The 67,232-nt window shown below is 36.7% G+C and overlaps 1 protein-coding gene across 13 annotated transcripts; it reads right to left on the reverse strand.

Moving 5' to 3' along the window:
* Positions 1 to 9,615: 9,615 nt before the first annotated feature.
* Positions 9,616 to 53,454, reverse strand: LOC144376993 (organic anion transporter 7-like). Of its 13 annotated transcripts, XM_078045809.1 has the most exons (10): positions 52,885 to 53,451; positions 52,134 to 52,237; positions 50,558 to 50,712; positions 50,290 to 50,458; positions 20,211 to 20,334; positions 14,692 to 14,807; positions 13,797 to 14,011; positions 12,154 to 12,262; positions 11,055 to 11,258; positions 9,616 to 10,145 (listed from the first exon to the last, which is right to left on the reverse strand). In XM_078045809.1, the coding sequence occupies exons 1-10, from the start codon at positions 53,284 to 53,286 to the stop codon at positions 10,085 to 10,087; spliced, it is 1,659 nt and encodes a 552-aa protein (XP_077901935.1). In that variant the 5' UTR covers positions 53,287 to 53,451; the 3' UTR covers positions 9,616 to 10,084. The 13 variants fall into 13 exon arrangements, with proteins under 13 accessions (XP_077901935.1, XP_077901936.1, XP_077901946.1 ...); XM_078045810.1 differs by lacking the exon at positions 12,154 to 12,262 and having other exon boundaries at positions 11,055 to 11,289; positions 52,885 to 53,452; XM_078045811.1 differs by lacking the exon at positions 9,616 to 10,145 and having other exon boundaries at positions 11,069 to 11,289; positions 52,885 to 53,454.
* Between the last annotated feature and the right edge of the window lie 13,778 nt (positions 53,455 to 67,232).

The raw sequence follows: 67,232 nt of genomic DNA on the forward strand, positions 1-67,232 counted from the left end.
CTCCAATAGGGGTGATCTGTCTACCACACTGGCAGGCCACTGGGCCTGTTTCCCAGGTTGCAGATCTGCCTACCTTGCAGGCGCGGGTGGCGGCTCTCCTGGTGCCATGTTCTAAACTGCTTTCTTTCTCTGCTGTGCCCTTACACCATAATGTTCTGCCTAGGCTCAAAGTAAAGAAGTTGGCCATCTGTAGACTGCAATATCCAAAATCTTAAGTCCCAAATAACCTTTTTCTCCTCTACTGTTGTTCCTGTCAGTGGCAAAAAAAAAAAAAGTTGACAAAAACAGCAACCAGAGACACCCTCCAGATCTCAAGCCTTGGTCCAGGACTGCCTTTCCTGACCTATGAGAGCCCAGGCCCAGGGAAGGCCCAGGCATGCCCCCTGACACCTGGGAGCCCAGGCCTAACCCACTTTAATCTTAGGCCACTGCAGCCATCTCTAGAGCTTTACCCACACAGTAGCCTCTACCGTGTGACAACAGACAGAGCCTAGAAGCAGCTATATCTTGAAGCAGGCATCCCAAAGCCTGCTTTTAAGCCCCAACTCAGAAAGATATTGCATCCATCTTGGGGCACTTCCACTACCATCTCAAGTGACCTCTGCTATTGCCGCCATCACTTTTAGTTACAGTAGCATACACCCTGGGACACCGGAAGGGTCTGGAAGACTAACACCAAGGTGAGGTACAGATTATCTTCACAAATACTACAAGATTATATGGTAGAAACCATATTATCTGAGATCCACATTGCAAGAAAGGAAGACACATAGACAACATGAAAAAACAAGGGAGGAAATTGCCCCAAACAAGCCAGTTTACTACAGTAGCAGACCCATTGTCAGTTGATGAAATGTCACAGAAGGTGACTGTTCATAATTAAAATGATCTGTGAATTAATGAATGACCTAAGTAAGCAAATACAGGCAAAAATTGATCACTCCAACAATGAGGTAAGAGAGCAAATACAGGTAACCATTGATGACACCAATAAACAGATAAGGAAGCAAATACATATATCTACTGATCACACCAACAAAGAGATAAGGGAGCAAAAATAGGTAGCAAAAATTAATTCAAGAAAGAGCTATAGATTCTGAAAAAAATTTAAAAATCCTTGAAATGAAAGAAACAATAAACCAAATTTAAAAACTCAATAGAATGCCTCACCAACAGACTATATCACTTGGAAGACACATGTCAGGTAATGAAGACGAAGCATACAATCTAAAAAATAGTTGACCACACAGTGAAGATGATCAGAAGCTATTATTATAACATCCAAGAATTATGGGATAGCATCAAAAGACCAAATCTAAAAGTTATTGGGATAGAGGAAGGCACAGAGTTTCAAACCAAAGGAATGCACATTCTCTTCAGTGAGATAATATCAGAAAATTTTCCAACATAAAGAATGAATTGGAAAATTGAGGCTTATGTGACATAAAATGGACAAAATTATAATAGATCTATACCAATGCACATTATAATGAAAATTTCTAGCATACAGAATAAAAATAGAATCTTGAAGGCCAAAAGAGAGGGGAATCAGATCACATATATGGGAAACCAATTCATATCTCAGCAGATTTTTCAACAAAGACTCTCAAATCCAGGAAATCATGGAACAATATATTCCAAGCTCTGAGAGAAAATGCATGCCAACCAAGAATCTTGTACCCAGCAAAATTTAGCTTTAGATTTGAGGAGTAAATAAAAACTTTTCATGATAAACAAAAGCTAAAGAATTTACAACTAGAAAAGCCTGCACTACAGAACATCCCCAGCACAATATTCTATGAAGAGAAAATGAAAAACAACAATGAAAATCAGCAAAGGGATGTATTACACTAAAGAAAAAGTAAATCAAAGGAGAAGCCAAATCAAGTTAAATACCAAAAATAAACAAAAGTGCCTGGCAATACAAATCATGTCTCAAAAATAACCCTGAATGTTAATGGCATAAACTCACTAATAAAAACACATAGATTGGAGAAGAACATGGCTGCCAGCGAAGAGGCAGCACATACAATGCCTCCATGGTAAGGGGATCAGAGAGACTCATTAATACACCCATATGCGTCCTGCTGAGAAACTTCAAGCAAAATTCCTCTGAAAGGAGACCTTCCTGGAACTAGTAAGTTTAATAGGAGGAGTCAGCTTGTCACAGAATACTGAATCTCGGCAACCCAGAGCAGGGGCACAGTCCCGCCGGGGCCGCCAAATGGCCGCTGCCTACACATTGCAGTGAACATAGGAGTGGACACTGACCGCCTGGACCCCGGCAGGCGGGCTCTGTGAACCGCAGCCGACCGCTGCCCACACGCTGCAGCATTCATGGGAACGATTGCTGCCTGCCTAGACCCCCGCGGGCAGGCTCTGTGAACCCAAGCCAACCGCCGCCCACACACTGCAGCGAGTTTAGGAGCAGGAGCTGCCTGCCTGGGCCCCACGAGCTGGCTCTGTGAATCGCAGCCGGCCGCAGGCCACATGCTGTAGCGAGTTTAGGAGCAGGAGCTGCCTGCCTGGACCCCCGCAGCCCGGCTTTGTGAACCGCCCACACGTAGCAGCAAACTTGGGAGCCGTTGCTGGCTGCCTGCCTGGCACACACACCCCCCCCCGCCGGGCTGGCTTGGTGAACCGCAGCCGGCCGCCGCTCACATGGTGCAGTGAACTTGGGAGCCGGCCCTGCCTGCCTGGGCCCCCGCAGACCGGCTCTGTGAACCCCCGCTGGCTACCGCCAAGCGGCTGCTGCCTACACCCTTGCAGTGAGTGGGGGAGCAGGCGCTGCCTGCCCGGCCATGCCGGCCCGACTCTGTGAACCTCCTCTGGCGGTTTGGAGCTGCGGACGACCACCTTCCACCTGCCAACCCAGTGCTGCAAACGACCCCTGACCAGCTCTGCAAAAGGCCCCGCCCACACGGCGAACAGCAGGAATGGAGACCCGCCCAATCCGGGAGGAAGAACCGCTGCACAGTGATTGACTCCCGCCTACTGAGAGGAGAAACTTGGCCCGGTGGGCATAGCTCCATCCACTGGAAGAGCAGTTAATCGAATTCTAGGACTGCATTTATAAATTTTTTTTTGCTGTCTTTTTAAATGTTTTTTAATCCATATTATTTTATTTTATTCTATTTTTTTAATTTTATTTTCCATTTCTACCATTATTATTTTTCTTTAAATCCCTTTTAATCTTCTATTTTTTCTATCCTTCTTTTCTCCTGTCTTTACATTTCTTTTCAATTTTCTTATTCCCCCTTCCTTGAATTCTACCTGCTTACTCTTATTCTCTTTAGTGACTTCTACCCATCCCTTCTAATATCTTTCCTCCCAAGCTTCAAATATATTTATAGGAGTAAACAGTAACTCAGCAGTCAAACAGAACAAGAAACAATATGAACAGCATGAAAAAGCAAGGAAGAAAAGGAGTGCAAACAATGCAGGGCAGCCTAAATATTCAGGAGGATATAGAGTCACTAGAAAAATGGTCATATAAAGAACTCATGGAACACCTGAGACAGATGGAACGGAACCTTAAAGAGGATACAAGACAGCAAATTCAAGCAGCGAAAGAACACATTGAGAATGTATTACACAAACAGATAAAGGAAGAAGTTAAGCATCTTTATCAGGAGATAGAGACTATAAAAAAGAATCAAACCATAATCTTAGAAATGAAGGAAACTATAAACCAAATTAAAAACTCAAATGAGAGTATCATTAATAGAGTGGAGCAAGTAGAAGCTAGAACGTCAGATAATGAAGACAAAATATATCATCTGGAAAAGAGTCTAGCCATCTCAGATAGGCTGGTTAAAAATCATGAGAGAAGCATACAAGAGATATGTGATAATATAAAAAAAACAAATTTAAGAGTCATTGGGATAGAGGAAGGGATAGAGATTCAAACAAGGGGAATGAGTAATCTACTAGATGAAATAATTACAGAAAACTTTCCAGAAATAAAAAAGGAAACAGATATACAAATTGTAGATGCATACAGGACACCGAACATACAAAATCACAGTAGACCAACGCCAAGACACATTGTTATGAAGATATCCAATATACAGAACAAAGAGAAAATATTAAAAGCTACAAGAGAAAAGAGAAAGATTACATTCAGGGGTAAACCAATAAGGTTAACAACGGACTTCTCAACTCAGACGCTGAAAGCGAGAAGATCCTGGAACAACATATTTCAAACACTGAAAGACAATGGATGCCAACCAAGAATTCTGTACCCAGCAAAATTAAGCTTCAGATACGACAATGAAATAAAAATCTTTCACGATAAACAAAAACTAAAAGAATTTGCAGCCAGAAAACCAGCATTGCAAAGCATCTTGAGCAAAACACTTCACGAGGAAGAAATGGAAAACAATAACCAAAGCCAACAGTGGGAAGTACCTCAGTAAAGACAGACAGAGGGGGGAAAACTAATCATGGTGAAACAAATGCAATTAAAAAAAAAACGAGATAAATAATCAAACATGGCTGGAAGTACAAACCATATATCAATAGTAACTCTAAACATTAATGGTTTAAACACTCCAATAAAGCGACATAGGCTGGTAACATGGATCAAAAAAACAAATCCAACAATATGCTGCCTCTAGGAGACTCACCTGACTGGAAAAGACATACACAGGCTGAAGGGGAAAGGTTGGGAAAAAATATACCACGCACACGCTCCTCGCAAGCAGGCAGGGGTGGCCATCCTCATATCGAATAAAATCGACTTCAAGACTAAGTTAATCCAAAGGGATAAGGAAGGACATTATATACTGTTAAAAGGAACCATTAAACAACAAGACATAACAATTATCAATATTTATGCACCAAATAATGGCGCTTCGAAGTTTATAAAACAAATTCTCCTCAAGTTTAAGAATCAAATAGACCAACACAATAATTATGGGTGACTTCAACACACCTCTCTCACCATTGGACAGATCCTCCAAGCAAAAGTTGAATAAAGAAACTATAGACCTCAATACCACAATCAATAACCTAGACTTAACTGACATATATAGAATATACCAACCATCATCGAATGGATATACTTTTTTCTCAGCAGCACATGGATCCTTCTCAAAAACAGACAATATATTATGCCATAGGGCAACCCTCAGTAAATATAAAGGGGTGGAGATAATACCATGCATTTTATCTGATCATAATGGATTGAAACTGGAAATTAATGATAAAAGAAGGAAGGGAAAATCCAATATCACATGGAAAATGAACAATATGTTACTGAATGATCAAAGGGTTACAGAAGACATAAAGGAGGAAATCAAAAAATTCTTAGAGATAAATGAAAATGCAGACACAACCTATCAGAATCTATGGGACACAATGAAAGCAGTTTTAAGAGGGAAATTCATCGCCTGGAGGTCATTCCTCAAAAAAAGGAAAAACCAACAAATAAATGAGCTCACACTTCATCTCAAAGCCCTAGAAAAGGAAGAGCAAAACAATAGCAAATGCAGCAGAAAGCAAGAAATAATTAAAATCAGAGCGGAAATCAATGAAATTGAAACAAAAGAAACTATCGAAAAAATTAACAAAACTAAAAGTTGGTTCTTTGAAAAAATAAACAAGATTGACAAACCTTTAGCCATGCTAACAAAGAGAAGAAGAGAGAGAACTCAAATTACTAACATAAGGGATGAAAAAGGCAATATCACAACAGACGCCACAGAAATACAGAAGACAATTAGAAATTATTTTGAAAACCTATATTCCAATAAAATAGAAAATAGTGAAGACATCGATAAATTTCTTAAGACATATGATTTGCCCAGACTGAGTCAGGAGGAAACACACGATTTGAACAGACCAATATCAATGGATGAAATTAAAGAAGTAATCAAAAGACTACCAACCAAAAAAAGCCCAGGACCGGATGGGTATACAGCCGAGTTTTACAAAACCTTTAAAGAAGAATTAATACCAATACTTTTCAAGTTATTTCAGGAAATAGAAAAAGAGGGAGTCCTTCCAAATTCATTCTATGAGGCCAACATCACATTGATTCTGAAACCAGACAAAGACACATCAAAGAAAGAAAACTACAGACCAATATCTCTGATGACCCTAGATGCAAAAATCCTCAATAAAATTCTGGCGAATCGGATACAAAGACACATCAAAAAAAATTGTGCACCATGATCAAGTAGGATTCATCCCTGGGATGCAGGGATGGTTCAATATATGGAAATCAATAAATGTTATTCACCATATCAATAGACTTAAAGATAAGAACCATATGATCATCTCGATAGACGCAGAAAAAGCATTTGACAAAGTACAGCATCCCTTTATGTTCAAAACATTAGAAAAACTAGGGATAACAGGAACTTACCTTGATATTGTAAAAGCTGTTTACGCTAAGCCCCAGGCTAGCATCATTCTGAACGGAGAAAAATTGAAGGCATTCCCCTTAAAATCAGGAACAAGACAGGGATGCCCTCTATCACCACTTCTATTCAATATAGTTCTCGAAACACTGGCCAGAGCAATTAGACAAAAGAAAGAAATTAAAGGCATAAAAACTGGAAAGGAAGAACTTAAATTATCACTATTTGCAGATGACATGATTCTATACCTAGAAGACCCAAAAGGGTCTACAAAAAAACTACTAGAACTAATAAATGAATTCAGCAAAGTGGCAAGATATAAAATCAACACGCACAAATCAAAGGCATTTCTGTATATCAGCAACAAAACCTCTGAAATGGAAATAAGGAAAACCACTCCATTCACAATATCCTCAAAAATAAAATAAAATACTTGGGAATCAACCTAACAAAAGAGGTGAAAGATTTATACAATGAAAACTACAGATCACTAAAAAGAGAAGTAGAAGAAGATCTTAGAAGATGGAAAGATATACCCTGTTCATGGATAGGCAGAAGTAACATCATCAGAATGGCGATATTACCAAAAGTCCTCTATAGGTTTAATGCAATGCCAATCAAAATTCCAATGACATTGATTGTAGAAATAGATAAAGCAATCATGAAATTCATATGGAAAAATAAAAGACCCAGAATAGCAAAAGCAATTCTAAGCAGGAAGTGTGAATCAGGTGGTATAGCAATACCAGATTTCAAACTATACTACAGAGCAATAGTAACAAAAACAGCATGGTACTGGTACCAAAACAGGCGGGTGGACCAATGGTACAGAAGAGAGGATACAGAGACTAATCCACAAAGTTACAACTATCTTATATTCGATAAAGGGGCTAAAAGCATGCAATGGAGGAAGGATAGCATTTTCAACAAATGGTGTTAGGAAAACTGGAAATCCATATGCAACAAAATGAAACTGAATCCCCTCCTCTCACCATGCACAAAAATTAGCTCAAAATGGATCAAGGACCTTGATATCAAATCAGAGACTCTGCGTATGATAGAAGAAAAAGTTGGCTACGATCTACATATTGTGGGAACAGGCTCCAAATTCCTTAACAGGACACCCATAGCACAAGAGTTAATAGCAAGAATCAACAAATGGGACTTACTTAAACTAAAAAGTTTTTTCACAGCAAGAGAAACAATAAGAGAAGTAAATCGGGAGCCTACATCATGGGAACAAATTTTTACACCTCACACTTCAGATAGAGCCTTAATATCCAGAGTTTACAAAGAACTCAAAAAATTAGACAATAAGACAACAAATAACCCAATCAACAAATGGGCCAAGGACCTGAACAGACACTTCTCAGAGGAGGACATACAATCAATCAACAAATACATGAAAAAATGCTCACCATCTCTAGCAATCAGAGAAATGCAAATCAAAACTACCCTAAGATACCATCTCACTCCAGTAAGATTGGCAGCCATTATGAAGTCAAACAATAACAAGTGCTGGAGAGGATATGGGGAAAAGGGTACTATTATACATTGCTGGTGGGACTGCAAATTGGTTCGACCAATTTGGAAAGCAGTATGGAGATTCCTGGGAAAGCTAGGAATGGAACCACCATTTGACCCAGCTATTGCCCTTCTTGGTCTATTCCCTGAAGACCTTAAAAGAGCATACTACAGGGACACTGCCACATCGATGTTCACAGCAGCACAATTCACAATAGCTACACTGTGGAACCAACCCAGATGCCCTTCAATGGATGAATGGATTAAAAAAATGTGGCATTTATACACCATGGAGTATTATGCAGCACTAAAAAATGACAAAATCATGGAATTTGCAGGGAAATGGATGGCATTAGAGCAGATTATGCTTAGTGAAGCTAGCCAATCCCTAAAAAACAAATACCAAATGTCTTCTTTGATATAATGAGAGTAAATAAGAACAGAGCAGGGAGGAAGAAAAGATTAACATTAAACAGAGACATGAGGTGGGAGGGAAAGGGAGTGAAAAGGGAAATTGCATGGAAATGGAGTGAGACACTCATTGTTATACAAAATTACATATAAGAGGTTGTGAGGGGAATGGGAAAATAAACAAGGAGAGAAATGAATTACAGTAGATGGGGTAGAGAGAGAAGATGGTGGGGAGGGGAGGGGCGATAGTAGAGGATAGGAAAGGTAGCAGAATACATCAGTCACTAGTATGGCATTATGTAAAAATGTGAATGTGTAACCTATGTGATTCTGCAATATATATTTGGGGTAAAAATGGGAGTTCATAACTCACTTGAAACTATTGTTCGAAGTATGATATGTCAAGAGCTTTGTAAGGTTTTGAACAACCAATAAAAAAATAAATAAAAAATAAAAACACATAGATTGTGGTGGGGTTGGAAGCCCTGTAAACATCTTTTAATATAATGATGTGTTAAACTGTGAGAGTGAAGGTGAAGCTGCTGTGGAGACTCCAAGAAGTTGGAGGGTCCAGAAGTACAGAACACTTGCCAAGGGAAGGTGCCATCAGTGACCTGATCCAGCCCAAGAGAGTCGCCTTATGAGCAGTCCACAAGGCTGGGTCTGCTCCAGTTCTTTTGAGCTCAAATTACACCCTGTGTCTGAAATACTGGACATGGAATCACAGGATTTAATCTATACCCTGATGAATTTTGGTCCCTTCTATGCACCTATTTCCCACCTTTGGAATAGGAACGTGTCACCTGACTATGTCCCACATTGTATGTTGGAAGTATATAACTTTTTAAATAGGGACTCAAAGCTAAGAATGTGCCCTGATTTTTAGGAGAGACTTTGATCCTGGAGATGCTAAAACTGTTAAGACGAAGGGAGCCTTTGGATCTTTGATCTCAGTGCATTTTGCATTATGGGATAGACATGAAATTTGGGGCATGGGGGCAGAATGGTAAAGCTTAGATCTGAAGTGTGCCCCAAATAATTATGTGTTATATGCTTGGCCACCAGCTGGTGGTGTGATTGGAAGGTGGTAAATATTTCAAAAATTTGTACCTAGTTGAAGTGATTTAAATCAGTGGGGGTGTGACCTTGAAGAAGATATTGAGATGCTCATATCTTCCTTTCTCTTCTTGTCTTCAATTAGATGAGCAAGTTTTTTCCACCAGGGACTCCCCAATATAATACTTTCCATTTCCATAGACCCAAGGCAACAAGGCAAAGCAAACATGGAAAGAAACTTCTGAAACCATTTCCAATATAAATTTTTCCTTGAATTAAGTCATTTAACTCAATTTATTTTGTTGCTCAGACAGAAAGCTGACTCACATACTGGTATTTACATGTATTTGGAACTACTAAGATTCAAGTCTTTTCAAGAGTGTTGGATTCTTCATTGTAATTATACTCTTAAGAGTATTCTTAAGTAAGAATACTCTTTCTATAAATTCAGAAAGAAAAATGTTTTAAAGCTAATTCCATCTCCCTATTCAGAAACATTTTAGGTATCTACACTATATAAATATTCTCTCATGTATTTCAAAGTACTGTAGTTTCTTTCAACTTCTTGTGATTCATAAAGTATCTTGTATACAATAATTTAGATTCACCATTATAAATGGGAATTTTCTGTTGCTTCTATTTATTTTAATTTTTTGCTGATGTCTTGGAGTAATCTTTATATTTCTTCTTTTTCTTGCTCTTGATCAGTATCCCATTTGTGAAATTCCTTAGAAGTGTGTCACTTTGATGGAGGTATCTTCCTGCTCTGTTTTTCTTGAGCCTTTCCCACTAGAACAGATATGAAAAAAATACATGATGAAAGAAATACAAACAAGAAAGGACATGGAGAAAGCATTATCTCCTGCATTCTTTACAGCAAGCTGATCCTTTCCCCACCATCCTTGGTAAAAAAAAAAATGACACCCGCCCATGGATTTCAGTAAATATTGTGAAGTAAAAGTCAAATATTACTATAATATTTGGAAGGCAGGTTTGATGGTTTCTATTCCATCTTTGGCCACCATGTCATTCTCCACAGAAGTCTTTGGAAAAACCAGGGAAGTACAAAAAAATTTAAAAATCTTTCCAATCATTCATCATTTTTAAATTCCTTTATTTACCATTGCATTTTTCTCTTTTCTGAACACTTTCATTCCTGATGAAAACAAGATAGTCTGAATCTCACAGGCAACACAACAAGACTCCTCCCCTAAAATGTACTGTCAGCTATGGAAGGGACCCTAGTCTTGTAATGATCACCCCTGGGTTCTTCAGTGACCAGGGAAGAGCTCAAGCCTATAAGAAATGACAGTGCCAGAAAGCTACCAGCTGTCATTGGGCTACCGGATAGTAGGACATAGAGAGTGAGATTTGTCATTTGTATATGTGCATGTTTGTGAAATACCTTCAGTTACACTGTAGCAGCAAGGACTGAGTAGATCTAATTGTGATGTATTTACTACTAAACCTACTGGGGCAGTTTGAGGAAAAATCGATGGCATGATCTAGAAATCTTCAGGGGAACATCTGAGATCACTGGTTAAAGGATATTCCTTTTACTAAACCAATGGTACTGACCACATGGAAAGAGAGTAAGTCTATAATTTCCAGAGATATATGGCTCCAGTGGAATCTGTCTTCTCATCTCAGATCTATGGTACATAACTCTTCTAAGGGACCATGAAAGGGTTCACTCACCCACTTTCTATATCTTGGAGGGAATCAGGCAGTTGATGATTCCTGGTTTCTGGAAGGAGGAAGACAACAAGGCCAGCAAAAAAGCAGGAGGCTCCATAGATGATCCAGGGCAAGGGTTCAGCATATGTCTCCAGGGTCATCAACAGGGGAGCCACAGCTGCCCCCAAACTACCGCAAACTCCAATGATTCCAAAAGCTGTTGCCCTTGGAGCATAAACAACAAGGCATAATAAATCTGTTGAGAATGCACATGGGTTTGTGTCACCTTCATGCATTAATTATGGGAGACCTAAAGGGGTATGTTTTGTCATGAGAAGTTTGATGATGTGCTCTTGCTTTTGAAATTTTTGTTGGTTTGCTAGCAAATTTTCTCAAGTTCACAGTCCATTAAGACACGTTTTATCATTTAGAAATCTATTATTCATTTATTTAATATTTTGCTTTATTGCTCATTTGTTTTATTTTCTTATTCATTTACTTTATTTTATTGCTACTTTTCAATTATACAAATTATTGCATACATTTGTATATGAACATAATTTTGTCAAGTTCATTTTATAGTTCCTCCTCTATCCTGCCTCTTTCCCATCCTCTATTCTAGAAGTTTCCTTCAATTATATTGAAAATTCATGGTTCCCCACTTTTTTCTTTCTAGCTTTCATATATGAGAAAACATTCAACCCTTGAGTTCCTGAGTCTGGCTTATTTTACTCTGCATGGTCTTCTCAAATTCCATCCATTTACCTGCAAATTACATAATTTTCTTCTCTTTATGCCTGCATAAAACTCCATTGTGTATATTTACCACATTCTTCTTATGCACTCATCTGTTCATGGACACCTGGGCTGGATCCATAACTTGGATATTGTCAGTTGCATAATAGCATCTCAAATTTAGGTGACTCCAAAGAATACATGAGATGTATGTTGGTGGTATATTATCACACATAAAAGTACCTAGCAAAAAGCTAACTTTGAGTAAACTGTGGCTGTAATTGTTATCATCACCATTGATTATTTGTGTTTTCTTTGCTTGAAAAGTCAATGATTTGGAAACAGGCCCTTTTTACCCTGATAGAGAACCTGTGAGATTTTGTACCTGATGACCGTGGGGAGCAGTTCATTTGCCTGGGTCAAAGAACAGGTAACAGAGGCAAAACAAATTCCTCCTCCCAAAGTTGTCAGAATCATACGCACAGTCTGCATTTCTGGAAAGATGATCCAGGAGAGTCAGGATCTTAGATGAAGGTATTGGCATCCCCCAAATCCAAATGGAAAACACCCTTATTGGAGATATTCACAGTGTAAAATATACTATAGATAAACTGCACAGAGGTGAAGTTTGTGACCAACCTAAGGGACTTACCTGAATGTTTTAAATTATGGTGAATAAAATGTTTGCAATAATTTCATTTATTCTCCTTGCCTTCCCAAGTTTGCTAAATAAGGAGAGAGGATGCTGAATGTAGAAGGAACTCACATTCTTTTTCTTTCAAGTGTCTCTTGTACCATTTATGTGGCAGATAGGACAGTTATATAGGAATTACTGAAGGGTGTCAGAATTACTGAAGAGTGTCTTGCTCTTTTATAAAACACAGTTATAAAAGAACAAGAATACTATATTAATGGACAAGCTGCAGAATAGCCTGATCTAGTAAAATTTATCAAGATTCAAGAAAAAGGACTTCTCTTACGGAAAACATGTCACACTTTGGAAACCACTGAACGAAACTTTCATAGATTCAGTTACCTATTCTAAGAAGAAAATCTCATGAGAGCTTGAAATCTTGGAGAAGGTTTTCTTGCAGAGCAGCAAACTGACGTCATTGTCCACATTCAAGAGAAGTGGAGACTATACATGGGTGTGATGGCACACACCTGTGATCTTATTTTCTCTGGAGGCTAAGACAGAAGGATGGAGAGTTCAAAGCCAGCTTTAGCAACTTAGCAAGACCCTAAGCCATTTAGCAAGATCCTGTCTAAAAATAAAACAGGCTGGGGATGTGGCTCAGTTGTTAAGTGCCACTACAGTCAGCTCCTGGTTCGTACCAGAGAGAGAGAAAAAAAAGAAGAAGAAGGAGGAGAAGGAGGAGGAGGAGGAGGAGGAGGAGGAGGAGGAGGAGGAGGAGGAGGAGAGCCCACTATTGTGGGATTTGTAAAACACATTACAACACAAGGAGTTCAGCAATGCATGATGATGGATATATTGGTGCTGCTGTACACCTCTTCTCTACTTGAACACAAGGAGTTTTATTTCTTTAAGTCAAGACAACTCTCCAATCTAAGGTTGCATTCTGGTGACCTACCATGAGACTCATGTATAGACACACAGAGTTCGGGAATAAATTGTCACTGAAGGTGAAGTAATAAGACAGAGCCAGCCAGAGGAAGTGATAGTACAGTGCGGCTCATGATGGTAAGTCTAGACCCTTCATATTTGCAAGAAAATGTGATTCGCCAATGGGTAAATGTTGTATTGCTGACCTAGAGAAACTCAGAACTCAGTGGCACCACGTTCCAGGTACTTAACTGACAATAATGAAGAGAAGCAGGCATCTGAACAAACTTTACTGACTTTTGGCTGTCTTCCTAGCAACCTAATGGCAGAATCTGTCCTAAATGCCCAACTTGTGTAAGGGAGAACTTAGAATCCAGTTTTTCTGATTCCTGTAGGGGCTACCTGAAAAATCCTGAGGGAAGTGGGTAACATATTTCCTTTTTCACCCTGTGCTCTTTCCTCACCTGCAGGCACAAATATGATGGCCAGCAAAGTGATTCCCATCATGGACATGAAAAAAAATATGCTTATACGACGGCCCCTATGTTTCAGTGCCCAAAGTGAAACACAATTGGCTGGGAGGTTGACTACACCAAGGAGAACATGGACCAGGAAAACATTGATCCCCAGGTGCTGGAGGTGGAGAATCAAGCCAAAAGTAGGCAGCATTGTTGCAAATCTGTAGCAAACACACAGGAAAGACACATGCCACAAGGGTTAGCACTTATATCCTTTAGATAATGGTAATACTGGCTCAGTCATTTGTTGGTGTTGAAACATACAGGCATATCTCTTCTTTGGAATATGTGCCTATGGGTGATTATTTTAATTATTAACTGTACTAAAACAAATATATGATGCTGGAGGCCATCAGGGATGTTTAGTTTGGGAGCACGTGAGGAATATTGTGGAAATACAATACAATCCTTAAAGGGTCTTTAGGATTTTAGAGTTTTTTTCAGCTCTTGATCTGAGTGTTGGAAATATCTTTACATGTGTAAATATACAGTGAATTACATATATTTATGCAATTCACTCTTTGAAATTTTACCTCCATTAAAGCAAACAATGAAAGCAAGCAATGAAGAAAATCAGAGACAACGTCTGTTCATAGTTGGAGTTTGCAGCATCAGTCTCTGGTGTGAGCCTCGCTGTGTGATATGATAAACAGGACTCCTCACTGTGCAATGGTTCTGTGTCAGTCTTTACATGACCCTCTGACTGTCCACAGCCATCGTGGTGCTCTTTATGTCTTCCTCATCTTTTATCTCCAAAGCTGTGCTCACCACATATTGTACACTTTGAAGGAAGGAATAAATTCTTTCTCCAGTATTTCTGTAAGCATGATGTGAAGCCTACCTCAACAAGGACAGGAGACAGATCCGTTTACACAGGTTGGGTGTGTGGAACAAGTCGCACAGAGTAGGTTTTGTCTGTGTTGCCTTCAGCTCCTCCTTCATGGCGGATCTCACAGCCTTCAGTTAATAACAGAGACAACAAATTGTTCCATTGTCAGAAAATGATGGGTATTGAGGAAGCACCAAGCAAACAAAGAGAGCAAGTTCAATAATTTCATTATCTAGTGGAAAATATAGAAATTGAAATAATAGAAGGTATAAAAGCAGTGTGCTAGGCGAACTCAGTAGTTCACAGAACCTCAGGGAACTTGTGCAATGAAGACACATTAGCAGGAAACTGGAGAGGATTATACAGCATTGAAAAAGAGATTGTATGTTAGAGATTTATATGAGGAAGGAAACCAAATGATGGGTTAGGCTACAATCCTACAATCCAAAGCCCCAATCATACTAGATGGCTATAGAAGTGTAGGTAGTAGAGTTTTTTCTCCATTAGTTACTAATGATGAGAAAACAATTCTTCTGTCTCAGGAAGATGAATTTTTTCCTGGAAACTTATTTTTTTTTTATTTTTTAGTTTTTGAGTCACCCTTTTTTATAAAATAACTTGCATGGTGTGTCCCCATGAAAGAGAAACCTAGAATTAAACTTGAGTCAGAATCAGGGATGATATTGGTTTAAATTGATTTAAAGTCAGACTCAGTTTTATACTGAAGTGCTACACTGGACTTGCCAATTGCTTTTGTGTACCATGGGCAAGGTGACTGCTATCACTTTACCTCAATTTCTTTGTCATTGAAAAGATGAAATAAAAGAGTCAGGATCAGGAAAAGTAGGGGGAAAACGCCCTTCTCACAAACATTTTCCAGGATATTTAGTAGTAATTTATAAATATACATAACAAACTACTTCTACCAGAACTCTTATACTTATTAATTTACTAGTTATTTGGAGATATTAATTCCATTGCCATGTCTCCTCTACAAATGTGATAATACTATAAACGTCATCAGAAAACTTTTGTGAAGAAGGCAATTCAGAGAATTGGACCTACTCCCGTGACTGGGGAGTTCTACACCACTGGGAATGGCCCGACAGCTTTCAGCCCTAGCTTCAGTAGTGGAAACAGGATTTATGCTTGTGTTAGAGAGGCATCTGTGGTGATACCCTCTGCACCAAACACATAAACCCATGACCACTGGCCATTGTTCTCGTGATATTAATAAGAGTTGACTGCAAGAAGACCTTAAATCTGTCTCAGATGAGGGCTGCAATGCCTGAGAGTGGTCTTCAAACCCTTCCAATATCAAAGTCAAACATCAGGGCATACTGGCTTAATTTGGTACCAGTTACAAATGTTTGATGAGCTTACAGAAATGAGTGGAGCTTCCAGAGATATTAGGTGGGTAATGCTAGCTGACATTGGGGCCTTTACAAGTTGTCCTTCCTGGTAACCCTTATTTGGGGAAGAAGCAGCACCTATTCAAATGGGGATATGCTGGTTCTTCACATTTTATGAATATATCTTTCTTTGTAACTTCCTTTCTATGCCCATAATCACACCATGATTTGGGGAAAATCCTGAAATTGTCTCAGTTTTCCATGTGTGCCAACACAGGTGCCTTGAAGTCAGTTCATACTGATTTATAATAGCTCTTTGTTAAATTTTTAATGATTAAAAGCCTGTTGACATCATAAGATTAGCTTGAATTTGACTCTGGTGGAATTTAGCAATCCACAGAAATTAATAATTGCTACAATTCTGGACTCTAGGATTTTTTCAAATCTTTGAATGTTGGAGTTAAACATTTACCAGGGCACCAGTCACTTTGCCCTTCTGAAGTCATTTGGACTCTACTCAAATGCAAATAAACATGTAACCTGACTGTTGAAACCTCGATGGTTCTACCCTAATCTCAAAGACACATTTCAGACACTAAAATTTTCAAGATGCATTCAAAGCCTCCATCTCTACATTGAGGTTAAGTTTCCATCTTTGGGATTCACTTTGCCGCATTACTTGACTGCTCAAAGACTGCATCAAGCCCACTGACCTGGTGAGGATGGGTGATCTTTCTGAAGACAGGAGCTGGAAATGCTTCTGTCCCATATCTGTCAAAGAATTTGTCACAGGGAGTTATGGAACATCTCAGAAAGGAAGTGCAAGAAAGGAAAAATGCTATGGGGAAAGAGGGCAAAACAGAGACCCGAGGCAGGATGCATTTTGAAGCTGAAAGAACTGACATTCCAGTGCCAGTTGAGTAATAAAACAAATCATTTGAGCTTTGGGACAATGTTTGTGAACTTGTTCATAGATAGAAGATGATGATAACTATTTTCTGCTTGTCAAATTTCTTTTTAATATATAATCAATATTGTTAAATCTGCCCATATTTAACAATGCATCTTAATGATTTTGGAAGTAACTGCATACCTGTGAAGTTGTCACCAAAACCTATCAATATACTGAGCCCCTTCAAAATTCTTCCTCCCCTGTGTATTCATTTTTGTTATTTATTTTGATAAGAACAGTTAGGACAAGATCTGACCTCTTGGACTTTGAAGTACATAATATAGTATTGTTTATTATTGTCAGAATGCCATACAGTGGATTTCTAGAACTTACTTATCTGATGTATTTCCAAAATGAATATGGGAATTCAGAGATCTCCTCGAGATCCAAATTTGAATTCCTTTGGATATATACCAAGTTGTGGGATTGCTGGATCAAATAATTATATGCAAATTTTTGAGGAATTTCCATATTGTTATCCACAATGGTGGCATCAATTTACATTATTATCAGCAGTGTGTACAAGGGTTCTTTTTTTATCCACATTCTCATTATTAGTTGTCCTTAATCTAATTAAAGCTCTCCTAACAGGTACAGGTAATATCTCAATGTGGTTTTGATTTCTACTTCCCTGATGCTTAGTGATGCTAAGCATTTTTACATACCATTTTGTCATTGTGTCTTCCTTCACACATGTCTACATTTCAAGACTAAAGAAACAGAAACACAAAAAACAACTTACAGAACACAGTAAAATCTGTATTAAGGACGTACAGGAAAAGCATCAGATGAAATTCAGCATCCTTTCATCATAAAATCTCTCAACAAGTTAGGTATTCAAGGATCATATCTCAACACAATAAAACCCATTTGACATGCTGGAAAAAGAGTCAGACCCATGTCTTTACTACATAGGGAAACTGATCCAAAATAGACTGCAGACTTAAATGGAAGTCCCCCAAACAATTACACTACCAGAAGAAAACTTGTAATAAAACTACATGACTGTGGTTTGGGAAAGAATTTTTAGATGAGACCACAAAAAGAAACAAGTCAAAATTGACAAGAAGGATTAGAAAAAAATTCTGCACAAAAAGGAAGCAAGGAACATATGGAAGAAAAAAATACACAGGGAGGAAGATATTTGTCAACTATGCTCTAATAAGTCATTGTTCTCCAAGATGTATGAGAAACTCAAATGACTCAATAACCAAAAATTAATTAAATTACCAAAAAATCTGAAATTAAGATAGGAAGAAAATCTTCAGAATCCCACCTGGAACACTTCAAAATACAGATTCCTAGGCTGCAGCATCCACCTCCCTAACACTTACACACAGGGATCTTTATGAGCAGTAGTGGGAACCATTGATTTAAAAAAATGGGCAAAAGATCTGAACAGACACCTCTCAAAGGAAGACCTGTGAATGGGCAATAGGTAAAAAATAAATACTCAATATCACTAAGCACACAGTAAATGCACATCAGTTCTACAATGAAGCAGAACATGGTGGCATGTGTTTGTAAGCCCAGCTACTTGGGAGACTGAGGTAGGAGATTATAAATTTGAGCCCAGCTTTGGATATTGAGTGATTCCCCTCTCCCCAAATAAGAAAGTGGAGGAGATACTGGGGATGTAGCTCAGTGATGGAGCAATCCTGGGATCAATCCCTAGCAAAAGAAAAAATATTACAATGATATATTTACTTCTTCCCACTTGGAAAGGCTATAATTTAAAAAAAACTATGAAGGATTACAAGTGTTAATGAGAATGTGAACAACAGAGAACCTTTGCACACTATTTATAGAAATTCAAATTAGTACAATCATGGGAAATAATGTGAAGTTTCTTCAATAAGTAAAAATAGAATTGCTATATTCAGTGTATATAAAAGAGCCAAGTTATGGAACCAACTCAAGTGAATAGGTTGGGCTTGATGGTGCATGCGTGTAATCCCAGCAAATCAGGAGGCTGAGGCAGGAGCATCACAAGTTTAAGGCTAGCCTCAATAACTTAGTAGGACCCTGTCTCGAAATATGTTTTGAAAGACCAACAATAAAAAAAAAATTTTCCAAAAAAAAAAAAAAGACTGAAAATGTAGTTCAGTGGTAAAACACCAGGAGGTTCAATTCCCAAAATTAAAGTTAATAAATAAATAAAGATGAGTGTGTAAATAAAATTGATTATATCACAACTAAAGATTATTTAACTTTACCAGAGTGAAAGCACAATATACTTTCTACAGAAATACATTTTGAATTTTGATCATTTCCTGTGGGATACTGCATGATATTCTTTCAACATGTTAGGCAGCTGCAGGGAGCCATAGTTCTCATCAACATGATCTTTATGGTAACAACCTACACTCCACCAGGTATTGTGTGTGTATATATACAGTAGATTATATATATTTAATGCACTTTTGACTTGTAACATTTAAATTTATTATTGGTTGTTATGGTTTGGATATGAGGGGTCTCCCCCAACGTTCCACTGTTATTGGGGGAGGTGAAATGATTAGATTATGAGTATCATACATAGTGAATTAATCCTTTTGAAGGATTCAAAAATTTGAATGGGTTGAAAAGTGGTTTACCATAGGCAGGTGGGGTGTAGATGGAGAAGTGGGTCACTAGGGAAACACCGTGGGGATTTTGTGTTTGTTTCTGTTTCCTTCTCCTCTATTTTGGTTTCCTGATTACCATGAAGTGCACAGCCTTTCTCTACAATGCACTCTGCAAAAAATGCTTCATCTAACTTCTGGAGTTATAGAGTCAAATGACGATGGACTGGGACCTCCAAAACTGTGAGCACAAAGTAAAATGTTCCTGGGCAAAATCATTCTTCTCAGGTATCTTGGTCACTGACACCAAAAGCTAACTAACATGTTGGTTTATTGAGACTTTTATTAATTAGTTTACTTAATTGATTTAATTGGCTAGACTTAACCATTCCACCTTGTAGGCCTCAAAACATTACATTGTAAAGATAAAAACATACAGTGTTATCTGTCAAATTAAAAACTAGTCAAATAAAAAGAATAAAATCCTGTGGAGGCAGTTGTGTGAATTAATTATGAGTTCCAAAGGAAGAAAAAATTGGAACTCTTTGCCTCCTCTGAATAAAATCTCTGTGCCCAATCTTTTCAATTACACCACATTGCATCTTTGGACACCTATTAACAGTGTGTCTTCCCTGTCTCATAAGCACCTCCCATACTGCTCACCTCTATGGTTAGGGCATCTGCAGAAGTCTTCATTCCATTCACCCGTGCAGCTTTTTTAAGTTCCTGTAAGCCCTCCTCGGGTTTGTTGTTGGTAATCAGCCACCGAGCTGACTCTGACATCCACCTGATCAAAGACAATGGAAGTGTAGTCAACTCTCACATGGTATTTACCACATCACCTTCATTCTCCTTCAATCTAATACCTACCATTACTCAATTAAGCCAAGAAACACACTGTCATGTTGCCTGGTACCATAACTGGGCAAATGGGAAATGATGCCTGCATGCAGTACACCTGCACAGCTGGGATGGCACACATGGAGTCCTTCCTATTAGCAGCCTTGTTGGTTGGACACACCTTGACTATGGCACCCATAGCACTGGAGCACAAGGGACACTTGGCTGTTCAGACCTTATCCAAGTTCTTTGTAAGGGCAAAAGAAATGCCGATTTATAAAGGGTTCTTTTCCTAAAATAAGCACCCCCAAAATATTTTTGCTTACTGAAGGTCCCATGCAGACTGAAAGCACTCCTACTTCTGCCACTGTGGTGGAATCTGATACACAAACAGCTCAGTCTGCCTGGACACTCTCATCTATGTAATGGGAACAGCAACGTCACCAGTTTTCAGATTTATTATAATCATGAATGACATCATGGATGAGTGCACCACAGGGTACACCCTCTTGTCTGCCAGAAATCATCTCACCCTCTCAATCTGTAATCATCTGTCTGAGAGTCATTCCTCACCAAATGGGCCTCCTCCACTGAGCCAGCTTTTTGGGAGGAGGAACATCAAAGCCTATCTTAAGGGGCTGGGGATATGGCTCAAGCAATGGCGGGCTCGCCTGGCATGCATGCGGCCCAGGTTCGATCCTCAGCACCACATACAATCAAGGATTTTGTATCTGCCAAAAACTAAAAATAAATAGTTCTTTCTCTCATCCTTTATCACCTCCAAAGTTGCAAATCCCCCAAATATTCTCTGTTGGGCATTTTTCTTTGAAAGCTATACACAAAGCTACATGACATAGTTGTGGCTATCTAATCTTCAAGTGCTTCTTGATGTGATGGAAAATGTTTTATTGTTTTGTCATTTCATGTTTATTAAATACATTTAGTTTTCATCAAGCATCTTCATAGTCCCTAAGTATTTTAATTTTTAAAAAAGTACATAGAGAGAGCATAACAGTGGTTGTTACCACAAATTGTACTAAAAATCATACTAATTTTATCAGGTCCCTAAAATAAGAAATAACAGAATCAAATTAAAACTTAGTTTTAAAAATTTTTATTAATCTATTACAACTATATATGATACTGGCATTCATAGATGCACACAGCATAATTTGATCTACCTTATTCCCCAGTATCTCCCCTTCTCTATTCCCTACTCCCTCACCATGATCCCCTTCCTCTCCTCCACTGGTCCCTCTTCTATTATATTTTAATTAGTGATTTAAATTATATATATATAAAATGGAATCACTGTGGTACCTTTTATCATGGCAATATCATAATTTGGTTGATTTTATTTCCAACTACATACATCTCCTTGTTTACTTTTACATTTCCTTTCACTACTCTATTGGTCTCTTTTAAATTTTTGTGGATCCCTTTTTTATTTCTTTTTTCCTCTCCCATTTCTGCATATGAGAAAGAACATTTGACCATTGATCTAAGGATGGTTTATTTCACTTAGCTTGATGTGCTCCAGATCCATCCATTTCCCAGAAAATGACTTAATTTCATTTTTTTTTGTTGTTGTTGTTCAAGTAAAACTCCACTTTGTATATGTATCACATTTCTTTATCCTCTTATCTGTTGATGGACATCAAGGATGGTTCCATAACTTGGGTATTGTGAATTGTGTTGCCATAAAGATGGGTATGTATCACTATAGAATGCTGATTTTAGTTTTTGTGGATAGATAGAGAGGAGTGGAATATCTGAGTCACATGGTGATTCTTTTTCTAGTCTTCTGAGTGATCTTCATACTGGTGTCCACAGTGGTGGTAGGAATTTACAGTTACACCAACATTGTACAAGTATACCTCTCCCCCTCATTCTCATCATCATTTATTGTTATTTGTATACTGATGAATGCCATTCTAACTGGGGTGAGATGAAATCCCAGTGTAGCATTGATTTGCATTTCCATGATTGCTAAGAATATTGAACTTTTTATGTACTTGTATTTCTTCTTTTGAGAAATAGGTCTTATTTGTTTTGCTCATTTATTTATCATGTGTTTTTCTGATTTTAAGGTTTTTGTGGGTTCTTTATGTATTATGAATATTAATTCCCTGTAGGAAGAGCAGTTGGCAAATATTTTCTCTTATTCAGCAGAATCTCTCTTCATGTTCTTGTTTCCTGTGCTCTGCAATTTGTTTTTAAAATTTCATACCATCCAACTTATTCTTTGTTTTATTTTTTATGCTGTATGATCAATACCTGCACTAATATATTGGAATGTTGAACTAATGTTTTCTTCTAGCAGTTTCTGAGTTTCGGTTCTAAATTCTATGTCCTTGAGCCACTTGACTATGTCAGATGAGAGGTAAGGATATAATTTCATTCTTCTACATATGAATATTCAGCTTTCCCAGCACCATTTCTTCAAAAGAATATCTTCTCCACTATATGTTTTCAGCACCATTGACAAGGATCATGAGTGTATCTTTGCAGATTTTTCTCTGTGTCTTCTATTCTGCTTAATTGGTCCTCATGTCTACTTGTATGCCAGTTCCATACTGGTCTTGTTACTATAGCTCTGTAATATAATTTGAAGGACATTTTGATGCCTCTAGCATTGTGCTTATTGCTCAAAAGTTTTGGCTATTCTACATCTTTTATTCTTCCAAATGAATTTTAGGACTGTTTTCCCAGTTCTGTGAAGAATTTCATTGGCATTTTGATGGGGATAGCACTGAATCTGTAGATTCCTTAAGCAGTATGAACTAGTCTTCTTTGTCTCTTCTGATTAATTTTGCCTTTCAGACCTTTTTATCTGCCATGAGACACTGCAAGGATGTTGGCCTGCAGTTTTTGTTCCTTTATTTTTCATTATCTGGTTTTGGTATCAGAATGTTTCTGCTTTCATAGAATAAAGTTGTAAATATTATCCCCTTTTTATCTCATGAAACAAGTTAGAGAGTCTTGAGAAGTTTTCTTCTTTAAAGGTCTTATAGAATGCAGCCAAATATCCAACTAGTACCAGAATTTTCTTTGTCACAAAGGTTTTTATTGTTAATTCAATATTACTGCTTTTTTTATCCACTTAGCTTTTCTATACCCTTTGGCTATCATTTGTGTAAGTCACATGTTTTTACAAATATTTAAATACCATCTGGATTCTCCAATTTATAAGAAAATAAGTTTTTAATTTTCCTTAATGGTCCTTTGTATTTCAGAAATGTCTGTGGTTATATTGTCCATGTAGCACTAATTTTCTTTAGATGGTTCCTTCTTTTTTTCTTATAATTAGTTTGGCTAAGAGTTTAACAGTCTTATTTATTTTTTCCAAGAATTAACTCTTTGTTATATTAATTCTGTGAGTTTGGGGGAGGGGTTCATTTTTTTATTTCATTGGTTTGTATTTTGATTATTTACTATCACCTAATGAACATAGAAGTAGTTTGATCCTCATTGCCTTTGGCCTTGAGATCTAATATCAGATTTTTTATTTAGGATATTTCTACCTTAAATGTAGGCACTTACTACATAATATTTTTTCTTAGATCTGGTATGTTGTATCATTATTCTTGTTTGTTTCTAAGAATTTTTAATATTTCTCTTGATTTTTTCTCATATCCAGTCCTTGTCCAACAGTGTGTTGTTCAGAGGCTCCCAAATGGTGGGAAGAGGAAGGAGGCACTTCCCACTTGCTCTGATGTTTGGAATTGAGGAAACAGTGGTACTTCTTAATTACAAGGTGGGTGTATGAAGGAAATCATTAAAAATCAGTATTTGTCTGTCAGAGATTCAGAGAAGCCCAGAAATTCTGGTGTTGTGAACGAAGGATATAAGGAAACATACCAGAGCCTGCACCACCACAAAGGGAGGGACCACACAAAGGGAAAGAGAAACACAGTGAACAAATTGGACACATAAACACCTTTAAAAGGCAGTCTAGACTTGGCAGACACAAACACCCCTGAGTGAACTGGTGTTTAAATGTGCTCCATGTTTCTCAATATGTAAATGAAGAACAGAAATGGAGATCTAACTGTAGGAGTTTAGGCTGAATCTTGTTCCTGTAGGAACTTGAGAGTTCTTTACAAAAACGTCCACTTTTGTCTCAGCCAGTGCTTACTGTGTTATCTCAAGTTCGCCTGCAAAATCATGATCCCAACATGATCATAGTGAATAGCAGAACCAGGGAATTCAGGACAGAAACAGAGGAGAGTACAACCTATTCTCCCTTTGGGCCCTGTGGTGTGAATGATCAGTTGAAAAGGACAGGAAAATTAAACAGGTGGGCAGGATACACTTAGGGATGGAGAATTTAAAGTTCATATTTGGTGATCAGTGGAGGGGGGCTACAGAAATCTTTCCATTCACCATCTACCCATAGTGGTCTGCTACCATGACCTATGGGTAGAACTCTTCAGTGATGTTGGAAATCCCCATGCCTACCCAAGAACTTCATCTACTCAATCCTAGGGGCATGAGAATTTAGCGTGCAGGATAAGACCCCCCACAAAGGTTCGAAGCCAAATACAGTTTCAAAACATTTTTATTTTCTTATTAACTAATTTATCAACCAATTAAGTAAAATCACCCCCATTTACCACTCAGACTAGTGGATTTCTGGAGAACATTTATAAGTAGTTTTTAAAAGATTTATTAGTATGAAATTGTTCTGAAGTGGTTGTAACTACTTGAAATTAATCTCTCTCCTCTCAGTGTCCTCTTAGAGATTAGACATAGTAGGAAATTTAAATTGAGTGAAAATGTGGAACTCAAGGCATTCACCCAACCCACAGCATAACAAGAAAATGTCCTTTATATAAAAGTAAAAGAGATAAATATCCCTTAAGGAATACTAACAATATGGAAAGCAATGAATCAAGTCATTCCAAATACCTCACAATACAACTAATCCCGCTGATATCATAATGGAGGAAATGCCAGAAAAAGAATTTAGAAAGTTTATGTATTATTTGGATGTGAGGTGTTCCCCAAAATCTTATGTATGAGAAAATGAAAGAAGGTTCTGAGGAGAAATGATAGGGTTGTGAGAGTCTTAACGAACCAATGAATCAATCCCTTGATAGGTATTGACTGAGTGGTAACTGCAGTGGTGGGTTGTAGCTGGCTGAGGTGGGAATTGAGGACATGGTTTGGGGGTATATATTTGTATCTGGCAAGTGGAGACCACTCTCTCTGCCTTTTGTTCATCATGTGAACTGCTTACCTTTGCAATGATGAGTAGTCTCACCTTGAGCACTGAGGATGGGAGCCTGCTGTCTATTGATTAAGACCTCTGAAACCGTTGGCCCCCAAATCAAGTTTTCCTCCTCTAATATTTTTCTTGATGGGTCTTGAGTTCACAGTAACAAAATAAGCTGATTAAAACAGCTGCTAATTAAATTTTTCAGTGTACTAAAGGCATAACTATGAAATGAACTAAGAGATAATATACCAGAAATGATATAATATTGAAATAAACAGAAATTTTTGAAAAGAACAAATTCTGGAACAGAAATAATAAATCAAATAAAAATTCAGCTGAAAACATCACCAATATATTAGACCACACACAAGGCAAATTTTCTAATATCAAAGATGAAGTATACAATTTTAAAAGCAAAGTCAACAATAAATAAAAGGTAACAAATCATGACCAGAATATACAAGAAATCAGAGATAGCATTAAGAACTCAAATCTAAGTTTTCCTTTGTGTACAAGGCACCAAGACATAAACTAAAGAAATGTATAAAATTTTCAGTGAAACTATATCAAAAAGTTTTCCAAACTGTAGGAATGAGGTGGAAATCCAAATACAAGAGGAATTTACAACCCCAAATAAGATGAAAAAAATCCTTCCCAAGACACATCATAATTAACCATCTAATATACAGAACAAAGATAGAATTTTAAAAGCTGAAAGAGAAAAATGGCAGCCCACATTAGAAGCAAGTTGAGATTATTTTTAAATTCTTCTATGGGTAGTATTTTTTAAGTATTTTATGTAGTGCTACCTTGTACTCATGAATTCTTTTAGTATATTCTCATTTTTGGAAGTTTTTATTTTTTATTTGATTCTAAAGGATGGTTTTGCTGCATATAGTGATCTTGGTTGGAAATTTTCTTTCAGAGATTAGATTACCTCATTCTATGCCTTCCTGGATTTAAAATGGTGTGAAGAACTGAGGAGTTGTCTGCACTGGTTTACCTCTAATGTGTGCCAACATGTTCTCTCTCTCTCTCTCTCTCTCTCTCTCTCTCTCTCTCTCTCTCTCTCTCTCTACTGGGGATTGAACTCAGAGGCACTTAACCACTGAGCCACATTCTCAGCCATTATTTGTAATTTTTTAGAGGCAGGGTCTCACTGAGTTGCTTAGTGCCTTGATAAGTTGCTAAAGCTAGAATTGAAGTATCGGCCTCTTGAGCCACTGGGATTAGAGGTGTACCACTGTGCCTGGCTCTGACATTTTTCCTTGCAGTTTTAAAATTCTATTCTTATTCACTATATTAGGCATTTTGATTATGATGTGTCAGAGAGATTTTTTTGCTATTGTATATGTTTAGTTCTATATGACTCCTACATGTTCACCAAATACTTAAAGTTTTAAAAATTTTATTCTATTATTCAACTGAAAAGTTCTTAGTACCATTAGCTTGTATCACCATTCCCTTTTCAATTCCAGAGATGTTCTTTTCCTTTGTTCTTTTAAAGTATACATGACATTAGAATATATTTTGACATATTATATATACATATAATATAATTATTCTAATCAAGAACTCATCCTTTTTGTTGTACATGATGTGGAGTTTCACTGGTCATGTATTCATATATGAACATGGGAAAATTATGTCCAATTCATTCTACTGTCTTTCAGATTCCTATCTCCTCTCCCTTTCCTTTATTCCCCTTTGTCTAACTGAACTTTTATTCTTCTTTCCTTGTTGCATGTTTCCATCCGCACATCAAAGAGACATTTGACTTTGCAGTTTGGGGGATTGGCTTATTTAACTTAGCATGATAATCTCAGATCCATCTATTTATCGTCAAATTTACAAAGTCAGTTTGGTCTCGTAATGCTTTCCCATAGTTCTTGTATATTCTGATAGTGATTTTATTTTTATTTTAGTGCCTATAAGTATTCAAGTTCATATAAACTCTCTTCAAGGCCTGAAACTCTGTTTATACAAAATCTAATCTGTTGTTGATTCTTCCAAATTAATTTTTATTCTATTTATTGTGTTTTTAATTTCCAGGAGTTCTGGTTGGGTGGTTTTTCTTAGTCAATCTCCCACTGAAATGGTTTTTCACCTCCTGAATTTTCTCTCACTCTGTTCCTTAGATCTTCGTTTAACTCATTAATCATTTTAATAATCATTTTATTATCTCCTTCTGGAATTTCATCCTTTTAAATATGTGTGGGTTTTTTTTTAATTTGGGAAATGCAAATTTGGATGGAGACTTGATGGCATTATTCCTCGCATGTTCAGAAGTCCTAGACTTGTGCATCTGTTGAGATAAACTCCTCTTCCTCTTTGATATGGAGGATATTTTGGTAAGTAGTTATCTTTTTGTAATAACTCTTAACCTGCAGATATATCTTAGCTTTAGCATATAAGCTCAGAAAAATTCCATTGTTAATTTTAACTTGTAAAGCAACTTTGAAAGCAGAAAATAAGAGTGATAGATTTAAAGTAAGCCATATGTCCACATCTACTAAAAATGTAATTTCTAATGATCTCTATGACTCTGCTCCTTCCTGAAGAATGTCTATGAATGGCAAAAGAGAAGAGCATGAGAGGGCTACACATTCATAATTGTATATTCCATTAGAATCTAAAATATGATACAAAAAAAGAAAATAGAAAAAAATGAGAAGTCAATGAAGGAAGAAAGGAAGATGGTGGGTAAGGGAGAAAATACAGAGGTTCAAATGGTTACAGTAAAGTTAGAGCACAAAAGAAAACTGCAGTGGAATAGTTATATGGTGGAGATATTAGGTATTCATTATTATCAGTCAGCTATTACATAAATTATCATAGAGAAGTTAAGATTATTTGTTGATGAAGTTTTAAAAACTTAGTTCTTTTGACATATACATAAAAGAAGAGTGTATTTTGACATTATAAATACATAGAGTGTAACTTATACTACTTTGGATCCATTTCTTCTAGTTGTACATGATGGGGAGTTTCACTGGTGGTATATACATATATGAACACAGAAAAGTTATAACCAATTAGAAATTATTGAAACATACTTTTGTATCTGTTTCAAATGTTAGAACCAACAAACTGTGAGAATATTATGCAAACGCAAATCTAAGGCTTTATACTGATTTTGACTCTAACTCAAGCCAACCAAACTTGTTAAATCAATCATAAAGGCCAATGGAAAAAAAAATAGAAGACACAGAGATAAACCCATGCAGACACATCTGATTATTGCCAAAGTTGTCAAAAACATACACTGGAGAAAAGACAACACTTTAAACACATTTTTCTGGGAAAATCGGATATCCTTATGTAGAAGAATAAAATTAGATTTCTATCTCTCACCCTGAACAAATGCAACTCAAAACGGATCAAAGACCTAGGAATAAGACCAGCAATGTTGCAACTGAGAGAATAAATTAGGGTTCACATTGCAACATTCAAGAGCAGGCAGTGACTTCTTTAATAAAGCTGTAGGTTTCAGTTCTTGGCTAACATGAGTTTGGCCCAGTAAACACATACTACACAACACAGTGTGTGCTTAAGTGTCCATGAGAAAAATCACACATGGAGAGAGGTTTACACAGAGGACAACTGGTTGGGGAAACCCACCTGGCTCTACCCCTCACCTTCTGATCTGGCTGCTTGCAGGACTGGCTGCTTGCAGAACTGGCTGCTTGCAGGGCTGGGAGAGACCTATCTGTCTAGGAACTTAGAAGGGCAGGGGCAAGAGTGATTGAATTTGGAAACTGAGACCAAGACAAGAAAATGCATTGTCTGAAGGTGACATACTGTACTAAGAATTTCCTCCCTGCAACACACAAGTGGAACCCAAGGGAGTTCCCTGGGTTACAGTCTCCCAGATAGAGCAGCCATTGCTGGACACTGGAGGTGTACTGTTTAAATCTCTGGACCAATTGGCATTCAGTGAAGAGCCCGAAACCTACCTAAGCTTAAACCCTCTCTCCAGGCATTCCACCTATGGGATTACCTCTCTCACTCCAGCAATTTGGAGGGTGGAATATAACACTCCAGATGACCACCTAAAATTGCTGAGAACAAAACCTGAGAATATTTTGAAGTTCAATTCTTTAACTTTTTAAAACCTTTCATTATTCTTTTCTTTCTTTTTTCTTTCTTTATTTATGTGTTTGTTTGTTTGTTTCTTACTTTCATTTTTTTCCTCTGTTTAATTGTGACTTTAATGGTTCATGAACATATATACATATTTGATTTTCCTCCTTATTCCTAGCATTTTTTCCTTTTATTCTTTTATTTATTTATTCATTCATTTATTTATTCATTTATTTATTTATTTATATTGGTTATTCAAAACATTACAAAACTCTTGTCATATCATATGTCATACATTCCATTCAAATGGGTTATGAACTCCCATTTTTACCCCAAATACAGATTGCAGAATCACATCGGTTACACATCCACATTTTCAAATGATGTCATATTAGTAACTGTTGTATTCTGCTACCTTTCCTATCCTCTACAATCCCCCCTCCCCTCCCCTCCCATCTTCTCTCTCTACCCCATCTATTGTAATTTAATTCTTTCTCTTGTTTTTTCTTACTTCCCTTCCCCCTCACAACATCTTATATGTGATTTTGTATAACAATGAGGGTCTCCTTCCATTTCCATGCAATTTCCCTTTTCTCTCCCTTTCCCTCCCACCTCATGTCTCTGTTTAAAGTTGATCTTTTCCTCCTGCTCTTCCTCCCTGCTCTGTTCTTAGTTGTTCTCATTATATCAAAGAAGGCATTTGGCATTTGTTTTTTAGGGATTGGCTAGATTCAGTTAGCATAATCTGCTCTAATGCCATCCATTTTCCTGCAAATTTCATGATTTTGTCATTTTTTAGTGCTGCATAATACTAAATCATCATATTAGAATGACGCAGCTTCATCAATGTTTACAGCAGCTCCATTCACAAGCTCAACATAGAAACAATCAGTATATATATATATATATATATATATATATATATATATATATAATGGAATATTAATCAGCCTTAAAGAAAAATGAAATTATGTCATTTGCCATTGAATGGATAGAGCTGCAGAATATCATGCTAAGTGAAATAAGCCAATCTTCCCCCACCCCACCCCCCCAAAAAAAACTAAAGGTTTTCTTGGATATGTGAATTAAAATTCACCATGGGGGTGGGGACTAGAGAAGTATAAAGTTATTTTAGATAGAGGGGATTTAAAGGAGGGGAGGGGGTATGGGGGTAGAAAGATTAGTAGAATGAATCAAATATTATTACCCTATGTACATATCTAACTATACAACTGGTGTGATTTCCCATTATGTACAAGAAGAAGAATAAGAAATTATACTCCATTATGTATGATGTATCAAAGTGCATTCTCTCTTGTGCATATCTAATTAAAACAAATAAAAAAATTGAAAAAGATAGTGTAACATGATAAAGTGGGGTTTATCCCAGGGATGCAAATTTGGTTCAATACATGGTAATCAATAAACATAATTCATCACATCAATAAATTAAAGACAATAATTACATGATTATCTCAATGGATACAGAAAAATTATTTGACAAAATGCCACATCCATTCATTTTCAAAACACTAAAAAAACTAGGGATAGTTTTACGATGACATTGTAAAACTTACCTATGTTAAACCCAAGGCCAACATCATTCTAAACGGAGAGAAATTGAAAGCATTCCCTCTAAAAACTGGGACAAGACAGGGATGCCCTCCTTCACCACTATTATTCAACATCATCCTGGAAGCTCTAGCCAGATCAATAAAACAGAAGAAACACATTAAATGGGTACAAATAGGAAAAGAAGAACCAAATTATGACTGTGTAGAGATGACATTATTCTATATTTAGGAGACCCAAAGCACTCCACCAGAAAACTTCTAGAACTAGCAAATGAATTCAGCAATGTACCAAGATATAAAATTAACACCCATAAGTCAGTTGTGTTCCTATACATCAATGATGAATCAACTGAAAAAAGAAAACTATCCAATTCATATTAACCTCAAAAAAATATTTAGGAATCAATTGAACAAAGAGCCAAAAGACCTCTTAAATTAAAACTATAGGACAATAAAGAAAGAAATTGAAGAAGGCATAGAAGATAAAGAACTCTTTCATATTCTTGACTCAGATTTATGCTGTCAAAATGGTCACACTAACAAAAGTTCTATACAAATTTAATCCCATTTATATTAGGGTCCAATGACATTCTTTATGCAATAGAGACAACAGTAATGAAATTAATTTGAAAAAATTAGAGCCCTAGAATACCAAAGTCATTCTCAGCAAGATAAATGAAGCAAGAAGCATCATGATATCAGACATTACATTATACTATAGAGCTATAGCATAGTATTGACACCAAAACAGTCATGAAGACCGGTGGTACAAAATAGAAGATACAGAAATAAGCACACATAAAAACAGTTATCTCATACTATACAAAGGCACCATCATTGGAAAAAAAGATTGCCTCTTCAATAAATGGTGCTGGGAAAACTGAATATCCATATGTAATAAAATGAAATTATACCCCTGCATTTTCTAGAAGAAAAATGTGGGTCCCAGTATTTATCATGTCAGCTTAGAAACCAATTCCCTCAACTAGACTACTAAAGCACAAGAAGTAAAATCAAGAATCAACAAATGGGACTGTATCAAACTAAACAATTTTTATTGATTTTATTATTTTTTTAAATACACAACAACAGTGGAATGCATTACAATTCTTATTACACATGTAGAGCACAATTTTACATATCTCTGTATATAAAGTATGTTCACATCAATTTATGCCATTACATGCACTTTTTTGCATTACAATTCTTAATACACATATATAACAATTTTTCATATCTCTGATTGTATATAAGGTATGTTGACACCCAATTCAAGTCTACATACATGTACTTTGTATAATGATGACCATCACCTTCCACCATCTTTGCTAATCCCCTTCACCCTCCCTTTCCCTCCCACCTCTCTTCCCTATCTCGAATTAATCTAATCCTCCCATGCTCTCCCTCCCTACCCCACTATGATTCACCCTTCCCCCCCCTTATATCAGAGAAACATTTGGCATTGGGGGGGGGGACTGACTTCACTTAGCATTTTTTTCTCCAACGCCATCCATTTATCTGCAAATGCCATGATTTTGTTATTTTTTAATGCTGATTAATATTCCATTGTGTATAAATGCCAATTTTTATCCATTCATCCACTGAAGGACATCTAAATTGGATCAATAGTTTAGCTCTTTTGAATTGTGCTTCTATAAACATTGATGTAGCTGTGTCCCTGTAGTATGCTGTTTTTAAGTCCTTTGGGTATAGTCCGAGAAGAGGAATAGCTGGGTCAAATGGTGGTTCCATTCCCAGATTTCCAAGGAATTTCTATACTGCTTTCCATATTGGCTGCACCAATTTGCAGTCCCACCAGCAATGTATGAGTGTACATTTTTCCCCACATCCTTGCTAACACTTATTATTGTTTGTCTTCATAATAGCTGCCATTCTGCATGAAGTGAGATAATATCTTAGAGGAGTTTTGATTTGCATTTCCCTGATTGCTAGAGATTATGAGCATTTTTTCATATATTTGTTGATTGAATTTATATCCTCTTCTGAGAAATGTCTGTTCAGGTCCTTGGCCCATTTATTGATTGGGTTATTTGTTGTTGTTTTTTTTTTTGGTGCTTGGCTTCTTGAGTTCTTTATATACCCTAGAGATTAGTGCTCTATCTGATGTGTGAGGAATAAAAATTTGCTCCCAGCATGTAGGCTAATAATAATAATAATCTGTTCACCTCACAGATTATTTCTTTTGCTGAGAAAAAAACTTTTTAGTTTGAACACAACCTATTTGTTGATTCTTGGTTTTAATTCTTGTGCTATAGGAGTCTTATTAAGGAAGTGGGGCCTAATCCCACATAATAAAGATTAGGGCCTATTTTTTCTTCTATTAGATGCAGAGTCTCTTGTTTAATTCCTAGGTCCTTGATCCATTTTGAGTTAAGTTTTGTTCATAGTGAGAGATAGGGGTTTGATTTCATTTTGTTGCATATGGATTTCCAGTTTTCCCAGCACCATTTGTTGAAGAGGCTATATTTTCTCCAGTGCATGTTTTTGGCACCTTTGTCTAATATAAGATAATTGTGATTTTGTGTGTTATTCTCTGTGCCCTCTATTCTATACCATTTGTCTACCAGCCTGTTTTGGTGCCAATACCATGCTGTTTTTGTTACTATTGCTCTATAGTACAGTTTAAGGTCTGGTATAGCGATACCACCTGCTTCACTCTTCCTGCTTAGAATTGCTTTAGCCATTCTGAGTCTCTTATTTTTCCAGATGAATTTCCTGATTGCCTTTTATATTTCTATGAGGAATGTCATTGGGATTTTGATCAGAATTGCATTAAACCTGTATAGTGCTTTTGGTAGTATGGTCATTTGATAATATTAATTCTGCCTATCCATGATCAAAGTAGATCTTTCCATCTTCTACGGTCTTCTTTGATTTCTCTCTTTAGGGTTCTGTAGTTTTCATTGTATAGATTCTTCACCTCTTTTGTTAAGTTGATTCCCAAGTATCTTTTTTTTTTTGAGGATATTGTGAATGGGGTAGTTTTCCTTATTTTCTTCTCAGAGGATTTGTCACTGATATACAGAAATACCTTTTATTTATGAGTGTTGATTTTATATTCTGCTACTTTGCTGAATTCATTTACTAGTTCTAGAAATTTTCTGGTGAAGTGTTTTGGGTCTTCTAGGTATAGAATCATATCATCAGCAAATAGTGCTAGTTTAAGTTCTTCTTTTCATACACTTATTCCTTTAATTTCTTTCATCTGTCTAATTGCTCTGACCAGTGTTTCAAGAACTATGTTGAATAGAAATGGTGAGAGAGGGCATCCCTGTCTTGTTCCAGATTTTAGAGAGAATGCCTTCAATTTTTCTCTGTCAAACTAAACAATTCTTCACAGAAAAGGAAACAATCAATAACATGAAGGGAGACACTACAGAGTTGGAGAAAAATCTTTGAATATCTGCACCTCAGATATTGCATTAATCTCCAGGATATATAAAGAACTCAAAAAACTTAACACCAGAGAAAAAATAAAGTTACAACCCAATCAATAAATGTGTTACAGAAGTGAATAGATGCTTGACAGAAGAAAAAACATGAATGCTCAAAAAATATATTAAAAAGTGCACAACATCTCTAGCAATTAAAAAGATACAAAACAAAACTTCATTGAGATTTTATCTTACTCTAGTCAGAATGACAATTATCATTTATACAAATAACAATAAATATTGGCAAGAATGTGAGAATAAAGGTACACTCCTACATAGCTGGTAGGGCTGAAAATTGTTGCCACCACTCTGAACAGCAGTATAGAAAATTTCTCCAAAATCTTGGAATGGAGCCACCATTTGACCCAGTTATCCCACTCCTTGGAATATACTCAGAGGAAAAATAAGCATGCTATAGAGACATGGCCACATCAATTTTCAAAGCACCTCAATTCACAGTAGCTCAGCTATGGAACCACCTTGGGTACCCTTTAATAGATGAATGCATAAAGAAAATGTGGTAAATACACAAAATGGAATATTACACATAAAGAAGAATAAAATTATGGCAGTTTCTGGTAAATGGATGGAACTGGGGACCATGATGCTAATGAAATATGCCAGTTCTGAAGGAACCAAAGTCCAAATGTTCTGTCTGGTATGTGAATAGTGACACATAATTGGTGGTGGGGAGGGAGGAATGGGGATAGATGGGAATGGGAAAAACAGTAGAATGAATCAGACATACTTTTTCTATGTGCATATATGAATTCACTACATGTGTAACTCCACATCATGTACAACCACAAAAATTATATTTGTACTACATATATGAATGATATGTCAAAATACATTCTACTGTCACATATAACTAAAAAGAATAAAAACATGCTCATACATCCATAAAACATAACAGTATAATTGAGATGACTCTCGTTCAATTTTACAGGCTAATACCTTCCTTCCTCTAAGCCATAGGTCCCTTTTCTTTAATGTACTGGTCTGTCTTCTATTTTCATATTTCCCCAGCATTTTTCCTTTTTATGGTCTTTATCTTCCACATCTAAGAGAAATCATGACACTTGACTTTCTGAGGTTGGCATATTTAACATAGCATGATGTTTCCCAGTTTCATCCACTTACCAAAAAATGACATAATTTTACTCTTTATGAGTTGAGTGAAGCTTCATTGTGTATATAAACCACATTTTCTTTATACACTCATCAGTTGACTGGTTTAATAACTTGGCTATTGTGAATTTCATGGCAATGAATACTGATAGGCATGTATCATGTAGAATGCTGATTTTAGTAATTTTGGGTAAATCCAATGACTTGTGAGAGCTGAATCATATTGTGGTTTAATTTCTAGTTTTTGAAGAATCTCAATACTAATTTCCATAGTCATTGTATGACCATAGTCATTGTAGACCCAACAACAATATATAAATGCACCCATTGACAGAAATAATTTCCAGTGCTTATCATTATTTTCATTCTTGATGTTTGCATTTTGAATTGAACTAAGATGAAATCCCTATGTATTTTTGATGTTCATTTCCCTGATGTCTAAAGGTGTACAAAAAATTTAAATATATATGTTGGCCATTTGTATTTATACTTTGAGAAATATTTTTTTATATCACTGGCCCATTTAGTCACTATTTTTGGTTTGTTTGTTTGTTTTGTTTTATTGTTTTCTAGGCTTTTTATACATTCTGGATATTTGTCCCCTATTAGAAGATACAGCAAAGATTTTCTCCCATTCTGTGGACTCTTTATTCATGTTAAATTGTTTATTTTGCTGTTCAGGTGCTTTTTAATTGGATGCCATCCCACTTATTGTTTTTTGGTTTCATTTGATGAGCTTCATGAATCTTATTAAGAAAATCTATGCCTATATCAATAGATTGAGGGTTAACCATAGGTTTTCATCTATCATCTGCCAATTTTTGTTCTAATTGTAGGGTCTTTGATCCATTTTGAGTTGAATTTTGTGCAGGATGAAGAATAGAAATCTAATTCTATTAATTCTTCAGATATTGGGTTTTATTGTTGTTGTTTAGTTGTTTGTTTTGGTGGGGGGAATAATAGAGATTTTACTACCACTGAACATCATCCCTATCATTTTTTATTTTCTTTTGAGACAGGGTCTCACTAAGTTGCCCAGGCTGACCTATAACCTTTAACTATTCTATTTCAGACTCCCAAATCAACTGAGATTATAAATATGCACTACTACACTCAGCCTAATTCTAAGAATTGTTTATTCATTTTGCTTTGTTTTTGAGCCTATAGCAAATGGATTTGTTTTCCTGATCTCTTTTAACAACGTCACTATTAGTGTTTAGGAAAGTTATTGATTTTCTAAATACTGATTTATTTTCCAGCAGCTTCACTGAATTCTTTTATTAGATCTAGATGTTTTCAAGTGAAGTTTTTGAATCTTCAAAATACAGCATTGTGTTAATCTTCAGAAAATGAAAATTCGACCACTTCTTTTCCTGTTTGCATTTCTATTATTTCCTTCTTTTTCTTAACTGACCTGAATAGTTTCAAGAGCTATATCAAATAAGAGTTATGAGAGTGGCCACCCTTGCCTTCTTCTTTATTTTAGAGAAAATGCTTTCTATTTTTCTCCACTCAGTATAATTTTGCATTTGGATTATTTATATGTAGGCTTTGTGGTGTTGAGGTAAATTTCTTCTATCAATACTTTAGTCAGTGTTTTATCATGAATGGATGCTGAATTTTGTCAAATATTGATCTTCATCTATTGAGATGACTGTCCTTGATTCTCTGTGGTAGATTAAACTTATTGATTTGCCTATATGAACCATCATTTAATTCCTGAAATGAAGTCAACTTGTTCATGAGTACAACCTTCTGAATGTGTTCTTGAATTCACTTTGCTAATACGTTTTGAAGATTATTGTTTCTATGTTTATCTGGAATATTGGTCTGTAATTTTCATTCATTTGTGTGTTGTTCTTTGGTTTTGTTTTCAGGGTGACATTGACTTCATAGAATAAACTTGGTAGTGTTTCACCTGTATCTACTTTATGAAATAATTTGAGGTGCATGGCATTCTTTTTAAAAAAAAAAGTCTAGTAGATTTCATATGAATTCCCATGTGGTCCTAAACTTTTCTTTGTTGGCAATATTTTTCCTACTGCCTCGTATTTTAGTTGTTATTGATCTGTTTGGGTTTTATGTATGCTCTTGATTCAATTGTGGCAGGTTATATGTGTCTAAAAATGCATCCATTTTTTCTAGATTTTTCAATTACTTGGAGTATAAATTTTCAGAATTGTACCTAATGATCCTCTGTATTTATGTGATGTCTTTGGTTATATCTTCTTTTTCTGTATGATTTTATTAATTGGTGTCTATTTTCTTTATTTTGTCTAGCTTGGCTAAGGGTTTATCATTTTGTTTATCTTTTCAAAGAATCAAGGATTAATCTCATCAATACTTTTTATTTTCTTTTTTATTGGATTGGCTCTAATAGTATTTTCTTTCTTCTATGGGTTTAGCAATGGGTTTGTTCTTGTTTTTCCAGTACTATGTGATGCATCATTGGATTGTTTGGGATCTTTCAGATGTTCTTTTTTAGGCACTTAGAGTTATAAACTTTGTCTTATAATTCCCTTCATATTGTCCCAGATGATCTGATATTCTTTATATCTATTCTCATTTCATTCTAGGAATCTTTAAATTTCCCCTTGTTTTCTTCTATGATCCATTTATCATTTGACAGTGTAGTATTTACTATCTGTGTGTTTCCATAGTTTCTGTAGTTTTTCTTGGTATTTATTTATAATTTTATTCCACTATAATGTAATAAGATGAAGTAATTATAATTGATATTTTTGTATTTTTAAGAGTGACTCTGTGGCCTAAAACATGAAATATTTTATAGAAAGTACATTGAGCACTTGAGGAAAAATTAATTTGTGTGTTGTTGTATGAAATATTCTATTGATGTCTGGTAAGTCCACTCTACTTTAGACCTAAAATATATCATTATTTTTTAGGTCTAAAGAGGCTTTCCTGAGTTGATGTCCAGATGATCTATCTATTGGAGAGAGAAGTGTGTTGAAATCGCCCATTATTTTTTTTTAATATTAGGGTCTATCTGATTCTTAAAGTCTAGTAGTGTCTGTTTTTTTATAGTGAGGCACACTGGAATTTGGGGCATAAATATTTATTATAATTATATCTTTTTTATTGGATTAATTTGACCTGTTTGAAGTTACCTGCTTTCTCTTCTGATAATTTTTGTTTGAAGTCTGATTTGCTGGATATGAGCATTGCTACTTTGACTTGTTTAGGGACTCAATTTGAATAAAATATACTTTTTCATGCTTTCTCTTTAAGCATACTGCTATCTTTTCCTATAAAATGAGTCTCTTGACAACAACATATAGATGGGTCTTGTAAATCATCCTGACAATATTTATCTTTTACTTAGAAAGTTGAGACCTCTTACATTCAATGGTATTGTACAGAGGTGTTTATTAACTTTTGCCATTTTTTCTATATGTAATTTGATATTATTTCTCATTTTCTTTGTTGTTCTTTAAATGAGATTTGTCCATTTTGAGCTCCTAAGTTTGTGTCTGACTTCTGTTTGTGTACCATTTAAGTATTTTTGTAGTTCTCTCTTGGAAATTATGGATTATTTTTTGCTTATCTTGAAAGATTTTAATTTTTTTAAATTCTGAATAATAGCTTTCTTAAGATATCACAATCTTGGTGAACAGGTATTTTATTTAACATTGTTCAAAGTCATTCTGGATATTAGCTTTTATGCTAAGAAATTGAAAGTGACCTGATGATTTTTTCTTGAGGATTTGAAAATTTTATTCTTTCTTTATATTTTAGGCCTTTTAATTATAACATGTTGTGGAGAGATTCTATTTTGATCCTGTCTATTTGGGATTCTGAATGCATTCTGTATCTGAATGTCCAACTCATTTCCAAGATTTGGAAATTCTTCTATTAATGTTTCCTTTAAGGGTTTCTCCATGTCATTAGCGTGCATCTCAAAACACTCCCCAATTCAAAGAAGTCTTAAATTTGCTCTGGTAACATCTCAGAATTCTTGTACATTCTGTTCATGGTTCCATTTTATTTTTAATACTATCTGAGTGTTTGAGGCGAGACATTTTTTCTTCCAACTCTGAGATTCTGTCATCTACATAATCAACTCCATTGGGGAGACTTTCATATGAATGTTTTATATGATTTATGGTGCCTTTCATTTCCAAGATTTTGGTTTGGTTCTTTCTAAATATCTCTATCTCTTTGCTAAATTTATCATTCATATCTTTTAATGCCTTCCTCAATTCATTCAGTTATTTTTCTGTGTTCTTGCATAATTTGTTGATCATTTTTATAATTATTCTTTTGAATTATTTATATGGTATTTTGTTCACTTTAGTATCATTGGGATAACTTGCTGGTGAATTACTAACTTTAAGGGTGTCGTGTTATCCTGTTTTTTGGTATTTCTTGTATTCCTATGTTGGATTTTTTTCATCTATTGGAGTAGATTTTCCTTCTACTCCTATGCATTTGCCTTTTTAAGGCACAGCATTCTCCTGAAAGGGGGTTCTGTAATATCCATTTGTTGTGAACTGTTCCATGTACTTCCAGTTGAGATTTGCAGTAGAGTATCCCTACTAGTTCTATAGTAGTGTAATTTGTGTACTTTATATCAAGTGCATTGATTAGTGGCTTCAGAATTACACTTTTCTGTAGGTCTCACGAGAGTGACATCCTTCTATAGATGGCAATTGGTTGTATATAGCAGGGTTCATGGTTTACATCCCCATGAGTTTTTTTCTTGATTTAACAACTCTGTGTATTCTAAAAGGGTATAGGAAAATTATATTGAGATGCTTTGTCCACAGTCTTTGTGTTATTTTCTGTGTTTGTGCTTAGGGAGCAGTAATTCAGGAGTGGCACCTGAGTCCCTACCTCCAGCCATTCCTACTTAGGACCTAATTATCAGATTGAGGATTTCACCTCCTTTACTCTTTGTATTAAAGTAAAGAGTAAGTGTTATCTGTGAAATCCATACTACTAATAAACATAACAGTAAGAGTAGCAGGGGTGAAATTTTTGTGAACTAAATAGTTCTAAATGGTGATAAGAATAAATTTTATTTAAAGGAATTAAAATGGAACAAGAAGAAAGTTTGGAATAATCAGTACATAAACAGAGAGAAGGAAACAAGATAGCATGTGAGGGCTAAAGTAGGTGTAAAAGAAAAACATAGAAAAGAGAACAAAAAATAACATAGAGCAAGATCATCTGGCTATTAGATAAAGAAAAAGGAAAGAGTAACAATGCAACAGAAACATAAAAAGAAAGACTGAACAAAACAAACACAAACCTTAATCCTCAAAAAATAAAACAGAGGAAAATAACAAATGTACATTTTTTTAAAATGATAAACATGAAAAAGGAAAAAGAAGCAAATATGTGTGTGTGTGTTTATTCATAAAACTATCAGCAAATAAACACACACACACACACACACACACATGCACACACACACAGAGAGAAACATTTTCATGAAACTTGAAAGAATATTCTCTGTGGAGAGGGTCAAATTTGACAAGGATAGATGTTCTCTGCCTATGACAGACTGACCTTCTTTCCATTAATTCCTGGACTCTCGCCCCCTTAGATAGAGCAAGGAATAGATAAACACTTCCTTTTTTGTGTTGCTCACCAAGCTTCCAGCTAGATTGTCCTGGAACCAAAACTGGTTGAAATAGCTCTCAGCTTTTCTTCTCACCAGTCTAAAGTAGCACTGTCAGTGAGGGAGGGAGAACTGTCAGTGGTATTCCCAGGGTGGAGATTATAGAGTTTAAAATGGGAATTTCTGGTGATTGGAGTTTATCTCTGCTCCAAATTTTGGAGCTTTGTCTGGTGGTATTGTTAGGGGACAGACTGATGAAAATGGTGGGAACTTGACATACTTTCTTTTCCAAGAAGCAATTACCTGTAGCACTATCTGGCCAAAGTGGACAGGATATGTCACATTCCTCAGCAAACTACCTTTTATTTCCAAGATTTTAACTACCTTTCATTTCTTTTTTTTTTATTTTTTTATTGGTTGTTCAAAACCTTACAAAGCTCTTGACATATCATATTTTATACATTAGATTCAAGTGGGTTATGGACTCCCATTTTTACCCCATATACAGATTGCAGAATCACATCGGTTACACATCCACATTTTTACATGATGCCATATTAGTAACTGTTGTATTCTGCTACTATCCTCTACTACCCCCCCTCCCCTCCCATCTTCTCTCTCTACCCTATCTACTGTAATTTGTTTCTCTCCTTGTTTACTTTCCCATTCCCCTCACAACCTCTTATATGTAATTTTGTATAGCAATGGGGGTCTCCCTCCATTTCCATGCAGTTTCCCTTTTCTCTCCCTTTCCCTCCCACCTCATGTCTCTGTTTAATGTTAATCTTTTCTTCCTGCTCTTCCTCCCTGCTCTGTTCTTAGTTGCTCTCATTATATCAAAGACGACATTTGGTATTTGTTTTTTAGGGATTGGCTAGCTTCACTAAGCATAATCTGCTCTAGTGCCATCCATCTCCCTGCAAATTCCATGATTTTGTCATTTTTTAGTTCTTTGTAATACTCCATGGTGTATAAATGCCACATTTTTTATCCATTCATCTATTGAAGGGCATCTGGGTTGGTTCCACAGTCTAGCTATTGTGAATTGTGCTGCTATGAACATCAATGTGGCAGTATCCCTGTAGTACACTCTTTTGAGGTCTTCAGGGAATAGTCTGAGAAGGGCAATAGCTGGGTCAAATGGTGGTTCCATTCCTAGCTTTCCCAGGAATCTCCATACTGCTTTCCAAATTGGCCACACCAATTTGCAGTCCCACCAGCAATATACAAGTGTACCCTTTTCCCCACATCCTCACCAGCACTTGTTGTTGTTTGTTATCTTACTGTCTAATTTTTTGAGTTCTTTGTATACTCTGGATATTAGGGATCTATCTGAAGTGTGAGGAGTAAAAATTTGTTCCCATGATGTAGGCTCCCTATTTACCTCTCTTATTGTTTCTGTTGCTGAGAAAAATCTTTTTAGTTTAAGTAAGTCCCATTTGTTGATTCTTGTTATTAACTCTTGTACTATGGCCAAGATGTTAACTGCAGGAGAAATGCAGGCCCAAGATAATATCAATGAGAGGAACCAAATTTACCCTGAAGGGGAGACTTTTTTTAAACCGGATCCTGAAACCCTGGAGATAAGATTAGTTCCTTCTACCCTAAAAACTCTAATAATGTATCATTAAGTATCCAAATAGAGTTTCAAGGACTATGTTAAACAGAAGTGGTGAAAGAGGGAATGCTTTCAATTTTTCTCCATTTAGAATGATGTTTCCCTTCGTATAGACAGCTTTTACAATATTGAGCTATGTTCCTATTATCCCTAGTTTTTTTTACTGTTTTGAACATGAAGAGGTGCTGTATTTTCTCAGTGTTTTTTCTGCATCTATTGAGATGATCATATGATTCTTATCTTTTAGTTTATTGTCGTGATGAATTACATTTATTGATTTTTGTATGTTGAAAACTTGCATCCCCTAGAATAAATCCCACTTGATCATGGTGCACTATCTTTTTGATGTTTTTGTATCCAATTTGCAAGAATTATATTGAGAATTTTTGCATCTATGTTTATTAGAGATGCTTATCTGAAGCTTTCTTTTTTTGATATGTCTTTATCTGGTTTTGGAATCAGGGTAATATATAATGAGTTCTGAAGTGTTCTTTCTTTTTCTATTTCATGGAATAATTGAGGAATGTTGAAATTAGTTCTTATTTGAAAGTCTTGTAGAACTCAGTTGTGAATCTGTATGGTCCTGAGCTTTTTTAGGTTGGTAGACTTTTGATGGCATCTTCTATTTCATTGCTCAAAATTAATCTGTTTAAATTGTGTACATCATCCTGATTCAGTTTAGGTCAATCATACAACTCTAGAAATTTGTTGATGTCTCTTCTATTTTCTATTTTATTGGAGTACAAAGTTTCAAAATAATTTCTAATTATCTTCTGTACTTCTGTAGTGTTCATCATGATATTTCTTTCTTCATTACACATTTTAGTAATTTGAGTTTTCTCTATCCTTCTCTTCATTAGCATGGCTAAGAGTTTATCAATTTTTTTTCAAAGAACCAACTTCTTATTCTGAGAACTTTTTCAATTATTTCTTTTGTTTCAATTTCATTGATTTCAGCTCTGATTTTAAATATTTCCTGTCTTCTATTACTTCTTGGTATTGATTTATTCTTCATTTTCTAGGGCTTTGAGATGTAATGTCAGTTCATTCATTTGTTGTCTTTTTCTTCCTTGAACAAATAAACTTCATGCAATCAACTTTCCTCTCAGTATTGCCTTCATAGTATCCCAGAGAGATTTAGATATGTTGTACCAGTGTTCTCATTTACCTCTAAGAATTTTTGAATCTCCTCTCTGATGTCTTCTGCAATCCATTGTTCATTCAATAGCATATTATTTAGTCTCCAGGTGTTTGAGTAGCTTCTATTTTATCATTGATTTCTAATTATATTTCACTATGATCTGATAGAATGCAGGGTGGTATTGTGTTGTGGTCTATTTGACTCTTGAAATTGTTTGATGAATACAGATGCTTCATTGTTTGGGGACTATATATTTATTATATATTGTGAGTGTATGATTTCATTAATCAGTACGAAATATTCTTCTTTATCCCTTTTGATTAGCTTTGGCTTGAAGTCTATTTTATTTGATAAGAGGGTGGAAACGCCTGCTTGCTCACACAGTCCATGTGAGTACTATGTTTTTTTTTCCTAAACTTTAACCTTCAGTCCATGGATGTCTTGTGCTATGAGTCCCTGGAAGGCAGCATATTGTTGGGTCTTTTAAAAAATCCAATCTGCCAGTCTACTTAAAAATTGGACCGATGAAATAAATTTACGGGATACGGATAGGAAAAGAAAAACTCAAACTCACTATTTATGGTGAAATGATTTTATACATAGAGGATCCAAAAAATTCCACCAGAAAATTTCTACAACTAATAAATGTATTTAGTAAAGTAGCCGGATATAAAGTCAACACCCATAAATCAAAAACATTTCTGTACATCAGAGATGAAATCCCTGAAATAAAAACTCGGAAATCTACCCCAATTACTATAGCCTCAGAAAAAAATTAAAACACATGGGAATCAATGAAAGAGATGAAAGAGCTCTACAATGAAAATTACAGAATGCTAAAGAGTTAAATTAAATAAGACCTTAGAAAATAGATCTGCCTTGTTCTAGGATAGGCAGAATTAATATTGTCAAAATGACCATACTACCAAAGGCACTATACAGATTTAATGCAATTCCAATCAAAATCCCAATGACATTCCTCATAGAAATAGAAAAGGCAATCATGAGATTCATCTGGAAAAATAAGAGACACAGAATAGCTAAACAATCTTTAGCAAGAAGAGTGAAGCAGGTGAACTCAAAATACCAGGCCTTACAGTATACTACAGAGCAATAGTTTAAAAAAAAACATGTTATTGACAGCAAAATAGACTTGTAGTCCAATGGTACAGCATAGAGGGCACAGAGACAAACCCACATAAATACAATTATCTCATACTAGTGGAAGCACCAAAAACATGTTGGAGAAAGTATAGACTCTTTAACAAATAGTGCTAGGAAACCTGGAAATCCATATGCAGCAAAATGAAATTGAGCCTCTATCACTCACCATGTACAAAACTCAACTCAAAGTGGATCAAGGACCTAGGAATTAGACCAGAGACTCTGGACCTAATAAAATAAAAAGTAGGATGAAATTTCGTCATGTTGGATTAGGCCCTAACTTCCCTAACAAGACTACTAAAGCATAAGAAATAAAATCAAGAATCAGTAAATGGAATGGATTAAAACTGAAAAAGCTTCTTCTCAGCAAAAGAATCAATCAGTGAAGTGAATAGATCTGTGCCTACAGAATGGAAGCAAATTTTTACCACATGCCCATCAGATAGAGCATTAATCTCCAGAATTTATAAAGAACTCAAAAAACACCAAAAAAGCAAATAACCCAATCAACAAATGGGCTAAGGAACTGGAACTGAACAGATACTTCTCTGAAGATGATATACAATCAATCAACAAGTGGACGAAAAAAATATTCAACACCTCTAGCAATTAGATAAATGCAAATCAAAACTAAGATTTCATCTCACTCCAGACAGAATAACAGTTATTAAGAATAAAAGCAACAAAAAATATTGTCAAAGATGTGGGGAAAAAAACACACTCATACACTGCTGGTGGGACTGCAAATTGGTGCAACCAATCTGGAAAGCAGTATGGAGATTTCTCAGAAAACTTAGAATAGAACCCCCATTTGACCCAGCTATCCCACTCTTGTTTTCTACCAAAAAAAAAAAAAACTTAAAAACAGCATACTACAGTGGCACACCCACAACAATGTTTATAGTAGCACAATTCACAGTAGCTAAATTGTGGAATCAACCTAGATGCCCTTCAATAGATGAAAGGGTAAATATACTGGTATATATACACAATGGAATATTACTCAGCATTAAAAGAGAATAAAATCATGGCATTTGCAGGTTAACGGATGGAATTGGAGAATATCATGCTAAATGAATTTAGCCAATCCAAGAAAACCAAAGGCTGATTGTTTTCTCTGATAAGTGGATGCTGATCCATAATAGGATTAGGGGGAGCATGGGAGAAATGGAGGAACTTTGCATATGGTAAAGAGAAAAAGAGGCAGGAAGGAGGCATGGAGGAAGGAAAGATTGTGGAATGAGATGGGCATCATTACCTTAGGTACATTTATGAAGCCATGAATGGTGTGAGGCTATTTTGTGTACAACCAGAAAAATAAAAAATTGTGCTTCATATGTACTATGAATCAAAATGCATTCTGCTGTCATGTATAACAAATTAGAGCAAATAAATATTTTTTTTAAAAAAAGAATCCAAATAGAACTGGTCAGCATGGGCCAAGGTGACCTAGAAATGTCATGGCAGTGGAACTTCGAAGTCTGATATCATGTGCTGTCAGTCAACCATCAAGTGGTGTTCCAGAGTGGGATTTGCTGGAAACTTCTCTGAGATACCCACCAAATAAATCTGGAGTGCAAGAGAGGCATGTTGTCCATTTTCTGTGTCAGACGAACTAGTCTCACTCTTGAGAGTGTCCCCTTTTCCTATCCCGTCAATAATGCCATTCCTCCTACTCTGAGTGACATATCTGAAATTGTCCTAACTTGACCACAAGAATTGGGTTTAAAGGGGGGGGGTCTTCATGTTTCCCCAGTTTATTGGAAGGCCCAAGCTCTATAATAGTACCTGCTTTGGAGAGATTAGATGACACACACATAAGGCCAGAAAAATGCTGATCTCTGCTGGGAGTCAGTCTCAGGGGATTTCCAAGAATTGTACATGGGACTGGGTAACCCATTCTCTACAATTCTTATACACTCTGCACTCTTGAATACAGCCTTTCTACATTCAGTCCCCAATTTAGTCATGCCCACCTCTTCAATATCCTGACCCATTTCAACTCATCCTTTAACATCTTTGCTGACCTTTAGAGAGTTCAAAGATGAAACTTTTGAAATAGTCAGTTTCTTCTATCTTCCTTCAAAGCTGGCTTTGAATAAAACCCAACTTTCCTACCAATTTGATTCTGAATATTTCTGGGGCAGGACATGATGCAGCCTGGGTTTTTCCCCCAGCCTGTCATTGGTTCCCCTGGCAATAGGATTCCTTTAGTGTAGTTATCTCTTTATAATAAGCGCTGTGCTGGGTGGATAGCCTAGCTTCAACACATCACGTCAGCATAATCAAAATATTAATTCCAACTTCCAATGCCTCTTTGAAAGGAAAGGTGCCATAAGTAACAGTGGTAGCGTAAGGGTTACCCATATATCAACACACATTATATATGCAATTAAAAATGATCTCTATAACTCTATTAACCCAGGAGGAACGTGTGCAACAAGTAATACACAATAAGCTCTAAGATTACATGGTAACAATTGTAGACTAAGTGGAATTTGACGATGTACAAAAAAGAAGAAAAAGAAAAGAAGAAAGAAAGTATGGGAAGGGATAGAAGACAAGAGTTAAAATGGGGAGAGTATAATGGGTGCAGGATGGGGCTTTCATGAAGATTGGCAAGAAGAACAAAGTTGTGTATGAGAGATTGTGTTGTATATAGGTATTAGTTAATATCAATAAGGTAAGGCAATAATTTTCATAAAGGTGTCTGGATTGCTTCTTTTGCATTTTTGAAATGAGTATTTTGTATTCAGTGTTTTAATTTTAGAAACTGCCAAAATGTGAGAAAGAAGAATGACTTTATGACATTTGCCAGTAAATGGATGAATCTGGAGATTATCATAAGTGAAATAAGCCTACCCCCAAAAGCCAGAGGTCAAATGCTTTCTCTAATATGGGGAGACTAATCCAAAATAACAGGAAGGGGAAAATAGAGGTTCATTAGATTTCACAATGGGGATTGGAGGGAAAGCAAGGGAGATAGAAAGAGGAAAGACATTGGATGGACCTGACATAATTTTCCCTATAATATATGAAAACATCACAGTGAATCCCACCATCATATGCATACACTAGAATGGGATCCTAAATAGAATAAGATATATCCCATGCTAGCATAATTACATCAAAATGGATTCTGCAGTCACATATAACTAAAAAGAGCCAATAAATTTTTCAAAAAGAAAATCTATATGATTCAGACTTCACACCCTTTGTAGTTTTTAACTGAGCTAACCTGCCAAACTTGTTAGGTTAGTCTGTATGCTGAATTCAGCTAGCTCCTTGCCTGGCCACCTTGTTAGAGGGTGGGGGAGGCATGTGACAGTTTTCACTCTCCAAATGGTTTTGTTGTTGTATCTGCAGGTGGGAATGTAGGTCTGCAAGGTCTCCTGACCAGCTCCTCCACTTGCTTTGTCTATAGACTGACCTGAATTAAATTCCATCCCTCTTTCCAAGAGTTATTGAACATGTGCTAGAAAAAGGTGTGTAGAAACATCACTCTATCATCCAGCCTCTCCTAGGATTGAAGACATGGGACTTTATGTCTCATCTTAATCTATTCCAGTCCCTCCCATCAGTCACACTTTTTCACTCAGAGATGATACTGTCAATTTCAAAGGGAAGTCCTCTTCGTTCTTCTCCACTCTGCAGATTGATTGACTAGTCACTCTGAGTTTAACCCCACACTGTATTCTCATAGAAGAGTATTCTCTCTTTTTTGCCCAAATCGGCTCTCAATATGGATACTCACAGATATTCAAAATGCATGTGTACCAAGTGAAAGACAAAAATGAAGAAAAAAGGGGGAGAAAGAAGACAAATAAAACAGGAAATGCTATCTTAAAAACAAGGATAAAATTCAGGTATTCCCAACCGGGGGGTCAGGAAGGGTAATTAACAAGTTCCTTTAAGCTGTCAGGGCTTCCCTGATCCTAACACCTCTGCTGGAAGGCTCCAAGACCTTTTCGGGGAGTGGTGGTTCACTCTCCAGGAAGACACATCTAGAATATTCTCCTGAGTAAACACAGCTCAGCTTTCCTGAATTTATTATCTGTTCTGATTGTAGATATATTGGTCAGTGTCTGTTTTTCTTGAGCTAGGTGGTAGAAAGACTTTTGGCTTCTTGAGAAATGCTTCCCTTCTTGCCACTGAGTGATTGCATTCCTGACTCTTCCACTGCCTTTATTATTCCTCTTTCTGTCCTGAAAACGACTCATTTTTGTTTTCTCCTGGTTATTAGTTCACTAAGTTGCTCCCTGCTCTTTCCCCTCCTTCATCTACCTCAGTTTGTCACTGCAAACTCTTGAGGACCTGCTCTGACACTCTGGATCCTTCTGAGTTACCAATCTCCAAAGGAAAATATGTTTGCAATAATTCTTTCTACACATTACAAAATGAGGCTTACGTCAAGGATGAGCTGAAAGTCCCAGAACTTCAGGTATGGATTCATTGATATTTTGTTTTCATGGTTCTTGTTTTAGTAAACATAATTAGAGTAAGCATAGTTGACTTGAATTCCAAATAGTGTATCATATTTTAAAAACTGAATCCCATGCCTACAACATTATTTGTTATTTATCTATGATATGAATATAACAGGATATCTTGTATTTTACCTATTAGTAAATACAGTATATAACAGTTAAAGAGAAATTCACATAAACAATGAATAATTTTCAGTATATCACTTACAAAGCTTGGGATAATATTTTACAAAATAGTTACTAGTTATCATGAATTGAAAGATTTTCAATGTCCTCAATTTCATCTGACCATCCTACTCGCCCTGCTTCTCAAATTGTACCAAAACACTTGTTCTGAGAGCACATCCTCATATAGAACCAAGAAGAAATAAATTTTTATGTTCCAATGCCATGAATATTACCATACCATAGTTTTAGAAGAGAAAGACAAAAGGGAGCTCATACCTTGAGGAAATAAATAAGAAGAACATTGGTATGGACACAACCAGCTGAAGAGTATGCCAGTTTCGAATAGCAAAAGCCAGGCTTCCCAGTAGGATATTCCCGAAACTAGCAGCACAGACTGCCATTGTTGTTCCCATAGCTTGGTATTTGGGACTTGTCCATTCTACAACTGAAAGAAAACATCACTGAATAATTACTTCAAGCAAAGGTAGAATATCAAGGTAAAAGTCAAATCTCAGTAAAAGTCCAAGAGTCAGTGCTGACTTACTGAGAAGAATAACATTTGCCACGATGGTCGTGGTGGATATGCCAGCCAGGAAGCGTAGAGGACAGTAAACTACAAAGGTTGGAGCAAAGGCAGCACAGGTGTCAGCAAGGGCCAGCTGGAGAAGACACCATGTCAGAAGTAACCTCCTCCCAAACCTATGGAGAAGGGAAAGATGAGATTGTGGGAACAATAACAACTGTGGTAAAAATTAGCACAAAGAAAACACTTCACACCTATAAAATATTCATAAAGGACCAGCAGCTGATATTCTCAAATCAACTCTCCTTCTTTTAAAATAGATAGTTTGTCCTCAAAACTACTTCTTCAATTGTTACCAGTAGTTCAACACCAATTCAAGCTATACAAGACATACTTCAGTGTTAGGAATATTAATACCTCATAAATATTTCTTGCACTGAGGCATACACTTATGATAGTGGAGAGTCAACGTTGTGTATAAAATATTAAAATCAGCGCTTGAGACTCTAGAACTGCACAGGTTGTGGCTAACATGATGTAATAGGAACAGCTATGAAGCAGTACATCAACGTTGCTAATGGGTTACGTAAGAGTCCCTATCTGCTAAGTTTGGATTTGTTGACTTGGGAAACAAAATATATTTGTAAAAATATAACATGTATTTATCACAGCAAAAGAACATATAAAGTTGACCTTTTCTTAGGTTTGGGAGGGCGAGCATTGGGTGGTAATCTGGTTGCCCATTTCCCAAAGGTGGCTCAGGAACACTGTTGTGGATCTCCACTGTGGAGCACTATGTAGCAATTAGAAATGTGAACTAAAAGTACAAATAGGAATATGTATGTATCCCAAAAACAGAGTATTAAGTACACAATGGAGAGAAGGGCACAACACATTTAAATTACATGTAAATTAAGTGCATAAACCCAACTGTCTCATTTTGTAAAATATGAATTTACGGATGTATAAGTAACATACTATAATGACCCTTATTGAGAAGAAAAGGTTGGGATGCTTCCATGTATTCTGAAGAAAAATCACCCAATATTCCATTGAAGATCCATTTTATGTGAAAAAGCACTTTTCCTTGCTTCATTGGAACTTCACTCTTTTTACTCTTAAACATTTTTAGGATAATGTAGCATAGTGGAGTCCTTTGAGTTTACCTACTGAGATTTTATTTTCATGATGCCCTGGCATGACACTGACAATGTCTTTTTCCTGTGTAGATATTTAAGCAGGCTGAATCTGATGTGGTGACACGTCTTCCTGGATCTGATATGGTGACATATCCACCTCTGTGTCCTCATTGTTAACTGTTTGCGATCTTTCAGACCCATATTGTGGTATCTTCTCTTCAAAGCCTCTGGTAAAACACCTCCAAATCTCATGCTGATTTTCTACACCCAGGACTCAAGTCATTTATAAACAGTATTCATCACACTGAATGATATTTTGCATTTGTGTTTTTAGATCCCTGGGAACAAAGGTACACCCAGGACAGTGTAATTTGTAATAATTTTTCATATGCATAAATGATTCATAAGCTGATGATGGTACCCAGGGGTAGAGAAATCTGTGAACCAGAGACACTCACCTGTCTGACAAATAGCCACATACAATGTTTCCAATCAACATTCCAGCCATGAAAAAGAATTTAGATACTGAATTCAGTGACTGAGATTCACATACCAGATCCCACTGGAAGACAAAGAAACCAGCATAACAAAACACCTTCACATGACCTATGGTTTTCTTTATGTCAGGCCCCTGTCTTCTTTTTGTAGCTTCTGTTTTCAAAAACACTTCAATTATATCATCCTGTTCTCTGTGTAAAATCTAGGAAGACTGCCTTATACCTATGGGTTCCATTAATGATCACTTTAACCCATACTGAGAAGTTCTCAAATCTGGCCACAGACCACCATCACTCAAAGACCTTGAAGAATTTACTGAATCTTGAATACCACTGCACACTTTCCCACATGATTACTCTAGAAGTTCATTCTGTGTACTCAGGTTTTGATCAACCAACCATACATATCTAACTGGCAATCAAGGCAGGGTGTTACTGACTTAGCATCACATTTTTAACAAGACACATAATTTACATGCTTAAACTGTGATATTCACAAAAATCAAAGTGCCATGACAGTAGGCTCCTATTTATTTTTTATCATTACACTAAGTATGTTCCCTGAATTGTTTTTAAAAAATCAGTAGTTTCTGAAAAAAAGAAAAGAAGAACCAACACCCACACAGCAATTAAAGGCTGAAAGCATGTTCATTATTTTCAGTTTCCACACATCCAAGTCAAATACTTATGAGTGGAAAATCAAGCCTTTTACCTCAGTCACGGTGGTGGAGAGGAACAAGCTCCGGTCATATACCCAGCCATCCTTGCAGGGCTCCGTGTCCACCTCACTCATGTTTGAGAAGGTTCCATTCATATGAAGGAGCTGCCATTGTGGGCGGATGAAGCGATGACATTTGTCTGGCCTCAGGCTTGAGTCTAGTGGGATGGAGACCCTCAGGAGGGCTTCTTGGCTGAGGGTCCCAGTGTCATTGTCAGAGACAGTGGCATTATCGAGTATATGGACCCAGCAGCGATGACCAAGGATGACTGCAGTGAAATTCTCCAATAAAACATGAGTCTGTGCCAGGGCATTGTAGGTAAGAAGAAAAGCCATCTGAATTATCTGGAACCTTCCCAGACCACCAACTTGATCCAGGAGGTCCTGAAAGGCCATGGTGGCTGAATGACCCTCACCAAATGAAGGCAAAGTGGTTGTATCTAGATGAGTTCAAAGTACAATGTTTTCTATCCTCTCTCACTGTGACACAGCACAGGCTGTTGACCCTGACCTCACTTTCTTCTTTTTTTTTTTAAAGAGAGAGTGAGGGTTGGGGATGTGGCTCAAGCGGTAGCGCGCTCGCCTGGCATGCGTGCGGCCCGGGTTCGATCCTCAGCACCACATACCAACAAAGATGTTGTGTCCGCCGAGAACTAGAAAATAAATATTAAAAAAATTCTCTGAGAGAGAGAGAGAATTTTAATGTTTATTTTTTAGTATTTGGCGGACACAACATCTTTGTTGGTATGTGGTGCTGAGGATCTAACCCGGGCTGCACGCATGCCAGGCGAGCGCGCTACCGCTTGAGCCACATCCCCAACCCTCACCTTCTTATTAATGGCCCCCTCTTCACCTCTGTGGCAATTCCACGAAGCTAATATCCCCTAGTCATCCTCAGATTATTTGGGTGGCTATTTTCTTTCAATCACTGAGAGAGAGATTTTGCTGAAGTGCCTCCTGCAATGAAATATGTTAATGATCTACTTTGTGAAAATTCTTGTCATGGGCAATGAACTACAGTTAATATTGGACATTGATTTACAAATACTCTGAAAACAAACCAAAGTAACTCTGCTACATGCTTATGATTTTGGTTTTTGTTTTTTGGGGTTTTTTTGTTTTTGTTTTTGTTTTTTAGAGAACATGTAGTTTGCAATACTCATTGAAGTGTTTGATTTTTCTAGGAGAGATGGAAAGAGAAGATTTTTGGTTTGATTAGTACTAAATCTTGATTGACAGAGGTTGTAAAAAAATCACCCAAATTAAATTAATGCAGTGAAGTGTTATGGTTTGGATGCAAGATACCCCAGAAAAGTTTATATGTTAGACAATGAAGGAAGGTTCAAAGGGACTGTGATGAGTTTACGAGTGCCCTAACCTCACCACTGGGTTCAGTCATTTGATGGATTAATAGTGAGTGGCTACTGGGTGGTAACTTAGGCAGATAGGGCTTGGCTGAAAGAAGTGGATCACTGGGGGCATTCATTTTAAAACAGAAGTTTTGAGAGCTGACATTCCTATAGAATTTTATGGGAAGCATTCAACTGTCAGCCTCTTCCACGATGATCTCTGTTGCATGGACTCTCTCTCATCCAGCAAGGAGGTCCACAGTACAGGGTAGAGAAGAGTGTGGCTGCAGAATTGCTAACCAAGACCTCTGGAGACCAAGCAGGAAGCAGGTCTGATTTTATTGCACAGTGTCATGTATATACACCCAGGTAGTAGCCAAGCAGAATACAGGCAGTGACCAATGCAATTTCTGCTAACCATCCTTGCAGCAACCAATCAAGGAGTGGGCCATGGAGTAAATGCAAGGACTGCAACAGATGGCCTCATGCCCAGGGCTGTGCCTATGGGGTAAGCAGCCTGCCACTCACATGCCTAGCACAAGGAGAGTGGCCTACGACTCACACACCCTTAACTTATGCCACATATGCAATACTCTATGACTTGTTCCTAAATCTCCCCCCTCTGGCCTTTACATGGTTATGTAAGCATCTACAATACAAGAAAAGAAATCATTATTATAAAGAGTAGGGCCAGTAATAGCATTATAAGAATTAGTTAATTTGGCTATCAGGTTTTTCCAATGTTTAGTCAATCCCTAGAAGAAGGAAGAGGTTGTGAAGATAAACACCTTAGTCTCATTGATTTTGACAATTGCCTTAGTAAGTTCATACATAGTCATAACATAGTTTGCATCCCATGTGCCCTTAATATACTGAGAAAAATTGGAGAAATGTAAGGTTACATTTTCAGATACAGCATATTGGGAGTGACACAAATACTATGGAATTCAGGGTCCAAGTGAGCCTTTGCAAGATATACAGAATATCTGGTTTTTTTTCTGGTGGAGGTCTAGTTCTTGCTGAATGTCTAAAATAGTATCTCAGGACAGTTTATTTAAGTCATTTTGAGCAACAAAGATTTATGTCATGGCAGCAGACAAACTGTTTACAGTCTGAGTAGTCTGGATACTCTGAGTGAGCAAAGAAGTAGTAGTGGCTGTGGTGGTAATGGCAGCTACCAGGGCAATAATTTCAGTGATGACCAAGCTAACTGCACACCTTATCCAGTGTTGGATCTTATTCAGAAGAAATTTTTCATCTCCATGTCCCATGGACTCCACCATTCTCTGGACATATTCATTTGAGCCAAATGTGGCTGGCAGCATGCTGAGGATAAATATATGTTTAGCTTTCATATCAGGGGTTAGACAATTTGTGAGCCAGCAGGATATATTGACTGCACAAGGGATCTCTGTATGAGTGATATTTATGTCATCAGTATCATTGATTATTAGCATGGCAAAGGGTGGTATAACACAAGCTTGTGCATAGTAGGTATGGTATAACTTGGCATAAAGGCAAATCCATGGTCAGGGTCTGAACTCAATATAGCCTCATTCATCCAGCCAACTGCTGCCCATTTGATGGGTCTAGCAGCTAGCAATACTGGCATTATATCCATCATGCCATATTTGTTTCCTGCTTAACTGTTAGTGACAGCTTGTTCCATGTAGTAGGTACTGTAGTAGCCATATGATGGAGGTGGGAGGCACATAAGTTACATTCCCTTATGTGCCTGCCCAGGTGCAATAGATGTTGTTCTTCCCTGGAAAAATTCCTCTTATCAAGGAGATAAGGTATGGCAGTGACACATTGATTCCATGGGATGCTATCATTATCTGAGTGGGGGCTTTCCAAAAGGCATTGTTGGGCATGATGGTAGCAAGAGTTTCTTGCATTTTCCATGGGGGAGTCTATGGCTACAGGTAGCATTAACTAAAACTCTAAAGTCAGAGACAGACAGGCCAACATATGATGTGTTATAGTTATCTACACTAGTTTCATGGGCAAGAGCAAACCAAGAAGACTGTCCTGATGGTAGGTCTTATTATCAACTATGGAGAAACAAATGGGAAGAGTAGGTATGGAAATGCTGGGATTCCAGGGTACACTTACCTCCTGGATGAATAATTCATGATCAAAAATGTTGGAATTATTGTAAAAGGGCTTGGGTAGTGCTCCTTCCCAATTGGCCACTGCTAAAAAAGTGGTGGCTTAGTGACCAAAGCCCAATTTAACTAATGGGAGGCTCCACTGTTAGCAGTGAGCATTGCACACACTATGACCATCATCATAGGCCCAAGGATGGGGTTGCCACCAGGCAAAGGGACTAATCTGGTGGCTTAGTCAACAAGACCTTTAAGGTTACTCCAGGTTACTTTATGTGAGTCCATTTGCATTGTTGAATTCTTTTCTTGTGAGGTTTCTCCTCCAGAGTTAGTTCCTTCATCTTGGTTGGTGGTTCTGAGTGTCCAGGGCTTGACTTCCTGGCAGGCACCCAGATGGAGTGAGGCTCCTGTTAACATATGTAAATCCTCCACCCATGGTTAGGAAGGGCCCTGGACCATCCCATGCATTTGTTATGGGATCCTTTCATGAGACCATAGGTACATGGGAGGGTCCCATGAGTGGGGCCCAATGCTTATGAGCTGCTATTTCTGTAGAAAATTTTTAAATTGAAAGAAAATTTAAGGCAAATAAGGTTTTGTTCAAGGCATCATAAGGGGACTTGGTATAGTTTCCCCTCTCTATTTTGTAGCATGGTCTTTAAATTCCTTGTGTGTTCTTTCTAAGATGCCTTGAGTCTAAAGGATGTAGGGGATCCCAGTTAAGTGCTGTATGTACCAATCATTGCAAACTGCTTGAAATGTCTTGCTAGTATAGGCTGGTCCATTGTCAGATTTAATAGACATGGGAACATCCACAATTCCAAAATATTTAAGTAGATGGGAGAAGACCTTTTTGGTGGTTTTTCTTGTGGAGGCTGTGGCTGTTACACAGCCTGAATAGATATTAATGATTACTTTAATATACATATTTTTTCAAAAGGTGCATAATGAGTGACATCCATTTGCCATAAAGCACTAGATTTTAACTCTTGGGGGTTCACTCCAGCAGGTTGTAAAGGGACAATGGGAAAAAGGGTGCACTTTTTTGCAGTCTCTGACTAGTTGTTTTCAAACCTCCTTAGTCCTGCTTTTATGCAACTGCCATGGCTGAGGCCAGCAGAGAGGCTTGAGTTGCTTGTGTCCCTATATCCTGCGTGGCCAAAATCCAGTCATCCAGTATGGCATTTTGTACTTTTACCATTGCTTCTCTATGTTCCATATTTAGTCCATCCCAGATCATTTCCTTGGTTAGGGTTGCCCTATCTCTTTCATGAGACACCTTCCCTTCTACCACCTTGTTTACTCTTTAATAAACTGTGGCACCTCCTCAGTGTCTTTCTGCCTTATGCCCTGTATAGAAATTGTCCTTCCCCCAGCTGGTAACTTCCTCCAGGCTCTCAGAGCACTACAAAACATACTAAATAAGAGAGGTCATGAAGAAAAAATCAAAAATAAAAATGAAAACCAGCAAATGGAGGAAGTACACTAAAAGAACAGTGAATCAATGAAGAAACTAATTCAAAGTCAAAAGCAGAAATAAATCAACATGACAGATAGTAAAAATCACCTCAATAATATTAATGAATGTTAATGGCATAAACTCATCAATCAAAAGACATAGACGACCAGATTGGATTAAAAAACAAGACCGAACAATGTGCTGTCTTCATGATACTCATGAATTGAACATAAAAACATGGGGGAAAACACATCATACACATGAATCTCATGACAAGAAAGGATTTATATGCTCATAAGAGATAAAGTGAACTTTGCCAAACTTAACTAGAAGGGACAAAGAAGAACATTTCATACAACTTAAAGGAATTATACATCAACAAAATGTAATAATAAATATTTATGCCCCAAATAATGGAGCATCAATGTACATCAAAAAATCATTCTCAATTTTAAGAATCAAGTAGACTAAAACACAATAATACTGGGTGGCTTTTAACATACCTTTCTCACCACTGGATAGATCATCAAAACAAAAACTAAATTAAAAATCTATAGAATGGCAAAATACAATCTAAAATTTAGACTTAACAAACATACATAAAATATTTCATCCATCAAAGGCTGAATCACTTTCTTCTCAGCAGAACACATATTCTTCTCTAAAATAGACCATTTTATAGGCCATACAGCAACTCTTAGCAAATATAAAAAATAAAGGTAATTCTTTGCATATGATCCCATCATAATAAAATAAAGTTAGAAATCAATGATAAAATAAAAAAATAGAAGCTACTTAACACATGGAAATAAGATAATATGTTATAGAATGACAAACAGATAGCAGAAGAAATCAAGGATAAAATTTAGAATAGTGATACAATATATCAAAATTTACAGGACACTATGAAATCAGTCCTAATAGTCTTCATTCCTTAAAAGTATAGAAAGTCAACAAATAAATAACTTAACATTATATCTCAAAGCCCTACAATAAATCAACATCAAAAGCAGTAGAAGACAAGAAATAATTAAAATCAGAGCTGAAATCAAAACCAAAAAATATCCAAAAAATCAATAAAAGAAAAACTTTGTCCTTATCAATTAAATTGATAAAACCTTAGCCAACCTAACAAATAGAAAGAGAGAGAAAACTCAAATTATTAAAAACCATGAACTACATCCAAGAATCATGGAACAGCAACAAAAGACCAAATCTGGGAGTTATTGGGATAGGGGAAGGCACAGATTTTCAAACCAAAGGAATGAACAATCTCTTAAATGAGATAATATAAGAAATTTTCTCAAATATGAAGAACAAATTGGAAAACCAAATTCAGAGGCTTACAGAAAACCAAATGTACAAAATTACAACAGATCTACACCAAGGTACATTATAATGAAAATGCCTAGCATACAGAATAATAATAGAATCTTAAAAGCTGTAAGAGAAAGAAATCAGATCACATATCAGGAAAGACCAATTCATATCTCAGCAGATTTTTCAACCCAGACCCTCAAAGCCAGGAGATTGTGGAAAATATATACCAAGTTCTGAAAGAAAATGGATACCAACCAAGAATCTTATATCCATCAAAATTAAACTTTAGATTTGAGGAGAAAATAAAAACGTTCCACGATAAACAAAAGTTACAAGAATTTACAATAGAAAGCCTGCACTACAGAACATCCTCAACAAAGTATTTCAAGAAGAGGAAATGAAAAACAATGATGAAAATCAGCAGAGAAAGGAATTACACTGAAGGAAAATCTAATCAGAGGAGAAAACAAGTCACGTTAAATACCAAAAAACAAAAAATGGCTGGGAATACAAATTATGTCTCAAAAATAACCCTGAATGTTAATGGCCTAAACTCACGAATCAAAAGACATAGACTTGGACTGGAGATGTGGCTCAAGTGGTAGCGCACTTGCCTGGCATGCGTGCGGCCCAGGTTCGATCCTCAGCACCACATACAAAGAAAGATATTGTGTCCACCAAAAGCTAAATAATAAATATTTAAAAATTCTCTCTCTCTCTCTCTCTCTCTCTCTCTCTCTCTCTCTCTCTCTCTCTCTCAAAAAGCGGGCTGGGGTTAGAAAAAACAAGGGAGAGAAATGAATTACAGTAGGTGGGGTAGGGAGAGAAGATGGGAGGGGAGGGGAGGGGAGGGGAGGGGAGGAGGGATAGTAGGGGATAGGAAAGGCAGCAAAATACAACAGACACTAGTATGGCAGTATGTATAAACGTGGATGTGTAACCGATGTGATTCTGCAATCTGTATACAGGGTAAAAATGGGAGTTCATAACCCACTTGAATCAAATGTACGAAATATGATATGTCAAGAGCATTGTAATGTTTTGAACAACTAATAAAAAACAAACAAAGAAAGAAATTCTAGCCCATCAAATACAAAATATGTCAAAAATATAGTGCACCATTATCAAGTGAGGTTCATCCCAGGGATGCAAGCTTGGTTCAAAATACAGAAATCAATAAATGTAATTCATCACATCAATAGAAGTAAAAATAAGAATCATATGATCATCTCAGTAGACACAGAAAAAAACATTTGACAAAATACAGTATCCCTTCATATTAAAAACACTAGAAAAACTAGGGATAACAGGAATATATCTCAACATCATAAAAGCTATCTATGCTAAGCCACAGGCCAACATCATTCTAAATCAAAAAAAAAATTGAAAGCATCCCCTCTAAAAAGTGGAAGAAGACAGGGATGACTACTTTCACCACTTCTATCTAATGTACTACTTGAAACACTGGCTAGAGAAATTAGAAAGGTGAAAGAAATTAAGAAGATATGGCTAGGAAAAGAAGAACTCAAATTAATTCTATTAGCATTATGAATGATATGATTCTGAACCTAGAAGAACCAAAAATTCTGCCAGAAAATTTCTAGAACTAGTAGATGAATTCCACAAAATACCAGGATACAAAATCAACACCTATAAATCAAGGGGATTTCTGTACATCAGTGATGAATCCTCTGAAAGAGAAATGAGGAAAACTACCCCATTTACAATAGCCTCAATAAAATAAAATACTTGGGAATCAACTTAACAAAAGAGGTAAAATACCTCTACAATGAAAACTACAGAATCCTAAAGAAAGAAATTAAAGAAGTCCTTAGAAGATGGAAAGATCTACCTTATTCTTAAATATGCAGAATTAATATTGTAAAAATGACCATACTACCAAAACACTATGCAGATTTGATGGAATTTCAATCAAATTCCCAATGATAATCCTCATAGAAATAGAAAAATTAATCATTAAATTCATCTGAAAAAATAAGAGACCCAGAAAAGCTAAAGCAATCCTTAGCAAAAAGAGTAAATAAGGTGACATCATTATACCAGACCTTAAACTATATTACAGAGCAATAGTAACAAAAATAGCATAGTATTGGAACCAAAATAGACTTGTAGACCAATAGTACAGAATAGAGGACACAGAAACAAACCCACATAACTATAGTTATCTTATATTAGACAAAGGCTCCAAAAACATGCACTGGAGTAAAGATAGCCTCTTCAAGAAATGATGCTGGGAAAATTGGAAATCCTTATGCAACAAAATAAAATTAAACCCCTATCACTCACCATGCATAAAACTCACCTCAAAGTGTATAAATGACCTAAGAATTAAACCAGAGAAAAATTAGGCCTAAATCTACATCATGCTGGCTTAGGCATGGACTTCCTTAATAAGACTCCTTTACTGCAAGAATTAAAATGAAGAATCAATAAATGGGAAGAATTCAAACTAACAATCTTTTCTCAGCAATAGAAACAATCAGTGAGGTGAATAGAGCCTAGAGAATGGGAGGAAATTTTTACCACAAGCACATCAGATAGAGCACTAATCTCTAGGATATATAAAGAACTCAAAAAACTTAACACCAAAAAAACAAATAACCCAAACAATAAATGGGCCAAGATACTTAAGCACTTCTCAGAAGATGATATACAATTAATCAACAAATACCTAAAAAAAAGTTCAACATCTGTAGCAATTAGAGAAATGCAAATCAAAACTAAGATTTCATCTTGCTCCAGTCAGATGGCAGCTATTAAGAATACAAACAACAATAAGTGCTGGCAAGGATGTGAGGGGAAAGGCACACTCATACATTGCTGATGGGACTGAAAATTGATGCAGCCAATATGGAAAGCAGTATGGAGATTCCTTGGAAAACCGGGAATGGAACCACCATTTGACCCAGCTATTCCACTCCTCAGTCTACACCCAAAGGACTTACAAACAGCATACTGCAGGGACACAGCCACATCAATGTTTATAGTAGCACAACTCACAATAGCTAAACTGTGGAACCAACCTAGATGCCCTTCAGTAGATGAATGGATAAATAAAATGTGGTATGTATGCACAATGGAATATTATTCAGCATTAAAAGAGACTAAAGTGGCCATTTTCAGGTAAATGGATAGAGTTGAGAATATAATGCTAAGTGAAGTTAGCCAATCCCCAAAAAAACAAATGCAGAGTGCTTTCTCAAATTTAAGGATGCTTATTTATAATGGGGTTGGGTGGATCATGGGAGAATTAGATGAATTCCAGATAGGGAAAAGAGGAGGGAAGAAAGTGAGGAGTCATAGGAGTAGAAAGATGGTGGAATAAGATGGAAATCATTACTCTAAGTACATGTATGAAGACATGGATCATGTGAATCTACATTGTATACCATCAAAAATATGAAAAATTCTGCTGTATATCTGTAATAGGAATTTAAATGCATTCTGCTGTTATATGTTGCATCTCATAACTAAACACTCAAGGTCACTGCAGATGAACTGGGCTGGCACAAAATAATCACTCATAGACAGAGAAATATCTTTTTATTTGGGTCCTATGATGGCTCCTCTGACTTTATGGGTTTCTGAAAAGAGAGAGAAAGAGGAGCATGTGCTGAACCATTTTACTGGGGAGAAGCCACTCAAATGAGGCAAGGGGTCAGGTTTCAGGGGGTTGAGTCTAGCTTCATGATGTCTGCTGTCAGGAGGTTGACTGACATCTAGGAAGGCCATGCCCAAAGGCAGAGCAAGAGAAGGGGAAACACACAAAGGGAGTTTCCATGGAACATTCTCTTCCAAACAGGGCAAAGGGAGTAGGATTACAAAGGAATAGGTGAGTATAGCTCAACGCCCGCAAGTGATCCCTACACCTGGAGCCATGCCTTGCTATCTGAGCTGGGGTAAAGCCCAAGTTACTGGGAGACCTGGCACTATAGTGCCAGACAGAAGGCTATAATTGATCAGTACCCAAGGGCATCAGGAATTGAAGGTCTGCCAGCTCCTGACAGTCATATATAACAAATTTAGCTTTTAAAAAAACAACCAAAGTAATCTTTTGGTATTTTGAATATTGTGGAACAATTTCACTGTAGTTTTAGAAGATATCAATGTTGTAATAGAAAATTTTTTTCAATAATTTTTTTTTTAGTTTTTTGGCGGACACAACATCTTTGTATGTGGTGCTGAGGATCGAACCCTAGCCACACGCATGCCAGGCGAGCGCGCTACCACTTGAGCCACATACCCAACCCGAAAAATTTTTTTTAATTTATTTATTTTTCTCCATTTTGGTACTAGGAATTGAATTCAGGGGCACTAACCACTGAGCAACATCCCCAGCCATTATTCGTATTTTATCTAGAGACAGAGTCTTACTGAGTTGCTTAGTGCCTCACTTTTGCTGAGGCTGGCTTTGAACTTGAGAGCCTCCTGCTTCAGCCTCCCAAGATGCTGGGATTACAGGCATGCACCAACACACCCCACCTTTTATTGGTTCTTTTAAATTAAATATAAAATTAGGATTCATTTTGACATAATTTTAACAGTATGCAATATAATTTGTTCTAATTCAGTCCCCACTACTTCCCTTTTCCCTCCCCTCCTCCCTCTGCCTGTTCCCTTCCCTCTATTCTACTCATCTTTCTGCTATTTACTTATAGTTTTTGTTTGTTTGTTTGTTTTTTGTAAGATTAGTGTCTTGTGGATATACATGATGGTGAAATTCACTTTAAGTGGATTTGGAAATAATTTTCAGATTGGACAATGGGATGATACAACTTTGTGGATGGGTCCTTTTGGAATAATAAACATAAAAATGGTGGTGATTGATACAGCTGAATGAATTATAAAAATAATTGTCTCTGCATGTGGATTTACTTCTAGTGATTGTGAGGGATGTTCCCGATGTGAAAATATCATAAATAAAAGAGTGTTAGTGAGATGAATGCACAACCAAATACCACGTGTTACCCAACATTGCCATGTAGTTTTTATAAAATGGTTGAGAATGCCACAATGGGGGAATGCGGCACTATAGTGGTCATGAAAGTAATGGCAGCAGAGGAGCCTAATGATAAGGGGCACCAATGGCATCCTTTGTTCACTAGAAAACTGGGGGCTTCTAAGAATAGAGTTGGGTGTTGCCATATAAAAAACCCAATGTGAGAGGGCTTTGTAAACAGGTAGTATCTTTGAAGAAGGTGTTAACTAAAAACTTAAAAGTGTTTACCTGCTGTTCACAGAATTATTTAAGCCTCTGGGTATAAGGCAAATCTCTGTGGCTGATGAAATAATCTAATGATGCCTGCCACTCCACTCTGAAATATTGAAATACAGTTAAACATTATCTCACTAACAACCACAGTTATGAATATCATAAAATTATAGAGACCATTGTGCATAGTGAATGCACATGTTAAGCAGTGTCACACTGTTAAAGCCTGTCCAGAGACCTTTTATCTTTGCTTCTAGAGTTCTACTGAAATATGAATCTTCTTGCCCTGATTTCCTCAGAATAGAACTTCATGATATAAAATCATTTAGTTACAGACTAAAATTTTATGCTCACCTTTGGGGTATCTCATTTTATATTTACTTTGTCCCTTTGATAGTATTCTTTGTGGTTTGTTGGAGGACAACAAAAAACTGGCAACTGGATACTATTCATTTCACCACATAAATAAGGTAACCTAGCTCATTATCTATACTGTCTATACCTGTCATACTGGGATCTTCTGTTATAAGCTTAGTAAAGAGACTACGATTGGCCTCTTGAAATTGTGACTTTACCAAAAAGTATGGAGGAAAGGGAGCACAAAAATAGATGTTAATAGTATCTAGAACACTTTTAGGGAATCAATAATTTCATCTTCTTTTGATACACTTTCCCTTACTTGAGGAATTTGATATACCTTCCCTTACTTGGGGATTTTCTTGATATCTTTGTTAATTAAACTCCAATCTTTGTAGTCACCCTCATAAAATACTTTGAGTTGAGCCCTTAATTCTTTCTTTTATTCATTGAAAAATTAAACAATCCCTAGTCAGACAAAATCAGTTAATTCTGTCTTCCAAATGTATCTTCATCACCATGATAAAATCAGAGTGAAACTTATAGCATTTTCTAACCTTATGTAGTTTCAGCCCAAAATAGAAAAACAATATTCAGGATCTAGTTTTGTGTAGTAAAGTGTTAACTCAGTGGTTTGGGATTTTCAAACACTTCCCAGTCCAAGTAAAAGAAAGCCTTGTTACTGCTTTGTGGAAGATGAAACCCTTTGGAATGTATTACCTGTTAAGGGTGATGGTATATAATTTGGGCCTTGGGACATGAAAATGTATTGGTTCTTTCCCATTGATGTCACAAATGCCTGAGGCTGCATGACTTATAAGGAAAAGAGTTTGAGGCTGGGGATGTGGCTCAAGCGGTAGGACACTCGTCTGGCATGCGTGTGGCCCAGGTTCGATCCTCAGCACCACATACAAAAACTAAAGATGTTATGTCCGCCGAGAACTGGAAAATAAATATTAAAAAATTCTCTCTCTCTCTCTCTCTCTCTCTCTCTCTCTCTCTCTCTCTAAAAAAAAGGAAAAGAGTTTTATTTATCTCATGGATTTGGAGAATGAGAACTCCAACTGAATGATTTCAACTCTGGTGAGTGTCCCTCAGTTTGTGTCCCTTCGTGCATATGGCTTCAGAGTGAAACCACATGCCAGAAGAAGAGTTCATATGGCAGAACAAGAAGGCAGAAAGCAGGGAGGGACAGGTCCTTCCCTAGCAATTGGGAGCAGGAAGGTGGTGCTCAATTGCTCTCCATCTGGTTTCTATTCAGTAGGAAAAGCTCCTTCAGGGAAAATTTTCAAGAGGAATTTGTGTTAGGAACTACTGATCTCATTATTGAAGATGACAATCACAGGAATTTGGTACTAATAAGAGTACATGTTGTTGTATCTATACCAGGTGACATGGTTCAGAAACTTTTATAATAAGTTTGTGGAAAGAGTTTGAAAAACTTTGGGGAAATGGGTTTCAGAATCCCTAGACTTTCAAAAACAATCTTAACAGGTGACTCCAATGGGGCTTAGAAGATCAGAATACAGATAGAACTGTGGACAGCAATGGCTATGCTGATGAGTTTTTTGGATAGAAATGAGAACTGTCTTTGAAATTGGTCAAGGGGTATACGTCTTATGTTCTAAAAAAAGATAAATTATTTACATTTTGTCCATGCCCTGAAAATTTGAGAGGCTCAATAAAGATCATGGACTAATTGCTATGATGGAGGAAACTTCAAGGCAGCACAAATTTCAAACATTTTCATGGGTATTGCTGGCTGCTTCAGTCATGTTTACAATGAGAAGAAGTAAGTTTAAATCAGCATAGAAATGAAAACATGCAGTTTGGCAAGCAAAGGAGCATATTAATAGTGGCCAAGGAGACAGCAGTTGATCAAGAGATTAGAGACATTCCAAAGAAACCAAGTATAGTAGGAAAGGTGCCTTTGGACTTCTCAGGAATTGACAAGGCCCGATCAATTCCAGGCTCAAGGATATAAAAAATATAAACTCGTTTCAAAGTCTGCTTTGAGAAGGAAGCCCCAAAGTGCCCTCATCAGCAAGACCACCAAGACAATTGCTGTCCTGAGATTTGTTTCCTGGTATCAGCTGGGAAGGCACTCAGAAGCATATGCAGTCTTGGCTGAAGTCCATTCAGGTGTAACTCCTATTAGCAGCAAAACTTGGCATCAACCAGGTGATGCTGGTTTCACAGGCTTGCAGAAGGGAAGAGTTGTGGGTCACAGAGGCTTCCACTGAGATTTCAAAGGAAGGTCTGGGAGGCCAGGTGATGTGTGGTGGGGTTGGAAGCCCTGCAAAAATCCCTTGATATAATAATGTGTGAAACTGTTGAGAGTGAAGGTGAAGCTGCTGTGGAGAAGTTAGAGGGTCCAGAAGTACAGAACACTTGCCATGGGAGGTGCCATCAGTGACCTGATCCAGCCCAAGAGCGTGGCCTTATGAGCTACAGCCAACTAGTCCACAAGGGTGGGTCTGCTCCAGTCCTTTTGATCTCACATCACACCCTGTGTC

The sequence above is a fragment of the Ictidomys tridecemlineatus genome, chromosome 4 (assembly GCF_052094955.1).
Source record: "Ictidomys tridecemlineatus isolate mIctTri1 chromosome 4, mIctTri1.hap1, whole genome shotgun sequence".
Classification (NCBI taxonomy): domain Eukaryota; kingdom Metazoa; phylum Chordata; class Mammalia; order Rodentia; family Sciuridae; genus Ictidomys; species Ictidomys tridecemlineatus.

Coding starts and splice junctions, on each gene's coding strand:
- LOC144376993 (XM_078045809.1), bottom strand. CDS start 53,286: ATGGCCTTTCAGGACCTCCTGGATCAAGTTGGTGGTCTGGGAAGGTTC. Junction 12,263..13,796: donor CATCATATTTGTGCCTGCAG/GTGAGGAAAGAG, acceptor TCATCTTTCCAG/AAATGCAGACTGTGCGTATG. Junction 11,259..12,153: donor CTGCTCCCCACGGTCATCAG/GTACAAAATCTC, acceptor TTATGCTCCAAG/GGCAACAGCTTTTGGAATCA.